The sequence below is a fragment of the Cervus canadensis genome, chromosome 1 (assembly GCF_019320065.1).
Source record: "Cervus canadensis isolate Bull #8, Minnesota chromosome 1, ASM1932006v1, whole genome shotgun sequence".
Classification (NCBI taxonomy): Eukaryota; Metazoa; Chordata; class Mammalia; order Artiodactyla; family Cervidae; genus Cervus; species Cervus canadensis.
Window position 1 is genome coordinate 79,960,589 of NC_057386.1, and position 72,089 is coordinate 80,032,677.

Here is a 72,089-nt window from a genome sequence, read left to right on the forward strand (position 1 = left end):
AGTAGAGGTTAGATTCTCAAAAATACAATATTAAAAAAACAAAACAAAGTCACAAAAATTATAAAATCTATATATCTGAAGTTTGCTATAAAAATAGGGTCTATTTTTTTTAAAAGGTAATACTAGGTTATAAAAATGAAAATTAAAGGAGTAATAGAGGACTTAAAAATCTAAAAAATGATAATAGTAAAAATATATCTAGGTCTTTCTCTGGAGCTGTTGTGGACAGTGTGGGGTCAGTTCATTTTCAGGTAGTTCCTTGATCCGGCTTATACTTCTCAAGCACTATAGGCCCTTTCCTATGTAGTCGGTGCTAAGTAACTACAGGGTTTTAATCTATTGCACCTGTCACTTCCAAGTGGTTCCCTCCATTTATTTTAGCTTAGCTTGCTGGTCTCTTCGGTGTCTAATTTCTGCCCTGACATAAGGGGGTGGTGGTGGTCACGTTTTTTAGGCTCACTTGTTCAGTCGTGCTGTGGGGAGGGGGAACACTGGGAACAAATATCACTGGTGTGTGCTCGCGGTGTCTGGGCCACACTGGTTTGCCCCAGCTCACAGTGTGTGTGCTTTCCCCATCTACACTGCTCAGACTCTAGGTGGCTCTGCCGGGAACTGTCTGATGGGGGACCTAGTTTCCATGCACGTCCCAGGTCTAAGCCGTTCAGGTTCAGGTTCTCGGGTACTCCACAAAGGTGCAGACTTGGTTGGGCCTGCGTTTTGCACCTGTCCCAGGCCCCAGCAGCTCAGATGACCAGGCACTTGGCGAACTCGGTCGCCCCCAAGTGGGGGCTGCATCTTATCCCCTCCCCCGTCCCAGCCATTCGGTTTTCTGGGTGTAAAACTGGTGTGCCTTCTCAGGTGTGCCGTGTGTCTCTTCTGGGGAGCTGATCTCTGGCTGCGACCCTCCTGGCAGATGTTGACCGTCCAGAAACCCAAGAAGTCTTGGTTAGCAATGAAGCCTGCTTGCAGTTTGGTATCGGATGCCTCTCTGGGGCTGAGATTGCCCACTTCTGGCTCTGCCTGCCCCTGCCTGCCTGTCTCCGGCGGAGGATGGGCCGGTCTGCAGCCGGCTAGCTCTGCTCAGTCCTTTGTTCTGTGAGCGGGCCTGGCGGTGTCTTAGATTAGGGCTTTTCGTGGGATAGCTATCCCACAGTCTGGGTTGCTATCTCAAGTTAGTTCCCTCAGATTGCCCTCGGGGCATTCAGGCCAGGTCCTTACCCTAAGCAATGCAGCCTGGCTTGCAAGTGTCTGAGCTGCTTCTCCACTGGGAGTTGCCGTTAGGCACGTAATCTGTGGGTTTTATTTATTTATTTATTTATCCTCCCAGTTTTGTTGCCTTCTGAGATTCCAAGGCTCTCCACAGACCCACTGGTGAGAGTGTTTCCTGGTGTTTGGAAACTTCTCTCTTTTTTAAGACTCCCTTCCCGGGATGGATCTCCATCCCTACCTCTTTTGTCTCTATATTTTATATTTTGTCCTACCTCCTCTTGAAGACAATGGGCTGCCTTTCTTGGTGCCTGATGTCCTTTGCCAGCATTCAGAAGTTGTTTTGTGGAATTTGCTCAGCGTTCAAATGTTCTTTCAATGAATTTGTGGGGGAGAAGGTGGTCTCCCTGTCCTATTTCTCTGCTATCTTATGACCACCCCCTGACCTTGTAAGACATTTGGGAATTATATATGGCTTAGGGAGACGTTTATGGGTGATAAATTAACAAAGGGTACAGCTTCCAATGGTGAATTTTGTGTGTCAACTTGGCAAGCCATGGCACCAAGATATTTGGTCTACATGTTCTATGAAAGTGAGATTAACATTTGAATTAGTAGTTTTGAGCAAAGTAAATTACCTTCCATAATGTGGGTAGACCTTATCCCATTCGTTGAAGTCCTTAAGAGAAAAAAAAAAAAACAGCTAAGTCTCCCCTTCTCTTTTTCTCCATACACATACTCACTCTCTCTCTCTCTCCATCGTTTTCATTCTTTTTCTCTGAAGAAGCCTAATATAATCCTTTTCTTGTGCAGTCTCATGGCCATTCTATTTCATGTACCATAGGTATTTGGAGGAGTTCCATTCCACCTAGCCAGTTTTAACTACTGTGTCTTGATATTAAACCTTCTTTTTCAAAACTTCTATGGCTATTTTTACTTTTACAACTCCATTAGGATTATAGTATCAGCTTGTCAAATTATGCTGAAATTCCTGGGGCAATTTTGATTAGAATGCCAATGGATTTTTTTACTGGGAGAGAAAACTCTCCCATTTCCTCCACCTGTTACTTTTTCCTCATTGCAGGTCTCCTCATATGGTTTGTAAACATTGACTGTGAACTCATCCTCAGTGTGGTTTTCGTGATGGTCCCATGTGTCTTGGGCTTGGGAGAAATCTCTAAAGGAAGCTTTATCTTTTTCTCTGAATGGGACCACTTGCTCTCAGTTTTCAAAATTTTTAGGCTTTCACACTCACTGAGACTTACACATATTAGAGTGGTGTGAATTTGGTACATCTGTTTGAGGATCCTGACTTCTCAAGGATGTTTCTTATTAAGCCCAGCCCCTGAAGCACTGCCAAGCTTCCTTGGTAGTTCCTTTATACACACACTCTATGACTTCTGATTTCCTCAAGATAGCTTGGCCTCAGGTTCCATTTTTGTCTCCTGCTTCCTAAAATCCTTGTTCCATGTGAATATCAAAACCATAACTTCATGCTTTCACCTGATTCGGATAGCCCCCCAGTACATTTATACCTCACCTCCTATGTACTAGACTTTATTTTTCCTTTGATTTAATGGATTATAATTGCTAAAGATATACTTACCTTTTATAGTTTTGATTTTGATTTTCCAAAACAAGTCAGTTCTTGAATTAATGCTCAATACCAAGGCTTTTGGAGTGGTAACTTGGCATGGAAATTTAGAAGATGGCTGTGAAATGACCATGTAGACTACATAAAATAATCAGTATTCTAGTTAAAAAAACAAAAACTGTTGTCTCCTTGACCTCCATTTTCTACCTATGAAATAGAAATAATGCAATAATAAAAGTAACGAGGATTGTTTTAGATACCATTTGTGCCACCTCACAAGTATATTAGAACATATTATACTTAACATGAAGCAATATAGTCTTCTTACTTTAACCATCTGTGCATGAAGAAGAGGAGAGAACAATTGGGAATTTTAAAAAAAATATTGATTAGTTAGTTTTGGTGATGTTTCCATCATAGAGCCCATTCTCAAGAATGTGCTTGAGATAGGAGATGTGAATAATTAGGCTTATATAAAATAAATACGCAAATAGAGAAGTAAAGGGTGTAAGAAAACGGCTTCTAGAAACAGTTAATATATATTTTTTCCCTTATCCTCAACTGAGAAAACTGAGTTGTTACAATCAGAAGGGAGCACTGAAAACTACTGTCAGCAAATCACTGCGGGAAGCTCAGGTGTGGGAACGTGTTTGATATTTTCTCTTTACAGCCATGACCACAGAGAATGCTATTCTGTTTATCAAAAAGCCAAAACCAAGCTCCTGTTTAACCTCCAAGCATCAGTTCCTTCTGAAAAGTGAAATATTGATGAATAATTATAGAGATGCTCAAATTAGGTATTATTAAAGTTAGCTTCTCTCATCTTCATAAATGACTAAGGTTAGAATTTTATGCAATCAAGAATTTCTTTTCCTCCCTCTTTCCTTGTCACTGTCTACTTACGTAGACACACTTCATTTATAATTTTTTAATTTAACACTCCAATTTGCTGAGTTTAAATCTTACATCACTTTTTTGTCCTTTTCCCCTTTAAAATATAAGCATATAAAACTAATGAATATATCAGCTGTATTATATAGTTTGTAAATTTATAATTTTATACCATGTGTTTTGTTAATATAATTAATTTTGACATTGATCACAAATTATGTTTTTAAAAAATTTCATTTGTTAATTTCTAAATATTTCTGATAATTTCTTTTTATTAAGGAATCTATTTCTTTTCACAATTTCACATCAAGAAAAAACTATTTTGTCTGTGTGCCACCCTTTTAAAAACTAGTTTTTGAAGTGTTCTATAAACTTGTAAAATCATAAGTTATATTTTCTTTGCAGTGTTCAATTTTCAATGTATTAGTAAAACCAGTCTTATGATACTGTTGCCAGCCTTTCTCTGTTCCCGACAGTGTGCTTCATGGATCTAAAGTGGTTGTTAGAAGTGGACATTACTGCTACCTCTTCTGTTTCTACTGATTCAAAATCCATGGATGTATCATGAATCATTATCATTATCCACATTCCTAAATAATTTCCATGGAAACTGAAGTTTGAAATTTGTGGTTCTCTGTATCTTTTATATTTCACAGTTTGTTGTATAAACCCTAACACTTAAACCAGAACAAGCAGTAGTAGTAGGCACATTAAGGTATATTTTATTTAATCCACAATAACCTTATTGTGGTATTGTTATTAAGAAATGGAGTGCTGAAGCAGTTTATGCATGCTCATGCTGTGCTGTGTTTAGTTGCTCAGTCATGTCCAACTTTTTGCGACCCCATGGGCCGTAGCCTGCCAGGCTCCTCTGTCCATGGGGATTCTCCAAGCAAGAATACTGGAGTGAGTAGCAATGCCCTCCTCCAGGGTATCTTCGCAACCCATGGATCGAACCCAGGTCTCCTGCATTGCAGGTGGGTTCTTTACCAGCTGGGCCACCAGGGAAGCCCATACATGCTCATGCCTTTAGTAAACTGAAGGTTCATTCCAGTCTCAGGTCGTATGGCTTCAGTGTCCTTGATCTTAATCACCGTACACATATGGCTCTCATTTGAATAGATGCTGAAAACCGTGCGTCAAGTAGAATCACTGTAATGTCTGACTCTGTCAAGGTGTTCCTGACTTTAAAATAGTAATTAATATTTTGTAGACAAGCCTGGTTTTAAGTGTATGCTTAATTAAAATAATACATGGTCTTTGCCCCATTTTATGCATTTCACACTGCTGTTAAATTGCTAGGTCGTCTGACTCTTCCTACTCCTCTAGGAGGTACTTATATCACAGTGTCTGCAGTTTTCATTTGCTTTTGACTGATCTCTATTTTTTCCAGCTATATTTGGTCATTTTGATTTCTCTCTCTTTATAAACAGCATATGCCAGACTGGGTTCTCTACCTCTAGTTTGCAAAAACTTAAAAAAAAAAAATACTGTCAGCTGAAAAAAATGTACCACCTGAAAGTTAGGAATAATGTTTTATTTGATTCACAAAACTCAGGTCTTAAGCATGGGACAGAGCATCTCAGATAATTTTGAAAGACTGCTCTGAAGAGGCAAGCTGGGGAGCCAGGAGTTTTTGCAACAAAGACCAGGCAGTCAGAACATCAAAAGATTACTCTTAAAGAAAGCTAGATACCTCAGTTAAGTTATCTAGCACTTTTCTATGTTTGGGAACATGCACAAGTCTGGGCTCATAGAAATCATCCCTCTGATTCGTACCTCAGCTGTCTGAGGCCGGTATCCGGAGTCTCTTCAGGGTGTGCTCTCCGGGGCCTGCAGTGTCTGATGAGCACTGTGGTTACGAGTCTCTCAGGGCTCACTCGGGGGCTGCGATGTGACGACTTGGTGGGGGCACCATTCTGTTTACTGTTAAGAGCAGGCTGTGTTTTCCATTCGGAATACTTTTGTGTTTTACGTCTAGAGATTGGATTGGTGGGGAAAATGGACATACTTTAGTTTGTTTCCTATGGAGTTTTGCTGTAGAGGCTTAGGTATTAATACACTTTAAGTGTGTTTTCTTGCATCCAGGATGATTGCCTAGTCACTTTTGTTAATGGTTGTCTTGAGATGCTGCCTCTCTCTACGTTTTGGATTTCATGAGTATTTTAACCAGACTATGACAGGGAAGTCAAAAATCACAAATAGTTTAATACTAACAGTAAACTAGTATAGAATTAGTTCAGTTTTGTTCTTTTAAAATAGGAAATATGACAAAAACGGAAATAATACACTTCTATCTCAAAAGAAGTTTAATTTTGAATATAAGAGAGGGAAGGAGTAGCTATTTCTAATTCTTAAACACAGACAGTATATGAAAGGGGAAGTAAAACAATCACAAGTCTCATCTTTATAGTATAAGGGGAAGCAGATTTCACTTCACAGATGCACCCTGGTTTTCATCATCCCTGAAAAGTTAAGCAAATTGACTGCTGAGGCTCTCTATTTATTTGGAGAACCCCTTCGCTGATGATGAAAGACCCAATGTCTTGTTAAAGAGCCTTTTGAAGTATAGATATTTGCACAACAGGGGGCCTATTCCTTTTCCTTAAGGGTTTAGATAATGAAAATAAGAAACACTTCATGGGCTAATTTTTATCTACACCACTGAAGGTCATATATATGTTTTGTTACCTACCAAATATAAATGGCAGGGTTTTATTTTGAATGTATAGCTTTCAAGTTAGAAAATGCATCAACACAGCTGGATTTGAAATCTAAAATCAGTTTTAAACAGTTGACTCAAATCAACTGCACACTAGTAAACAATTGTTCTACAGATATATCTAATTCTTACAATTGGAACAAATTCTTCCTTTTCAGTTTTTATAGCCATGTCCTTCAGCCTCCCCATCTGATATCAGGAAAGTGAAAGTGAAGTCGCTCAGTCATGTCTGACTCTTTGTGACCCCATGGACTGTAGTCTACCATGCTCCTCCGTCCATGGGATTCTTCAGGCAAGAGTACTGGAGTGAGTTGCCTTTTCCTTCTCTGCTGATATCAGGAAGGCCAGCATAAATACCACTCTGTAACTTAGCTTTTTAAAAGAGCTACAAAGTGATATATCTGTTATTTCATTATGCATCTATCATATTCATTTTATTCAAGAGGTAAGAATTCAGGTCTGTCACGTAATGGATACCTGAAAAATGATTTTATTCCGTAACAGTGTCTCACTATTTCTTTAATCTAACTATCTTCTTCACATCTATGAATCCTCAGACAACTAAATAAGGCAACGAGATTGTCCCACCTATATAGTTTGTGCTATTTATACAAAAGAGAACATGTTTTCTTTAGTACAGGAGCAAACTAATATTAACCTGCCATTTGGAAGTATGGTGAGCAGTCCGGGAAACAACCACCTAACATCTTAGATTGGGTCCTAATCTTTTCACTCTGATGAAGTGAAGATCTATTAAAAATAATGATAGCGTGATAACATTTATTTGGCTTGTACTGCTGTCCCAGATCAGAGCTCTAGCTAGCAGCAGCTGTACGTATTTTATTGAAAGCCAAAGTAAATTGGGGCAGTTCCCCTAGCAGTATAAATTAGTCAGAACCTTGGAGACATAAGTGTATTTTAGGAACACAGTACTGAGTTCTTTTTCTAGGAATTATGTCACCTTAATTCAGTAATTTGGTATGCCTCGGGGTTTGCATGTATTTTAGAGATACTGTAATGAAGCGTGTGAGTATTCATTTAAACACAGAGGTCCCCCAAGAATAAAAGGCATGCCTAATTCACTGGAAATGCTATCATTCTCAGAATGTTTCCAGGAGTAATGCAAACTTGTACTAGCTAGGTTAGGTAAGTTATTAGGAGCATATGGGGATGAAATAGGTAAATATGCTTGAGAGATCATTGAAAATTAGGTCATTCTCAAATGAACTAATAAAGGCTAGAGTTTACAAACTGAGGGACTGCACCGTGGTTTGGGTCCCTGTGCTTTTCCATTCTGGTCTCTGGCTTGGATGGAATTACCGCACTACCACGCTGTTTGAAAGTTTCAAACCCCAAATGTTTTTAGTGATCTGATTTAAATGCTATGCATGAAAATGGGATTTTGCACATTGGAGTAACTTTGTCTCATATACTGGTCTGAGAATCAGTGTTGAAGAAAATAGTGATACTGATATGGAGTAAAACCTTTTTGTGTGTGTGTAACTACAGTTTAGTAAAATATAATGCCAAATATGTTTTAAATACTCCATAAAGTGTTTGCTTAAGCTACCTTTTTTCCTTGTTAAACTGTTTCAATCTAAGAAACGCTTCCTTTTATCCTGCACCTGACCCATAAACAACTCCTCTTTTACTATAATTGTATATGTTATTTTGTATTTTTCTCCTTTTTATTAAATTTTAAACTAACAAAAAGAATTGTAATATAATCAAGTAGCATAGGTTTTGGAGTTAATGCTTTTATATTGAAACCTTAATCTTCTCTTGCAGTGTTAACCAGGGTATTTTTCCTTAACTTCATGAAGCTTATTTTCTCCTTTCAGAAATGGACATTACATGTATGTGCTGAGAAAATTGGGTTGTAATGTTTTTATTACTATACACTTTCAAAGTTCAAAATAAAATTCCCTCTTCTAATTATGTCGGGAGAGCATAATTAATGAGAAGAAAAGTCTTTGTCCCATTTTCACTATTTCTATTTATATTAAAAGCATATGTTCCTATTTTATAAACGATGCATACCTTTCACCACCCTACTAAAAATGCTTTTATGAGAAGTTTAAACATAACATTATCAAATAGATATTAGTATAATATTCTTATATATGCTTTTAAATCTCTGTTCAAGATGTTTCAACCTTTTATGGTTTTAGAAAATAAAGATGAAAAAGACACCAGCAGTGGGCAGGTCTGTCACATTTACAACATCAATGACTTGCATCAGTGCCAGAATGCTCCCTGATAGGTTGATGTTTATGCTGGAAAGGTATAATGCTGCTGGCAAAAAATCTTCAGACTAGGTCCAAATGATACGAACATTCATGTAGTTAAAATACAAGAATACAAACCTGGTATTTTGATTTCTATTTAAGCATCTAGATAGCCGATTAGTATATTTTCACTAATGTCATTGCAGTTTGTGTCATGTAGACACAGCCCGTGTTAGGCCAGGAAAGAAACTGTCAGAAGTGTTACAGTTGAAGCTTTTTCATCTATTTTAATTTTAGCCTAGCTCCCAGTAACCCAAGCTGGAAAAATTGAGCAACAAATTGAAGTAGTATAGGATTTTAACCCAAAATATAAAATAAATATCTGTGATACTGACACAAATAATTATTTTGAATAAATAAAGGAGAATATACATATCTCCCATGGAGAATAATTCTGAGTCATTTATACAAATACTCTGATTAAAGGGATGGAGTATAAATGCCCTCTCCTTGAGCACAGGTGGCATGTATTAATATTATTCCAAATAATACAATATGGAAGAGACAAAGCAGAGTACGATTACAGTGAAGTCATCTTTCAAACACTACGTCAGAAAAGTGATCATAGCCTACGTCAGCACTGCAACTCATGTTGCCAGAACTTACAAGTGGTATGAGACAATGACACCAAAAAATAAGAACTTTACTTCTGTGGTCTACCTCCCCAAATACCCATATTTAATCAGGAGGAAAAGAAACAAGATCAGATAAATCCAAATGTGTGTTTTTCTACAAAATACCTGACCAGTTCCCCTCAAAACTGGCAAGGTCATTCATAGCAAGGAAACTTTGTGAAACTGCCATAGCCAAGAAGAGCCCAAAGAGACACGATGGCCAAATATCATATGGTAACCTATTCAGAACAGTAAAAGGACACAGATGAAATGTAAGAAAACCTCAGTTAATGGTAAATATTGATACTGGTTCATTAATTATAACAAATGTGTTGTATAATTTAAGACATTAATAATAGGAAATTGAATTTGGGGGTTTGGGGAGCTCCATTAAATCCTTGAAATTTTTCTGTTAATGTAAAACTGTTCTAAAATAGAAATTATATTTTAAAAATCTAGTCTATCCTTTTGTTCAGTGTGCATATTAACAATGAAATAGGCTGAGCAGACAAATATACATGTGGATGCTTTTAATAATATGATATAAGTAAAATTTAATGTGCAACTTTTTCTTCAGTTTCTTTACTTTCCTTTTTTATACAGGCCTAAAATGTGGTCAGTTGACCTAATTACTGCTAGAAGTGGAAGCAGCTTTTACGCAGTGGTAAGTTCATTTCCCTTCAAGGAAAAAAGCTTTAGGAGGAGCTCATTAACAATTTCATTTTACCAAGTTTGTAGCTCATACGTAAGTTTCTCTTCCTTGAATTTGCCTAACCATTAGAGAGGTTAAAAAAAGGAAGAAAAGATTGTGACAGTACTGTTTATCAACTCTGATATGACAACATCCTGCCACCTGAGGCAAGATAGTAGTTAAAGACATGATTCTGTGGCCGTGAGATTGGGTCATTACTTTAATAAAATTTATTAGGTACCTAAAAGTTACCTTCTGTGTGTTCTGCTTCTTAGAAGAGTAACCTAACTGAAAATACACATTTCAGGTATTTCCCACAAGAGAAGTATGAATATTTTCAATAAATTCAACACATTAATTGATGCCTCATGTGTGCCAGGCAATTCTAGCCCTAGGAATGCTTCAGTGAGCAGAAGAGATGAAAACCATTGTGTTTGTGACTCATATCACTGTGTGTTTTTTATTCTAGTCTATTTTATATATGGCTTTTGGAAGCAAGAAGTTAGGGAAAACACTAGAAATTTAGGTTTCTTTGATTCCTAACAGTAAGGAAAATAAGTATAACTTTTCCTTCTAGAATGTAATGTGTTTTACCAAAAAAAAAAAAAACTTTACAAAAGTTAAGAATTCAAAAACGAGAAAAAGTACCAACAGGCTTATTCCATGGTCTGTAGAAAATAATTTTTTAAAGAGAGAGAAAAGAACATTTTTGCCTCCTCCCTCATTCTTCAGGTTTGGTAACATTTTTTTAAAATTCTTTAAACAAATATTTATTGAATACCAATATCATATAATTTGTGCACTGAACACTAGGACTAAAAGGCTAAAGATACTGTTTGTACATCAGATATTTTAATTACATTGTAGATTAAAAATGAAATATGGTAAAAATGTTAAATATTAGTCGCTCAGTTGTGTCTGGCTCTTTGTGACACCATGGACTGCAGCCTGCCAGGCTCCTGTGTCCATGGAATTCTCCAGGAAATCATACGGAAGTGGGTAGCCATGCCTTTCTCCATGGAATGCAATAAATATTATTAAAGTCCATTCTAAATATTTTGGGGGCCAAGGAAAAGAAGATAAATGAAATCCAACATATCACATGCCTAAAATGTTATACTTTGCTTTTGTTAATAATTTAATTAATTGGAAAGCTTTATGCCTTTATAAGAAGCTGAAAAATATTTTTCTATGGGTTTTGTTTCTGCTCCCCAAAATAGACATATTAAAGTCCTAACCCGTAGTACCTATGAACTTTATTTGGAAATAGGGTCTTTGAGCACATACACAAGGAGACTTCCATGTAAAGACACGGAAACACACAAAGATAGAAGATGACCATATGAGAATGGGTGATGAGTGGAGTTATGCTGTTTGCAAGTCAAGGAACAACTAGAGCTACCAGAAGTTAGAAGAGGCCAGGGAGAGTCTTGTCTCCTAGACACTTGTGATGGAGCGTAGTCTGCTGACATCTTGATTTCAGACTTCTAGCCCCTAGAACTGTGAGAATAAATTTCTGTTGTTTTACACATCTAGCTTGTGGTATTTTGTAACAGCCATTCTAGGAACTTAATGAATATATAACTATATTTTTTTGTTAAATATCAAAAAGTTAGCAACAAATCAAGGAAAATATAATGTTATTGTATGTGCTAAGCTGTTCTGTTAATGCATGGATGGTATTTGGATATAAATGAGAATTACAACTTTAATAATTAAAAAATTAACATTTTTCAAGTTATATATTATTACAATATAGTTCTCTTGCCTTTATTTTGACAAAAGTCACTTTATAATCAAGATTTACTTAATTTGTACTCTATTAGCAATAGTTACTGCCATGTCCTTTAAAAATGACTAAAAAATCTTTAAAAATTTAGGTGCAAGTGATTATGAATATGAATATATTTCAGATTACAAAATTTGAAGTTCTATAAAGTATGTAAATTAAGTATAAATATTAAAAATTACTAATGCTTTTCAAAAACATTACTATTCTTTAAATATTCAAAAATTATAAAAATTTTTAAATGGATATAATTAACGACTTTTAAAATTTAAGTAAAAATTACCTAGATAAACATAAAATGTATTTTCCATTTCTGAAAGAAATATTTCATAAAAATAAACTTATTTTTAATTCTGCTATTCAAGGAGAACCTAGTGTGCTCATGTAAAGAATCAGTTCTTCATAAATGTGAAACGGCTCAGCATATTTGAATAAACGTTTGTTTACTCTTGGACTGGTATTCAGATGGTATCATCCAACAGAAGCTCTGTGTATGACTGTGCATCAGAGAAATGATTGGATTATGTGTCAGGTGACCCGGCAAGTGGATTCACAGAGGAGTCAAGGGACTACACACTAGTTTCCCTTTTCCAGTCCCTTTTACACAGTCTTCTACAATGATTATCTGGGCTTACCTCTTATAATTTTCATCATTTCCATGATGTATAATATGCTGGAAACTATTTATGATTCATCAACTTTGATCCTCTATACACAGTGTAATGGCGTTTCATAGCACTTAAAAATTTCATGGTTTTCTTTTATGTTGGGATAAACCAATAAATTTCCAAATAGCCTTCCTTAACAATAAAAAAATCCCATGTGACAAAGAAAACAATATACTGTATAGGAAACTACCGATATTTCCTTTAAACAGGGATTTGTAAATAGTTATGATAATTCATGTAAAGACACGGAAACACACAAAGATAGAAGATGACCATATGAGAATGGGTGATGAGTGGAGTTATGCTGTTTGCAAGTCAAGGAACAACTAGAGCTACCAGAAGTTAGAAGAGGCCAGGGAGAGTCTTGTCTCCTAGACACTTGTGATGGAGCGTAGTCTGCTGACATCTTGATTTCAGACTTCTAGCCCCTAGAACTGTGAGAATAAATTTCTGTTGTTTTACACATCTAGCTTGTGGTATTTTGTAACAGCCATTCTAGGAACTTAATGAATATATAACTATATTTTTTTGTTAAATATCAAAAAGTTAGCAACAAATCAAGGAAAATATAATGTTATTGTATGTGCTAAGCTGTTCTGTTAATGCATGGATGGTATTTGGATATAAATGAGAATTACAACTTTAATAATTAAAAAATTAACATTTTTCAAGTTATATATTATTACAATATAGTTCTCTTGCCTTTATTTTGACAAAAGTCACTTTATAATCAAGATTTACTTAATTTGTACTCTATTAGCAATAGTTACTGCCATGTCCTTTAAAAATGATTAAAAAATCTTTAAAATATTTAGGTGTAAGTGATTATGAATATGAATATATTTCAGATTACAAAATTTGAAGTTCTATAAAGTATGTAAATTAAGTATAAATATTAAAAATTACTAATGCTTTTCAAAAACATTACTATTCTTTAAATATTCAAAAATTATAAAAATTTTTAAATGGATATAATTAACGACTTTTAAAATTTAAGTAAAAATTACCTAGATAAACATGAAATGTATATTCCATTTCTGAAAGAAATATTTCATAAAAATAAACTTATTTTTAATTCTGCTTTCAAGGAGAACCTAGTGTGCTCATGTAAAGAATCAGTTCTTCATAAATGTGAAACGGCTCAGCATATTTGAATAAACGTTTGTTTACTCTTGGACTGGTATTCAGATGGTATCATCCAACAGAAGCTCTGTGTATGACTGTGCATCAGAGAAATGATTGGATTATGTGTCAGGTGACCCGGCAAGTGGATTCACAGAGGAGTCAAGGGACTACACACTAGTTTCCCTTTTCCAGTCCCTTTTACACAGTCTTCTACAATGATTATCTGGGCTTACCTCTTATAATTTTCATCATTTCCATGATGTATAATATGCTGGAAACTATTTATGATTCATCAACTTTGATCCTCTATACACAGTGTAATGGCGTTTCATAGCACTTAAAAATTTCATGGTTTTCTTTTATGTTGGGATAAACCAATAAATTTCCAAATAGCCTTCCTTAACAATAAAAAAATCCCATGTGACAAAGAAAACAATATACTGTATAGGAAACTACCGATATTTCCTTTAAACAGGGATTTGTAAATAGTTATGATAATTCAAATAAGAGGATTGCTTTTTAAAGCAAATGTTTAATCATAAGAAACTAATTGAAAGCAAGTTAAATTTCATAAATTGGAGCATTTTACAATGTATACAATTTTACAGTGCAGCATTGTTCTAAATCCATATCACATAAAAAAGGAAAAAAAAATACATTGGTTGGAGAAAAAGAAAATGTCTAACAATAAAAAAAATTCTGTCTGCTCAACTTTTGTCTCTTTCAGAGCAACAAATAGTTGGCAGTGATGTTAAATCTTTAATTTGCAAGTCTCCAATGGCCCCATTTATACATTTCAAAATACATACCAAACTCCTATAATACAGAAGGAATTTCCATTCTATACCTAGTACACTGTGATAAATTTCTTGAAACTGTTTCTTCTATTTTAGCTGTTTCTTATTTTGTTTTCAAATTCATTCTGTAAGTCTTAAATATAAGAAAACAACAGCAGTAACTACTCTGTAGCTTGAAATGTTTTTACTTAAATCTAGATAGGTAAAGCTAGCTAGCAAGATTAAAATGAGAGAGATGTCTTTATGACCACATTTTGGAGTGGTCATATTTTTTCTGAAGTATTTTGGCAAATTGTTAATTAAAACAATTGACACTATTCATTTTAACTGACACTACTAGAGATTTTCTGATAATAGCAATGCGTTCTTACCTTAGAATATGTTGAGACAAAAGTAGAGAAGAATGGATAAGCCAATCTGCCATGGTATACATTTAAAACTATGGAACGGCACCTGGAGAAAAGTACTATTTATAATGAAATGTACAAATGTTTCCATTATGTTTACTGCAGCTACATATAACATCTGCCACATAGTTCTTTAATTCCTATTCTTAAAGTTATAATGATTCTAAGAATTGATTTTGTTGAACAGTTTGTTTATGGAAGTGGTAGTGTCTGCCAAATTAAACCATTTCTAAGACAAGCGCTCATTTGTCTTCCTTGGATTTCAACCAAACACATTTCAGAGACAATAACATAATGTATCTACAAAAGTTTAACTTGACTGGCATAAGGTTTAAGTAGAAATATTCCATCTATATATTCATACTAAATCCATATCTACTAGGCATGCTGCCCATTAAAGACTCTCAATGCCTTAGGATAGTGGATCTCAACTTTGTCTGCATACTGGAATCATTTAGGGAGCATAAAAAGACACTGATATCTGGGTTCCAACATCAGAAATTCAAATTGAATTGGTTATAGGCATTGACTCATGGATACTGAAATTCTTAAAAGCTCTCTTGGTATTTCTAATGCCCAATGAAATAACAGAACCACTATCTTAGGATTTTAAGAAGGTTTGACATATCTTAGATTTTATAAAATTTCAAAGAATTTCATTTCTTTGAAATGACTGTGTCTGAACACAAAATGCTGCCTTTTTTGAACATGTCCTAAAACAGCTGATTTGATGATACAAGTGTATTATTTAGTTATTACAAGTCCAAAATTAAAATATGATTTAAAGTTGTCACTAATATTATTTTGGTTCCTAATCCATAAAGCTGTTGTTACTTGAAATTTTTCTACCAGTTTATATTATTTGTAGTATTGCTAAAGAGGAATATTTATTAATGCAGATTGAATTCAGTGACAAATAATAACCAGATCTTTAAGGACAAAATGGCCCTGATTTGTAGTATTTTCTGATTTCCATGATGTACACCTTCAAGCTGCAATGTGATGTCAACCAGTTCACAAGATTTCTGAAAATGGAGTAGGTGTTGCAACCTTGGAGCTGTCTCCAGAATACCACCACAGCATATTAGTTGCATATGTCTAGACTTTTGTAGAACACTAAATAATCTTATGTAAATATGTCAATTAATCCTCAGATCCACATAATGATAGATTTGCAATGCAATTAGTTCCAATTCAAGGAAATAAATAAGAAGCTTAAAGGAGACTTAAGCTTCTCAAGTCAAGTCAGACAGCAGCCACTGGCATGTAATTTTGAACACCTACTATGAATCAGGTGCTCTCTTTCCAGATGTAAATTCATCACAGTAACTCTGCTCTCAAAGAGCCCAACTTAACTGTGGGATGCCAGAAAAAAAAATCAGACAGTAAATAAATAGAATAAGTTTACTATTTTGGTTGGACTGTTTAAAGGTTTTCTAAGGAGGCATCACTTGAATTTGAGCAAACTCTGGGAGCTAGTGAAGGGCAGGGAAGCCTGGCGTGCTGCAGTCCAACAAAGAGTTGGAGATGACTTCGAGTGACTCAACAACAACACCATCACTTGAATATATGAAATACACAGTGTAGTGAAGCTGTGGGTAGAATGTTCTAAGGAAAAGAACAGCTGAAAATGGGCCTAACCAATATTAACCAAGGGATTTCTGAGGTGCAACTAAGGATGTAGCAGTGTAGATGAGAAGCCGGGGAGAGTTGGCAGAAGACAAACCTTATAGTGGGTCTTGCAGTTTGGATTTTATTCCACCCATAACAGAAAGCCACTTGAGGCTTTTTTAGATCTGCAGTGAAGAGACTGAAGCATGATTCAAATGATAACCTCAGTTCTTCTGACCAAGGGAATTAGAGGGGGCAGGAGAGCATTTAGAAGGCTCTTGACATACATAATTGAAAATGATAGCTTAGATCAGGGCAGAATTTCTCAGGTTATATGCAAAGGTATCAGTCCCCTGAGCCTTTGAGGGCAATTTGATGGATCTAGATGTCTCCTGTCCCCGGTGGCCTATCACTTCAGCTGAGAACAGTCTTGTCCTTTTACCTCAGTGTTGATAAAAGTACCATCAATAACCTATTCCATGGCATAAAAGAGGAAGCACTGGAAAATGGTTAGCAGTGAATAAGATTAAGATGATGGATAAAATTTGAGAGTAGAAATGTCTGCATTTGTTGGTCCTTTCAGTGTGGGGCTTAAAGAAAAAGGGAAATCAAGGTTTCGGAATTAGATAGGAAACAGATTAAATATTCAGAAGTGATAGACTGTTTCCTATTTACAAAGCTCTGGAAAATTTAAAATGATACCAAAAGGAATCATTAATTTCCTGGAACACTCAGCAGTAGGAAGCTTTTACCAACCTTAGCTCTAAAAGTGAAATAGAGTAATAATTTTCACTTTAACTATTTAGGGAAGTTATAGAAAATTCCAAACGAAAATATGTAATGACCAAAATGCTTTGGATCTGATAGACAGGGAAATGAAGTAATATTATTACTTCATAATACAGTTTTTTTCCTCTTTTCTTCATCCTCTTTCTAGTGGATGAGATACTTTGGCAAAACATACATCGATGTGCTTATAGGAAAAGTAATTCATGTTAGCAAGAGAAAACTTCCTTGTAGATGCTCTCAAAAGTGTCTCAAAAGCCCAAGTCCACTTCTAGAAAGTAGCTTAAATCTCCATTCTTCCCTTCCAGTACAGGCTTAAAGTTTCAGTATCCTGAAAATTCTCCATTTCTTCTTAATGCAATCTTTGGACTCTATTTGTTAATAACCCAGGCCAAGGTCTTACCAAATCTATATCTGGCCATGATGTTCTGTTCATTTCCCTGATCATTACTGCAACTTCTTCCTTTTCCAAATCTCTCTTAAAAAAGAGGTCTATGTAAAGAGGCTGAGCTAACCTGAAATTACAGCCTAGTTGGAGATCAATGGATTCCTCACTATTATGAAAATTATCATATTTTTCAATCCAAGGGTTACAGTAAGAAGACTTTGAAGATCTTTATTTTTCTGATTCTGTTACTTTTCAGTTTATGGTATTTCCCACCTTTCAATTTGTGATTGAACTATTATTCACTAAACTAAATTTAGCTGTAAGTGTATCAATATAGTATCTTAGATATCTCAAAATATTTGAGATTTCCTTGTGTGTTTTTATGGTTTGTTGTTGCCCATCAAGATAGATCAGTATATTCATATCAGTGTAAAACCACATATACATACACACATATTGCTATCTGAAAGGAATGTACATTGTGTCAGGTGTTAAGAAAAATCCAAATGTTGCAGATTTACAAATGTTAGCATCAAATTATACTGATTTCACAGGTGAAGAGCTAGATACAGGACAAGATAGATGGTGAGGGAGAGGAAGAGAGGTAGAAAAAGAAAATCTCTGAGTTACCTCCAGAATGGAAATAGCAATAATAATCCAAATTTGAATGGGTATACCACAAGTTGAAGCTCCTAGGTTTGTTATTTGGTCATAATACTTAAAACCTTTTTCTTGGGTATCAATTGTTGTTAACTGTGGAGTCAAAGCTTATGGCAGTCTGACTGTAATACGTGTTATATGAATGGTTCTTGAGTTTACCATATTAACATTGTGATACCTGAGATTGACATACAGATATATTGTCTTAGGCCTTTGCTATAAAACATATATTCAAAACAAATAGTTGATAGGCTGGCTACAGAATAAATTGATAGTATCCAGTTCTTTTAAGATAATTTTGAAAATTGTTGACAATTTAATTCTTCTTAGGCCCTTTTAGGTTAACATTGATTATACTCATCTGTTTTATCTGCTTTTCTTAGACTGTCTGACAAGAATAAGATCAGATAGACTTAAAAGTTGGACAGTTAAATTGCTTACAAATTAAAATATTGCTTTTAATTCTGATTATTAATTATTTGTAAAGATAAACCCATTGCAAGAAGCCTCAGGGTACATGCCAATGAAGTATTTTTAAGCCATAAAATTAAAAATAGCTGCAGCATGAGAATTTTAATTATCAATTGATGTCTCTTGGTCTGAAAAGTTAAATTTTATAATATGCCCTCAAGGTCATAAAAATAATGTCTCTGTAGAAAAAGTAGACAGGTAGTCAACAGCACTTATTGATCTCTCCTTCTGGGTAGAAGCTGCAGCCATGAACCTGGTAGCTTTTGAATCCTGAAAATGCAGTTTCTAGTTCTTAAACCTTACATGGAATGGATGTTTGAGAGTCATACAGGAGAACTGCCAGAAATGTGGCATGTTCCTGTACAGACAGGCAAAGTTTTCCTCCCTACTAAGTTTTACAAAATTTTTTTTGGCCTGCTTGGATGATACCTGCTACCACAATCCTAGTTATTAAATTATTTTTTAAGTATTTGCCAAAAAGACCAGTTGATCATAGTTGCTGAAGTGGTATACATTTTAACTGCAAATGTGGATCTAATGCCTTATATTTTCTCTGGATGGCCTAGCTAGGGGGGATTTACATGGTGTTTGAGTTAGTTTCCTCAGAAAGGAGCAAAAGATTCTGAATCTAATTTAAGCAAAAATCAATACAAAAGTGAAATATATAATTGGATGCATACTGTTCACTATATCAAAGGAAGTCTAAAAACTAGGCTTTGGGTTGGAAAAAAACCAAGTGAGATCATCAATCTCAGCTATAAAACATAGCGCTGCTTTTCAGGACATTGACATCATAATTAAATAGTTAGTTGTTCGTGACATTCTGTCCTTGTTTTAGTCCGTGTAAGACTTTAATGCCCAGGGCTATAGTTTGATTAGCTTGGTTGGTGCACAGGCAAACATTTAGTTGGGGCATGGCTTTGGAGCAGGTACACTGATGCCACTCCCACAGAACTATGTGCAGTGGCAAATTGGTAGTGTAAACTTTACCAAGCAGAATCAAAGTGCGGCTATTAAAGTATATTAGAAGAAAAAATTCAGAAATTTAGATAACCTCCAGATATATCTTTTTCTCAATATTTTTTTTCCACAAAAAGCTGGACTGAGCTATAATATTCCTCTCAAGAAAAAATGTTCCATTTACTATGAGCTGGGAGCCCATGTAGAGCATTTTAGAAGTGTGCTTTATAGGAGTAGAAAAAAATAAAAGTACTGATTCCATCCTTGCTTCTGGATAAGTATGGATAATTCTTAATATTAAATTATATTTACAGTATTTTAAGCTGACATTTGTATAATGATTAACCTAAGCCAATGAAGCAGAGACTTAACTTTTTCCTAGGCCTAAAGCTGGACTATATTTCCTAGCCTCAACCTCCTTTGCAGTCAGGTAGGCCATGGGTGGAAAGTGAAGATGAACTAAAAAGCCTCTTGATGAAAGTGAAAGAGGAGAGTGAGAAAGTTGGCTTAAAGCTTAACATTCAGAAAACTAAGATCATGGCATCTGGTCCCATCAGTTCATGGGAAATAGATGGGGAAACAGTGGAAACAGTGTCAGACTTTATTTTTTGAGCTCCAAAATCACTTCAGATGGTGACTGCAGCCATGAAATTAAAAGACGCTTACTCCTTGGAAGGAAAGTTATGACCAACCTAGATAGCATATTAAAAAGCAGAGACATTACTTTGCCAACAAAGGTCCATCTAGTCAAGGCTATGATTTTCCCAGTGGTCATGTATGGATGTGAGAGTTGGACTGTGAAGAAAGCTGAGTGCTGAAGAATTGATGCTTTTGAACTATTGTGTTGGAGAAGACTCTTGAGAGTCCCTTGGACAGCAAGGAGATCCAACCAGTCCATCCTAAAGGAGATCAGTCCTGGGTGTTCATTGAAAGGACTGATGCTGAAGCTGAAACTCCAGTACTTTGGCCACCTCATGCAAAGAGTTGACTCATTGGAAAAGACCCTGATGCTGGGAAAGATTGAGGGCAGGAGGAGAAGGGGACGACAGAGGATGAGGTGGTTGGATGGCTTGATGGACATGGGTTTGAGTAAACTCTGGGAGTTGGTGATGAACAGGGAGGCCTGGCGTGCTGCGATTCATGGGGTCGCAAAGAGTTGGACACGACTGAGCGACTGAACTGAACTGAGGCCATGTGATTGCCTTTCAGTCAATGGAACTTGAGTCAAAGTGGTGGGAGCCACTTCCAAACTGGTCTGTATAAATGCACCATATCTGTTCATCAGTGCGTTTCCCTCTCCTGCCGTCAATGAAGGCAACCCCCAGAGAAGTTTTGGAAACTACATGTTGAAGAGAGCAGCCCTGCCCATCACCAGGATCCTTTACTGACCACACTGAGCAACAGATAATCCTCTTTCGCCAGCTCCTTGGGTTAATATGTAAACAAGAAACTGAATATTTTTGTGCATAATTTTAGGCCTATTTGTTTCAGCAGCAATAGTTAACCTACTTAATAGTCCTCACACAATTTTACACTGTGAATTTAACTTTTTTCTAAACACTGATCTTACTGTCATTATACGTCTAAGAACTTTGTGAGTTATGAGACTAACCCCGCTGAAGCTAACTGCCAAACAATAGTGTCCAGACAGTGCTTCATGAAGGCGGCTTCCTGAATGATGCCCATACTTGTGAGTGATGTAATACACACAAGAGGAGGGGTCAATTTGTTATGAGCACCTTTTATTTGAAAGGTTCCAGAACCTACTCTGTAGTCAGCAGCATCAGTCCACTAATGTTAGATTTACTTATGTTTCATAAGTAGCATTCATTCATAAGATAGAAAACAAGAGTAAAGGGGACAGACAGCTACACTGTATCTTACCAACAAGTAATTGAGTCTGTCACCTTTTGCAAAACCCTTGCCACCATGCATCATTTTCTCCACAAAGGAAAATACCCCCTTAGAAATAGTACTTAGCTAAAATTGCAGGGCAATATTATAAAGACTAAATATACCAATTCTTACATTCCTTCTTCCTTCCTGTCTCTACCACTAGTCCAACTGGTGTTGATAACAAAATGAGCAGACCACATGTGAAGCCTCAGAGGATGATAACAGGAGTTTGCACATAATTTTTTTGAAGAAAAACAGACTAAAATATTACTTATTTTAATATTTAGTATACATAGTGTTCCTGAATAATCATTTTTCATTATTTTATTTGAAGAGTTAATTTTACTGGGAGAGAGATTGTTGAGGGAAACCCCCCCTTTTTTTCTATCTGTTGTCTTCTCTGGGTTAAGATGATAGTATTTTTAACATCAAAACTAGAGAGAGCATTTGCGGCAGGAGGCTTCATTTGAATCCCCTGAAGCACAGGACTTGGCTCTGAGTTGCGGACTAGAACAGGATCTCCCAGTAACCAGCAGTGGTTCAGCACAGAGATGCTTGAGAAAAAGCTGTACCTGCCAGCTCAGGGAGAGACAGTGGGCAGTTAAGAGATTGTGTTCTGCTTGGTCAGAGGCAGAGAAAAAGCTGTGCCTTCTGGTGAGTATCCCTTTGTCCGATCCAGGCCGACCATTTAATCTGATCACCAAGAGTGTGAAAGGGGATAATTTTTTGAAAGCTTCGTATGCTTGAGAGCACAAGGAACCACAGAAGGAATAACAGACAGAACCCAGAGATCAGGTTGCTCACGCTCAAACAGTCACTGGAGCTGGCGCACAACAACCTTAACAACATGATAATGTGAGCCCTCGAGGAGCACCAGTTAAGTTATTAAAATCATGGTATTAACATTTTGAGAACTGATTAAAGCATTTGGAAAACCAGGTCATCAGTATTCAGCACAATGTTACTGGCTTGGCAGATCATGTGAAATTAATAGCACAGAACCCACAGGACAAGATGGAGAAGGCATGTAATGGAAACAATAAGAAAGGTGTAGAACAGCTACCAGGGATAGAATATAAAAAATAATATGTGTTTTAGAAAAAGAAAAGGAATAGATAATATAAAAGAAATGATTACATAAATCAAAGAGGACAGAGAAAGAATCTAATCCAAAGAAAGATTCAAAAATCTCATCACATTCAGGCAAGACTAATTAAAAAATGCCTTCACTAGCCTAGTGAATATCTTAAATTCCAAGCATACAGTATTCCACAGTTGTCAGTAACTTACAAGTTACTTATAGAAGAAACAGCATTAGATAACAACAGCTTCTACCTGGTAGAAGTCAGTGGGATGGAGAAAAACAGAAAACAGTATACTCACACAAAAATTTTTTTTTTAGAGCAAAAGAAAAATATTTTAGGACAGGAAATTCTTTCATAGAGTTTATTATTCACTAGAGGAATACAGCTGAAAACCAGAAAATGGAAAAATAAATTTTGACACAATGCACTTATCTTAGTAGATGTTAATGAAAGCATGCTTGGTTATTTAAATACACACTGCAGTGCCATGAGTGAGTACTTTAGGGGAAAAATCTAATGAACTGTACTAAGATTATTAACGATAACACCAAGGAGCTGGATGGGGAGAATGGGGTGGAGAAATGAAGAGTCTTTATGGGTTCACTGTGAAAAGTGGGCTCAAGAGTAGGTCAAAAAACCACAAGCAAACAGAACAGTTAATGGAGATAGATGTAACAAAGTTGCCACTTTTAACATTAAGAGTAATATTAAAGGAAAATAATATTTAACGATAAGGGGATCTTGGAGAAAGTGGCTTTCATTACCATTAAAGATAGAAAATACCATATAATATAGGCAAGTAGGCTAATCATAGCAATTACACTTTAAAATCTTCATATTTTAGGATCAGGATTTTTTTTGGGCTACCTATTCTATAAAAGTGGAAGTCCAAGAAGGAAAATGCAAAAGTGAGAATTTTTATTTCAGCTGTGTTCGTAGGAACAAATAAAACCTGGAAATATAAATGTCCATGAAGAGGGGGGTGGCTAAAATCATTGTGAAATCACCATATTTAAGATTCATATGAAGCTCCTAAAATAAACTATAAACATTTTATTTTTACTTAAAGATACATGTCAGATAAAGGTATGTACATACACTCTTGTTTCAAGGATTAAACAGAACCCAAAATGTATAGAGTTGTGTATTATGAATTTTGTTTTAAAGGGATCTGGAACGACCCAGATAACCACAATAGTGTGATCACTCATCTATAGCCAGACATCTTGGAGTGCAAAGTCAAGTGGGCCTGAGGAAGAATCACTACAAAGCTAGTGGAGGTGATGGAATTCCAGTTGAGCTATTTCATATCCTAAAAGATGATGCTGTGAAAGTGCTGCACTCAATTGCCAGCAAATTTGGCAAACTCAGCAGTGGCCACAGGACTCGAAAAGGTCAGGTTTCATCCCAGTCCCAAAGAAGGGCATTGCCAAAGAATGTTCAAACTACCACACAATTGCACTCATTTCACATGCTAGTAAAGTAATGCTCAAAATTCTCCAAAGTAATGCTAAAAATAGCATGAATCGAGAGCTTATAGATGTTTAAGCTGAATTTAGAAAAGGCAGAGGAACCAGAGATCAAACTGCCAACATCGACTGGATCATAGAAAAGGCAAGAGAATTGCAGAAAAAACATCTACTTCTGCTTCATTGACTGTGCAATAGCATTTACTATGTGGATCACAACAAACTGTGGAAAATTCTTAAAGAGATGGGAATACCAGACCACCTTACCCTGACTCCTGTGAAACCCATATGCAGGTCAAGAAACAACAGAACTGGACATGGAACAACAGGTTCCAAATTGGGAAAGGAGTATGTCAAGGCTGTATATTATCACCCAGCTTATTTAACTTCTGTGCAGAGTACATCATGTGAAATGCTGGGCTGGATGAAGCACTAACTGGAATCAAAATTGCAGGGAGAAATATCAATAACGTCAGATATGCAGATGACACCACCCTTATGGCAGAAAGCGAGGAGGTAAAGAGCCTCTTGATGAAAGTGAAAGAGGAGAGTGAAAAAGTTGGCTTAAAACTCAACATTCATAAAACTAAGATGATGGCATCCGGTCCCTATTCATGGCAAATAGATAGGGAAACAACAGAAACAATAACAGACTTTATTTTCTTGGGCTCCAAAATCACTATAGATGGTGATTGCAGCCATGAAATTAAAAGAGGCTTGCTCCTTGGAAGAAAAACTACGACAAACCTGGGCAGCATATTAAAAAGCAGACACATTACTTGGCCAACAAAGGTCTGTCTAGTCAAAACAATGGTTTTCCCAGTAGTCATGTATGGATGTGAGAGTTGGACCATAAAGAAGAATTGATGAGCACTGAAGAATTGATGCCTTCAAACTGTGGTGTTGGAGAAGACTCTTGAGAGTCCCTTGGACTACAAGGAGATCAAACCAGTCAATCCTAAAGGAAGTCAGTCCTGAGTGTTCATTGAAAGGACTGATGCTGAGGCTGAAGTTCCAATACTTTGGGCATCTGATGTGAAGAGCTGACTTTGGAAAAGACCCTGACATAGGGAGTGACTGAAGGCAGGAGGAGAAGGGGATGGCAGAGGATGAGATGGTTGGATGGCATCACTGCCTCAGTGGACATGAAATTGAGCAAGCTCTGGGAGATGGTGATGGACTGGGAAGCCTGGCATGCTGCAGTCCATGAGGTTGCAAAGTTGTACAAAATGAGCAATTGAACAACAACAAGTTCTGGAGGAATGTTTTTCTGGCTTAAAACATGTTTCTAGAATTTTCTAAAGCATCATTCTGCTGCATTTCTACACAGACTTAGCACTGATAATGTGAAAAAAAGATATTTTTAGATGGTTTTACATTATCAGATTTTCAACTCAATTCTTCCATATTTGTTACTGGTTTGTTAAATGTATGTGTGTGTGTATGTCTGTTTCCAATTTACACAAAACCACATTTTACTACTATTTGGAGTGACCTAAATTCATGTATTGGTATTTACTAGAACAGTATTTACCAGGGCTTCCCTGGTGGCTCAGATGGTAAAGAATCTGCCTGGAATGCAGGAGACCTGGGCTCAATCCCTATGTTGTGAAGAACCCCTGAAGAAGGAAACGGCAACTCACTCCAGTATTCTTGCCTGGAGAATTCCATGGCAGAGGGGCCTGGCAGGCTATGGTCCATGGGGTGACAAAGAGTCGGACATGACTGAGCAACTAAACAGACACCAGAACTGAAGAGTGTGTTTGTGTGTGCTATATACACAAGTGTGTATATATATAGATGTATACATATATATATATAATTGCAAAAACAACTAAATATTGTCCTGTGTGTTAGTTGCTGAGTCATGTCAAACTCTTTTGCAAGCCCATGGACTATAGCCTGCCAGGCTCCTCTCTCCATGGAATTCTCCAGACAAGAATACTAGAGTGGGTAGCTGTTCATTTCTCCAGGGATCTTTCTGAGCCAAGGATTCAACCCAGGTCTTCTGTGTTGCAGGCAGATTCTTTACCATCTGAGCCACAAGGGAATCCCAGGTATTGTCATAGTAGTGCTGCAAAACTGGATTAGACTCAAAATCTCAGATAAATTCAAATAACAAAGAATTCCTGAAATTGGCAGGGAATTATCTGATTGTGGTTTTTTCCTTTACTTGTATATTTTTCACCTACTTAAAATTTCCAGGAGGTTAAAAAGACAGTAACGTTATTTGAGGTTAACCAAATGATCTGTTTCCAGGTGGATGGATAATTGATTAAAATCTATGTTTCAATTAATAAAGTATAATTGAATTCTACATAATTCTACTTTCTGTGGATAAGTGACTCAAGGTAACCATTTCTAATTTTTGATAACAATGAAGCATGGTTCAACATATTCAGTCAAATTGATTGAGAGCGCAAGTCAGTTTTATGAAGTAATGTGCACCAGATTCAGTAAAATTAGTTGTTATAAACTTTTCTCACAGGAAGTATCGGCTTCCTTAAACTCTATTTTACTGTCTCAGATTTATTCAGATTTTCCCACAAATCTTTCAGAGTTTCTGTGTTTCTCCCTTTCATTCCAGAACTGTCTCATTAGATTTTTACAAATGAGTGAACCAGTGATCAGGTGAACTGAAATAAATGTGATTTGTTTCAGTACTTCTCTTTCATTAGGCTAACATGCATTAGATTACTTCTGTTAATCCAAGTGTATAGAATTAAAGAAAGAAAAGACTTCTCTTTTAAAAAACTTGTGAAACTAAAAGTAGATTTGAACCAAACATCTATTATTATTCAAAGCACTGATGCAAATATGAAAGTGATATTTTCCCCCAATGTACTGTAACATATATGGTGATATCCAGTATTTAAACTTCATTTGCTAATGTTTGGATGCATATTAGTAAAAAATGTCTAAATCAAATCACTTATTAGCATAACAATTTTTGCATGTTAACTCAGTTGCTGCAATAAGTGACTATTTTAAGGCAAATGTGAATATGTTTAGATGTAATTAGAAACAAGTAATCTTTTGAAAGGGCAAAAACTATAAAAGATAATACCTTTTACAAATTTTAAATATGGTTTAGCTCTCTTATTCAGAAACAGGAAAAACACAATGATCTCAAAATTAATTGAAGAAATTTTACTTTTATCAATTTAGTAAAATTTTTTCTGCTTTTCTGGTATTTCCCTAAATATTTTAATGTTTGTGAATCACATCAGAAGGGTAGATGATGTGTTTCTAGAACTCTCTGGCCTTTAAATGAACAGATACTCATTGCTTTTGTTCCTTTTACTTTGAGAGGCCATTATAAATGTCAATGCATAATTTTATATAAATTTCTTATGAGATGCATATTTTTAATTTCAGTTTGTTTCATTTTCCATCATTATATCTCCAAAAGTAGTCCATGTTGGCAATTCAGTTTTAGAATAATGTAATTTTATTTAAGCCCATGGAATTATATAAAAACTTTTATAATTGATATTTATATTATTATAATAGGTTCACTTACCTGATTTTAGGGCTGACTTTTTTGCTTTTTCTTTACAAAAATAATACCTCACAAATATATATGCAAATATCAACTTTCTTTTATGAACTGGAAGTAAAAAACTGTACCTATCAATCTAGTTTACAATGGATACATGGTATTCCATGGCATGGATGTACTTTGATTTATATATTTTACTGATTATACATTTGTCTTTGTTCTCTTATGAGCAAACATCCTTACATAAATGTCCCTGCATACTACATGTTTTTCTGAGTCATGGGTTTTTAATTTCTTAATTACAGGTAATAATCCTTAGTATTCTTAATTTAATATTGCCAGATAACATCCAAGATGGCTATCGCATTTTACATTACCCTCTGCTATAAGTGAGTATTCCCTTCTCCTTCAATCCCTGAGAGCAGTAGATGTTATAACTCATTCACTTTTGCCTTTCTGATGGGTGCTGAGTGATGTGTCCCGTAAGTAATGTGTCATCATCAAATAGTCATTCTTTGGCTAACTGTGAGTTTGAATGTTTTAGGCATTTATTAGTTTGATACTTGCTCATCTGTGAATGCTTAGCTAACTTTTTTTTTTGTATTGAGTTATTTTCCCATTTATCAGTTTGTATTAGTTCTGGGATTATTACCCATGTTACCCCTTTTTTCTCCCATATACACTGCAATTATTTAAATAATTTTTGACTACTTACTTCAGTAAGCAAAATGAAGAAACAATATAGTACTGGCACAAAAGCAGAAATACAGATTAAAGGAAGAGAATAGAAAGTCTAGCAATAAACCCATACACCAGTGGTCATCTAATCTCTGCCGGAGAAGGCAAGAATATATAATGGAGGAAACACAGATTCTTCCATAAGTGGTTCTGGGAAAATTGGACAGCTACATATAAAAAAATGAAATTAGAACACTCCATAACATCATACAAAAAAAATAGACTCAAAATAGACTAAAGGCCTAAATGTAAAGCTGGACACTATAAAAGTCTTGGAAGAAAACACAGGGAGAAACTGACATAAACTGCAGCAAAGTCTCTCTGGACCCACCTCCTAGAGTAATGAAAATAAAAACAAAAATAATAAAATCGTACCTAGTTAAAAGATTTTATTCAGCAAAGGAAACCCTAAACAAAACAAGACAACCCTCAGAATGGGAGCAAATATATGCAAATATTTGTAGCAACATGAAATAGACTCAGAATGTGTTATGCCAAGTTAAATAAGTCAGACAAATACCATATATCACTTATGTGTGGAATCTAAAAAATACAATAAACCAGTGAATAAAAGAAAAAAAGAGGCGGACTCACACATAAAGAGAAGAAACTAGCAGTTACCACTGAGGGTAGCTAATAAAGGAATTGGAAAACAGGATGTACAAACTATTGGGTGTAAGACCCAAGGATATACTGTACAACATGAGGAATATAGTCAGTATTTTGTAACAACTAAATGGAGTGTAATCTTTATATAAAAATACATTTATGAGCATGAATATACCACTTTAAGTTTGTATGCTCCAGGTTAAAATGCAATATTCAATAAAAATTATTCAAATTTTATTTTAAAAAATAGTATTCCACATACTTATCTCCAAAAACATTTTTCAGAATATGAGTTTGAATAGATTAAGCATTCAGAAAAGTTTATACATTTTTAAATCATGTAATTCAAAGTCAAAAGGTAGTAAGTGAAAGGTAAGCAAAAGTAGGAAGTCAAGAAACACCTGGAGTAACAGGCAAATTTGGCCGTGGAGTAAAGAATGAAGCAGGGCAAAGGCTAACAGAATTCTGCCAAGAGAACACACTGGTCATAGCAAACACCCTCTTCCAACAACACAAGAGAAGACTCTGCACATGGACGTCACCAGATGGTCAACACCGAAATCGGATTGATTATATCCTTTGCAGCCAAAGATGGAGAAGCTCTATACAGTCAGCAAAAACAAGATGGGGAGCTGACTGTGGCTCAGATCATGAACTCCGTATTGCCAAATTCAGACTTAAATTGAAGAAAGTAGGGGAAACCACCAGACCATTCAGGTATGACCTAAATAAAATCCCTTATGACTATACAGTGGAAGTGAGAAATAGATTTAAGGGACTAGATCTGATAGACAGAGTGCCTGAGGAACTATGGACGGAGGTTCATGACACTGTACAGGAGACAGGGAGCAAGATCATCCCCAAGAAAAAGAAATGCAAAAAAGCAAAATGGCTGTCTGAGGAGGCCTTACAAATAGCTGTGAAAAGAAGAGAAGTGAAAAGCAAAGGAGAAAAGGAAAGATATTCCCGTTTGAATGCAGAGTTCCAAAGAATAGTAAGGAGAGATAAGAAAGCCTTCCTCAGTGATCAATGCAAAGAAATAGAGGAAAACAACAGAATGGGAAAGACTAGAGATCTCTTCAAGGAAATTAAAGATACCAAGGGAACATTTCATGCAAAGATGGACTCAATGAAGGACAGAAATGGTATGGACCTAACAGAAGCAGAAGATATTAAGAAGAGGTGGCAAGAATACACAGAAGAACTGTACAAAAAAAGATCTTCATGACCCAGATAATCATAAAGGTGTGATCACTCACCTAGAGCCAGACATCCTGGAATGTGAAGTCAGGTGGGCCTTAGGAAGCATCACTACGAACAAAGCTAGTGGATGTGATGGACTTCCAGTTGAGCTATTTCAAATCCTAAAAGATGATGCTGTGAAAGTGATGCCGTCAGTATGTCTGCAAATTTGGAAAACTCAGCAGTGGCAACAGGACTGGAAATGGTCAGTTTTCATTCCAATCCCAAAGAAAGGTAATGCCAAAGAATGCTCAAGCTACCACACAATTGCACTCATCTCACACGCTAGTAAAGCAATGCTCAAAATTCTCCAAGCCAGACTTCAGCAATACGTCAACCATGAACTTCCAGCTGTTCAAGTTGGTTTTAGAAAAGACAGAAAAACCAGAGATCAAATTGCCAACATCCGCTGGATCATCAAAAAAGCAAGAGAGTTCTAGAAAAACACCTATTTCTGCTTTATTGACTATGCCAAAGACTTTGACTGTGGATCACAATGAACTGTGGAAAACTCTGAAAGAGATGGGAATACCAGACCACCTGACCTGCCTCTTGAGAAACCTGTATGCAGGTCAGGAAACAACAGAACTGGACATGGAACAACAGACTGGTTTCAAATAGGAAAAGGAGTACATCAAGGCTGTATATTGTCACGCTGCTTATTTAACTTATATGCAGAATACATCATGAGAAATGCTGGGCTGGATGAAGCACAAGCTGGAATCAAGATTGCCGGGAGAAATGTCAATAACCTTGATATACAGAGGATACCACCCTTATGGCAGAAAGTGAAGAAGAACTAAAGAGCCTCTTGATGAAAGTGAAAGAGGAGAGTGAAAAAGTTGGCTTAAAGCTTAACATTCAGAAAACTAAGATAATGGCATTGGGTCCCATCACTTCATGGGAAATAGATGGGGAGACAGTGGGAACAGTGTCAGACTTTATATTTTGGGGCTCCAAAATCACTGCTGATGGTGATTGCAGCCATGAGGTTAAAAAATGCTTGCTCCTTGGAAGGAAAGTTATGACCAACCTGGACCGCATATTAAGGACCAGAGACATTACTTTGCCAACAAAGGTCTGTCTAGTCAAGGCTGTGGTTTTTCCTGTAGTCATGTATGGATGTGAAAGTTGGACTATAAAGAAAGCTGAGTATAGAAGAATTGATGCTTTTGAATTGTGTTGGAGAAGACTCTTGAGAGTCCCTTGGACTGCAAGGAGATCCAGCCAGTCCATCCTAAAGGAGATCAGTCCTGGGTTTTCATTGGAGGGACTGATGTTGATGCTGAAACTCCAATACTTTGGCCACCTCATGTGAAGAACTGACTCATTTGAAAAGACCCTGATGCTGGGAAAGTTGAGGGCAGGAGGAGAAGGGGACAACAAAGGATGAGATGGTTGGATGGCATCACCGACTCTATGGACATGGGTTTGAATGAACTCTGGGAGTTGGTGATGGACAGGGAGGCCTGGCGTGCTGTGGTTCATGGGTTCGCAAGGAGTCGGACACAACTGAGTGACTGAAGTGAAGTGAAGTAAAAGGAATGCATCTATAGTATTGCATGCTCAGTCACTTCAGTCGTGTCCGACTCTTTGCAACCCTATAGACTGTACCCCCTCTCCATGGGATTCTGCAGGCAAGAATCCTGTTGTGGGTTGGTATTCAGCTCTCCAAAGAATCTTCCCAACCCAGGGATCAAACCCACATTCTCTTATGTCTCCTGCATTGGCAGGTTGGTTCTTTACCACTAGCACCACCTGGGAAGCCCGTATTCTTTTTTTAATACTTTTAAAATATTACTGTGAAAGTGAAGTTGCTCAATTGTGTCTGACTCTTTGCAACCCCTACACTGTAGCCTGACAGGATTCTCCGTCTTTGGGATTTACCAGGCAAGAATACTGGAGTGGATTGCCATTTCCTTCTCCAGGAGATCTTCTTGACCCAGGGATTGAACCCTGGGTTCTCCTACTCTGCAGGGATGGGCTTAGGCAAATAGATATGTTATAGGAAAAATACTCTGATAAATTTAATAATCACATTGGAAGAAGCAATGTGTTCAATTTTAAATATCATGGTAATTAAACTTTCCATTTATTGCTGTGGAATTTTAAACTGTTAAGCTTACTATAATTATAGTGAAAAATTGAACACAATTATATGTACTTTAATAATTGATATCAGTGTATCCTCTTAACTCTATGGAATGTTGAGGCAGTTAGAAGAAAAAATTCGTATTGGGAGCTTTGTGCTTATAAATCTATATAAAAGATAAAACTTCAGTACAGTTGTTATTTGACCTTGAATACTAATAATGAGAGTATTTTATGCCGATTTTACTTACTGGAGAAAAACTTTCAAATTCTTAGAAGTTGATGCAGTTCATTTTAGTAGTATTTAGTGACACTTTGCTATGGCCTGAATCTTCCAAGAACATCTACCTCAAATTTTGAGCAGTATTTTATTGATCCAATCTTCAAAATAAGAAACATCATTTAGTAACAAAAGGTATTTCAAAGAACACTATGTTTCTTGATATTTCTAGATGACATATAAATACAGTGATTTATTTGACACAAAAGGAGGCATCAGTAACAAGTTGACTTAGAGTCCAGGTGAATAGAAACACAAAGTGGTGAACATCATGGCAACATTTCTAAAATTATTCATAGCATTGTTCACACATCTGCTCAAAGGAAACATTTTTTAGACTTGATTAAGATTGAAGACAGGCTTTCCAGGTGGCAATGCAGAAGACTTAAGAGACCTGAGTTCGATCCTTGGATCAGGAAGATCCCCTGGAGCAGGGGGTGGCAACCCACTCCTGTATTCTTGCCTGGAGAATCCCATGGACAGAGGGACCTGACAGGCTTCAGTCCACAGGGTGGCAAAGAGTCAAACACGACTGAAGCAACTTAGCAAGCATGCATGAATGCACCTAATTAAGACTGAAGAAATAATCATTTTTATAAGGACAAGAAAAGTCCCAATGACCAGTGGAATCACTAGTAAAATGCAACACATTGCCATTAATACTCTAAGTTATTATTTTATTCAAAATTTTATATAGATGTTCACATATATGTGCATAAAGAAATTCATGGTATCCTTGTTTCTAATAGCAAAAATAAAAATTAAACAAACTATACTATATCCATGAAATAAAACTTTACACATCTGTAATATTAAAAAGAAAAAAAGGTGCACCTAAAGAGAAAAATATGGACATACAAAAGGTATTAAATGCTTAGGATGTCTGGGTATGTAAGGAAGATGATGAATAGCAGAGAAGCCTTATGTTAATTTTCCTGATTCATGATTTGCATTACTTTGGAATTTAAAGAACAAGTTGGCCACAATTTTATATGTGTGTATGTATATATACATTATATATATATGTATGTATGTATATGGCTATGAGAATGCAGATACCTATTTTGTTGATTATTTTGTTCCCTAATATTAAGAGCTGTAATCTGTATGTTAATGGTATTTTAATAAAGTATGGAGTATGGACTACTCTGCAGATATATTCCTTTACCAGAGACTAAAACATAAATCATCACTCTGCTCATCATGACCTATGGATTTTAGTGGGTCACAGTATAAATAGAATTTGTGAAAAGTATAGATGTCACAACAATATAAATGACAGACACAGACAACAGGATTATGGGTTACAAAGAAAAGGTTTACATTTTCCCCTAAACTCGAGGTGACTACAAATGCCCACTATGATCTATACTTAGCTCCCATTGCCATTTCATCCATAAGCTTTAGCGATAAACAGTTTTCTATTCCTCAACACAATATGATCACATTTTATATCTTTGACCTAAGTTGCCTATGCTAACATTTCAGAAAATCTCCTCCTCCTCCTACTTCACACTGAAGTTGAGTGTTCTCTTTTCTCTGAACTCTACTCTGATTCCAGGATAGAAATACTTGCCTAGGCAGGACGCTCCCTCCCATCCCACCCTGTGCATACATGCACACTGTTGTAATTATCTGTAACTGATTTAACAGTTACTTAGGGACAGAAGTGATCTTCCAGTTTATTGCTTCTCAGAAAACGTCACAGTACCTAATACATACTTTTCATCCATAAAATCAAACAAATCAAGTAGATTGAATGAATAAATGAACATTATTACTGGTTACCATCTTCTCAATGTTCACAACTTTGGTTGTATTTGAGCTACATGGCTATTAGCATAGAATCCCTTTCTTGTTTACTGATACATGAATATATACTATCTCCTTTTTGTCCAGATCAAAAATGTGTTTAAGGAGATGAAAAAAGAAGAGCAATTTGTACAAGATCACAGTTTGATGCCAGAATTAGGTGTTCCTTTTAGTACGTTTTAAGTATTCTACCAAATATCTGCCTTTATTTCTAGTTAGTAAGAATTTTAAATTTATACAGAATTAGAATAACACCTTTCCTTTACTAATATGCATTATATCCAATATAGGTTCTGGTAGCTTTTATAACTAACTGACTAGTTATTCAGAATCATAAGTTTAATATAAAATATATTCCATGATTTAATTTTTTGCAGAGAAAATTGCACAATTTCAGATATAGTTTTTAGAAAAATGTTAATTTCTAAGAATGTTACAAATAGTATTGCCATGTTATAAAGCTGGTAACTTTTGAAATTAATAAACCATGATATTGCAGTGGCTTAACAATATGTATTTACCCTGTGTGTGTGTGTGTGAGAGAGAGAGAGAGAGAGAGAGAGAGAGAGTGTGTGTGTGTGTGTGTGTGTGTGTGTGTGTGTGTGTGTGTACTGTAGGTTTTTCTTATAAGTTTTAACTTTCCTTATCTGTTTAACTTTACTCTGTATGATGTTTTAGAAACTAGACTCATTTCTTCTAGTGGGTTCTATAAACACTTAATATTCCTAGTTTTAATTTTCAGAAGTGAGACAAACATAATAATAACAAACACTACTCATTGCTTTTACTTCATTTACTAATCTTTTCTTCTGCAATACTGTTTTTTATCTCAGTGTATTTTTCATCTCAGGCATTATTGTTTTCATGTCAAGAATTTCCATTTGGATTTTTTTTGACATCTTACATGGCTCTACTTACATCTTAAAATACATGGAGTGTAATCTAATACTTGTTTTAGTGCCCATCCCTGCTAGTTTTAACTGTTTGCCTTTTCTTATTATACATCATATTTTTCTATGCCTGGTAATTTCTTACTGGGTCCCAGTTATTATATTTTGCCTTGCTTGTGTTGGATATTTTTGTATTTCTATGTTTTGAAGCCTTGTTCTGATATATAGCTAAACTACTTGGAAACAGTTTGAACATTTCAGATCTTGCTTTTCAAGATGCATTAGGCAAGTCAACAACAACATTTAATGCAGAGCTGATTATTCCTCCATGACCTCAGTAAGACTCTTCAATGTATTCTACTCACATTCCCTTGACTTACAAGGTCTTCCAACCTGACAGGTAGGAGCAGGCACTGGCCCTATGTCATGCCACATGCTTTTCCTCTAATGCTTTGGATGGTTCTTCAACCACAGACAGTTTCCCCACAGGCATGTTCTGATGACTTTATGATAAAAACTTGAGTGGTGGCCCTGTACACATCTTGAATACCACTGTTTATAAACTAAGATCATGGCATCCGGTCCTATCACTTCATGGCAAATAGGTGGAGAAACAGTGGAAATGGTGGTTGACTTTATTTTTGGGGGCTCCAAAATCACTGCAGATGGTGACTGCAGCCATGAAATTAAAAGACACTTACTCCTTGGAAAGAAAGTTATGACCAACCTAGACAGCACATTGAAAAGCAGAGACGTTGCTTTGCCAACAAAGGTCCCTCTAATCAAGGCTATGGTTTTTCCAGTGGTCATGTATGGAGGTGAGAGTTAGACTATAAAGAAAGCTGAGTGTAGAAGAATTGATGCTTTTGAACTGTGGTGTTGGAGAAGACTCTTGAGAGTCCCTTGGACTGCAAGGAGATCCAGCCAGTCCATCCTAAAGGAGATCAGTCCTGGGTGTTCATTGGAAGGACTGATGTTGAAGCTGAAACTCCAATACTTTGGCCACCTCATGTGAAGAGCTGACTTATTTGAAAAGACCCTGATGCTGGAAAAGATTGAGGGCAGGAGGAAAAGGGGACGACAGAGGATGAGATGGTTGGATGGCATCCCTGACTCAATGGACATGGGTTTGGGTGGACTCCGGGAGTTGGTGATGGACAGGGAGGCCTGGCAATGCTGTGGTTCATGAGGTCACAAAGATTCGAACACGACTGTGACTGAACTATTTTATCTTTTTTTTTTTAATTTCAGGTTTAGGACCGTTGTTTTCTCAGCACAGTATATCCACTCCTTAATGCTCCACTTTTGCTGGTGGCCCAGATAAAACTGAAGTGCTAGAGTATCTATAGTTGCTAAAAAACATCTACATCAGAGATCTCTTACAATAACAGATAGGTACCTTGGTGGTATCTCTTTTCAGGGAAGCTGGCTGAGCTGTGTCTGGTGGAAGGAAGGCCATCACCATGGTGCCATGTGGTCAGTTTCCTGACCGCAATCAACTCAACTGTTAGAAATAATGTTTTTAAGAATGTCATCTGTGAGATCTAAATAACATATAGCTCTTAAAATATTAGATTTGGTTTAGTCTTTGCTCTACCAGTCTGTCTGTCTATCTTCTACTTTTTTGGTTCGAAGATGTATAATTTTGCTTCTCTGGTCATTGGCTTTCTCATATGTAAATATGGGAGGTTGAATTTTGTGATCTGAGATTTCATATTAGTTTTAAATATTTTACTAATTCTGACAGTTTTCCAAAGCATGTGGTTGCAATATCTAAAGTAATTCTACTTCGGAAATGTAGCACTTTTAAAAATTTGCTGTAAATGCTATATTTTCAGTAATAATCCTATTATTGAAAGGCAGTATCTATGTCTCCTGCCATTGTGTGTGAATGTACTTACAACCTTCTCAAGCAGTAGAATGTGACAGAAGTTACACTGTGTAATTTTTAAGACCAGGTCATAAAAGGCAACGCACATGCAGCTCCCGTGTTATTTGTGGTAACATTTATGCTGTAGCCCTCAGCTGCTATATAAGACATTTACATAGAGGGCTCCAAACCACATAGCAAAGTCTTGTATAGATAGTCTTACTGAGAATTTTAGCATAGTTAAACCTTTGTATATTATTCTAGCCTGGGCACTAAACATGTGAATGAAGTTAATTCCAGATGATTTCAGATTTCATATATGCCCAGTTGAGGTTCCAGACACAGTAGGGAGTAAACAGGTTTCATTGGTTTCCTGTCCAAATCCCAGACCCACAGAATTTATGAGAATAAAACTTTATGCCAGAAATTTATGGGTCTTTTGCTATACAATAGTAACTGGAAGAACAGTTATGAAAGAAATTAGAATTATCACTTTACTGAATTGATACATTATATAGAGTTAAATTTAAAGTAAAATTTCTCCTTTCAACTGAAACCTACAAATTTTTATATAATTAAGATAACCTTAGGGATAGCCCTTAAGGGCTTTAAATTGCAAAATTTAAATGTTCACTTTTAAAGTTAGATTAAAAATAATAGCATAATGAAAGGGAAATAGCTTACAGGCTGTGTAAGCATTTTTTATCCTCATAAAGTTGCAAGACATGATATGACTATTAAATAGAATATTGTGTTGAGCTAGAAAGTACAATATACATTGTGGCTATCATGAAAGTTTGAGTGGATTACAGCTGGAAACTCGTTAGGAAAAACCAAGTGAAATAGTATATCATGTAATGATATAGTATATCATTACATGTATTACTAGGAACTGATAAACAGCCGGTGCTTCATTTTAAAAAAAATAACATAGTATAAAAATAACAGGAACCACATCAAGGCAATGAGAAAACATGTGCATAGTTACTGCAGTACAGCCAACTGAAGAGAGATTTTATATCAGGAGTTTTTTATTCATCTCTTAGGGGTTTTTGAAATTTGAAAAATGTTTCTCAATAATTTCCCTAATAACTTTACATGGAAATTTAAATTGAGATGTTTAACTCAATGAATTTCTTTTGCGCATATGACTCACAAAATTTACAAGTAAATGTAGAGTCACTTAAAATCTAAATATGGTAATAGATGAAGGGCTGAAAAATAAATAGAAACCTTTCATGAAATTGTGTCCATTACCAGATAACACTGACTTTTGCTAAATCATGTATGTCAGGCTTTGAAAGTATCAATACCAAGGAATATTTTTTGAGGCTGTTGGAGACCCCTTATTTGTACACATTTTCACTTTGGCAAGCTTTTTATTTTATTATATTGACTATCTTATAGGGTATGAAATGTTTACTATCTTATTTAGTTTCTAGTTCTTTACCTCACTACAGCATGTTAACTTGCAGTCATACAGTTTCTATTAATTCCACATATACTATATTTAGAGCTAAAGTACACCATTAGATTTTGAGACATTCATGGGCACAGCCTATCTCATGCCTCTTTTGGATCCCATAGAATAAAAAGACATTGTGTCTTCCCCATTTAGGCACTAAAAAATAAGTATTTGGATGAAGGAAGAAGTATATAAATTCAAAATGTGTTATATTATTTTTTAACCACATTTTTAGTTGATGTATAATTTACAATGTTGTGCTAGTTTCAGGTGTATAGCAAAGTGATTCGATGTATGTATGTGTGTGTGTGTGTATATACACACACACACACATATATATTTTAAATTCTTTTCCATTACAGGTATTACAAGATACTGAGTATAGCTCCCTGTGTTATACAGTAGGTCTTTGTTGTTTATTCCGTATATAGCAGTGTGCATACGTTAACCCCAAATGCCTAATTTATGCCCCCGCCTGCTGCTGTCCCCTTTGGTAAACATAAGTGTGTCTTCTATGTCTATAAGTCTATTTTTTTTGTAAATAAATTCATTTGTAACATTTTTTTTTAGATTCCATTTGTAAGTGGTATCATATCATATCTGTCTTTCTGTGTATAACTTACTTCACTTATTATAGTCATCTCTACATCCATCCATGTTTGCTGCAAATGGCATTATTTCACACTTTTTTATTTCGGCTGAGCATTTATTCCCACCACCTGTTTTTATATTTGAATATTTCTTTGACGTATGTTATGTTTTATAATGTAATGTAAATGTTTATAACTTAATATTAAATGTGAACCTATGAAAGCCAGCTCTATAATACCCAGATTAGAGACTGAGAAAAATGGGCTATATCCGGGAGGCAGTAGGAATTTAGAGAGAAGCCAGAAGAATTTATTTTTCCCCACATGAGTATATATGCTGCTCAGCATACTTCCCAAAAGAGAGGTTAAATTTATGTTAAATCACATGTACCCATTCTTTTGATCTCACTTATAATTAAGAAAGAAGATGTCTAACAGTTGTAAACTTGGAAAATAAAATGCCTTAGCATCCAAGGCTTTTGCTGTCTTCCTATTGCCAGCCAATGACTTATGTTAAATTGCAACAAGGTTGAAAGAGAAGTCACAGTACTATTATGTATTATGTATTAGTCATAATACTGTCATTTAAAAGTTATTTAAAATAACTGAAAAAATACAGTCAGCAAAAATAAGTCCTGGAGCTAACTATGGTTCAGATCATGAGCTCCTTATTGCAAAATTCAGAATTAAATTGAAGAAAGTAGGGAAAATCAATAGGCCATTCGGATATGACCTTAATCAAATCCTTTATGATTATACAGTGGTGGTGACTGATAGATTCAAGAGATTGGATCTGGCATACAGACTGTATGAAGAACTACGAATGGAGGTTCGTAACACTGTATGGGAGGTAGTGACCAAACTGATCCCAAAGGAAAAGAAATACCGAAGGCAAAGTGGTTGTCTGAGGAGGCTTTACAAATAGCTGAGGAGAGACGCACAACTGAACGCAGAGTTCCAGAGAATAGCAAGGAGATAAGAAATCCTTCTTAAGTGAACAATGCAAAGATAGAGGAACATAGCAAAATGGGAAAGACTAGAGATTGCCTTAAGAAAACTGGAGATATCAAAGGAACATTTCATGAAAGGATGGGCACAATAAAGGACAGAAACAGTAAGGACCTAACAGAAGCAGAGCTTAAGAAGAGATGGCAAGAATGCACAGAAGAACTAAACAAAAAAGGTCTTCATGACCTAGATAACCACAATAGTGTGGTCACTCACCTAGAGCCAGACATCCTGGAACATGAAGCCAACTGGGTCTTAGGAAGTGTTATTACAACCATAGCTAGTGGAGGTGACAGAATTTCAGCTGAAGTATTTAAAATCCTAAAAGATGATGCTGTTAAAGTGCTGTACTCAATATGTCAGAAAAACTGGAAAACTAAGCAGGGCTCAAGGACTGGAAAAGGTCAGTTTTCATTCTAAACCCAAAGAAAGATAGTACCAAAGAATGTTCAAAATACTGTACAGATGCACTCATTTCACATGCTGGCAAGGTAATGTTCAAAAGCCCTCAAACTAGGCTTCAACAGTACATGAACTGAGAACTCCCATATGTACAAGCTAGATTTAGAAAAGGCAGAAGAACCAGAGATCAAATTGCCACATTCACTGGATCATAGAAAAAATAAGAGAGTTCCAGAAAAACATCTACTTCTGCTTCACTGACTATGCAAAAGCCTTTGACTGTGTGGATCACAACAAACTAGAAAATTCTTAAAGAGATGGGAATACTAGACCACCTTATCTGTCTCCTGAGAAACCTGCAGGTAAACAAGCAACAGTTAGAACCAGATATGGGTCAATGGACTAGTTTAAAACTGGGAAAGGAATACGTCAAGGCTGTATGTTATCACCCTGCTTATTTAACTTATATGCAGAGTACATCATGCAAAATGCAAAGCTGGATGAAGTTCAAGCCAGAATCAATACTGCCAGGAGAAGTATCAACAACCTCAGATATGTAGATGATACCACTGTAATGGCTGAAAGGAAAGAAGAACTAAAAGTGTCTTGATGAAAGTGAAAGAGGAGAGTGAAGAAGTTGGTTTAAAACTCAACATTCCAAAAACTAAGATCATGGCGTCTGGTCCCATGGCAAATAGAAGGGAGAAAGTGGAAACAGTGACAGATTTTATTTTCTTGGGCTCCAAAATCACTGCAGACGGTGACTGCAGCTATAAAATTAAAAGACACTTGGAAGAAAAGCTATGACAAACCTAGACAGTGTATTAAAAAGCAGAGACATCACCTTGTCAACAAAGGTCTGTATAGTCAATGCCATAGTTTTTCCAGTAGTCATGTATGCATGTAAGAGTTGGACCCTAAAGCAGGCTGGATGCCAAAGAATTGATACTTCCCGACTGTGGTGCTAGAGAAGACTCTTAAGAGTCTCTTTGATTGCAAGATCAAACCAGTCAATCCTAAAGGAAATCAACCTTGAGTATTCAATGGAAGGACTGATGCTGAAGCTGAAGCTCCAATACTTTGACTATCTAATGTGCAGAGCTGACTCACTGGAAAAAGTCTCTGACACTGGAAAAGATTGAGGGCAGGAAGAGAAGGGGGCGACAGAGGATGAGATGGTTGTATGGCATCACCAATTCAACACACATGAGTTTGAGCAAACACTGGGAGATAGAGAAGACAGGGAAGCCGGCCATGCTGCAGTCCATGGGGCTGAAAAGAGTTGGACGTGACTTAGTTCTTCAACAACAAGAAGCATCTTAAAATACTCAGTATAAATTTTTTGTTTATATGTAGATTGGCCAAATTTATCACGTGAAATAAGATAGGTCTGAGAGTGTTTTTAATGATTACACTAGGGGAGAAGTAAAAACAAAGTCTGTACAGAACCTACCAGGAAACATGTTGTTCTTACATGTTCTTATGCGGCCCACCCATAAGACCACAAAAATTTGTTTTTTTTTTCCATTTTAAGAACATGATTTCATTTTACAGTACTGCTTTAAATGTACCTAAATTTATTTCAACAAACATCATTATTGGTAATTAATGTAATTTCCATTTCATGGCATTACAAATGACACTGCAGTAAACATAATTTCCTTATTAGTTACTTGTCCATGTGATCATTTCCTGTGAATAAATTCTTAGTAGACCTTAACACTGAGAAAATTCTGCACATGTTGAATGCATTTCATATTTAACCACAGAGATCTTCAAAAGGGCCATGCCAGTTTATCATTCCCAAAGCAATATATGAGAAGCCTAACATATACCCATTCTATAATCTGTGATATCAATTTTCTTAATTATACCAACATGAGAATTTTTATGGTCATTACTTTTCAAACCTTTAATGCTGGGTTAAAAATAATTTCCTAACCTTTTATATTTCATTATAATTTTTACTGCATTTAGTGCATTCACTTTTAAGATATTTTTCCTAGAGCACAGTTGCTTTACAACATTGTGTTACTTTCTGCTGTACCGCAAAGTGAATCCACACAGGGATACATATAATGCCTCCTCTTTGGATGCCCTTCCCATGTGGGTCTCCACAGAGCACTGAGTAGTTCTCTGTGCTCCACGGTGGGCTCTCGTTAGTTGTGTGTTTTGTATGTACGTCAACCCCAATCTCCCAATTCATCCCACTCTCCCTTTCACCCCCTGGTGTTGATACGTTTGTTTTCTACATCTGTGTCTTTATTTCTACTTTGTAAATGGATTCATCTGTACCATTTTTCTAGACTCTGCATACATGCAGGTCAATATCATAAAAACAATCCAATCAAGAAATGTTTGAAGACCTCAAGAGGCATTTCTCCAAAGAAGATATACAGATGGCCACAAGACACATGAAAGGATGCTCAGCATCACTGATTACTACAGAAATGAAAATCAAAACTACAATGAGGTATCACCTCACACTGGTCACAATGGCTATGTCAAAAAACCTGCAAACAATAAATGCTAGAGAGGGTGTGGATAGAAGGGAACCCTCCTATACTGTCGGTGGGAATGTGAATTGGTACAGCCACTATGGAGAACAGTATGGTAGTTCTTTGAAAAACTAAAAATAGGACTACCATATGACCTGGAAATCCCACTCCTGCGTATATACCAAGAGAAAACAATTATTCCAAAACATACATGCATCCCAGTGTTTACTGCAGCACCATTTACAGGAGCGAAAACATGGAGCCTACCTAGATGTCCATCAACAGAGGAATGGAAAAAGAAGATGTGGCATATATATAAAATGGAATATCACTCAGACATAAAAAGAACAAAATCTTGCCATTTGAAGAGATGTGGGTGGGCCTGATGCGTTCACTTTTATTTTGCGGTGTTCAATTATTATTAAGAATTTGGGTCTGGGGAAGGTTTGTGTGTATGTGTTTAGTATAAGGAAACAAAGAGGGAGACACTGAGAAATACCAAATGATCATGGATTAACAGAAATCAGGCAAACGGGCAATCCAATAAAGTTTTGCCATGGTTATTTATCATAAACCTTGGAAAACTGAACCTTCTGGAGCTTATATAGGAACAAGTTCCTCAAGCCTACGTCTAGTAACAACAAAAGTATTTGATCACATTCTTTTAGGAATGTATCAAAGAGTAAGAATACAGAAATAGACATACATCTTACTTTATAAAGGAAATTAGCTATAAAAAAGCAAAATTATATACAGTCAACAATAATTTGAACAAAAACAGTATACATGGTATGTTTATTGTGAAGGAGCGTAGACTATGCCACTGCAAAATGTGCCACTTGGGCTTGTGAATTATTTTGAGCCAAAGGTAATCAAGGCCCAGCAGACTTAGGAAAAGCTTTTTACCTCCCTACCCTTAACTTTTTAAAATAATTCCGATAGGGGTTCTGAACCTCCTCCCCTACAATAAGCTCTACTGAAAAAAGTTCTTTGCTTGACTGAAACAAATTAAGATAAAATTATGTCAAGGTAACAAGAAAATCTGGTTGATGCAAGTTTGGCTATGTCCTCCGTCTTAGCACAATTTAGAGTTCTTTGGAGTATTTGTTTATGTTTAATGTAAGGAAATCTGGACTCTCTCAATGGCATTTTGTCCTAACACAAAGCCAATCTTAGCAATGAGAAATATAATGACAACTTCGATGTTCGCATAGAATTCATGTTACATAACATGAATTATTGGAATGGATTTCTTAAGTATCATAAATGTAGGAAATAATGACATCTAATCAAAACTACAACTATTGTTTTATAACAAGATATAAATGAGCTTTCAGTGAACTTATTTGTTTATTCATTAGTTTTTAATCCTTTTGCTTATCTAGCCTGTAACTATACTCTTTACTTACATATTATAAAAGTCCCCTGTAACTTTGACTGTTTCAAATAAAACTTTATATTTCTTCTTCTTTCAATGGAGAGACTTAAAGAGCTACATACAGATTCTGAACTTAAACCCAACGTGAAGCTCTGTTTCCACAGGGGTTGGGGAAACGAAGCAACAGAAAGAGCAGTGTTGGCCTTTGGATTCTATCTTCCATCCTCTTTGGCTACTCCTTGTTTCTCAATTACTGGCAAGCTGACTGGTGACTTGGTAGGACCTAATCATGCTCAAACTACTGCACAATTGCACTCATCTCACACACTAGTAAAGTAATGCTCAAAATTCTCCAAGCCAGGCTTCAGCAATATGTGAACCATGAATTTCCAGATGTTCAAGGTGGTTTTAGAAAAGGCAGAGGATCCAGAGATCAAATGGCCAACATCCGCTGGATCATCGAAAAAGCAAGAGAGTTCCAGAAAAAAAGTCTATTTCTGTTTTACTGACTATGCCAAAGCCTTTGACTGTGTGGATCACAATAAAATGTGGAAAATTCTGAAAGAGATGGGAATACCAGACCACCTGACCTGCCTCTTCTGAAACCTATATTCAGGTCAGGAAGCAACAGTTAGAACTGGACATGGAACAACAGCCTGGTTCCAAATAGGAAAAGGAATACGTCAAGTCTGTATATTGTCACCATGCTTATTTAACTTATATGCAGAATACATCATGAGAAATGCTGGGCTGGAATCAAGATTGCTGGGAGAAATATCAATAACCTAAGATATGCAGATGACACAATCCTTATGGCAGAAAGTGAAGAGGAACTGAAAAGCCTCTTGATGAAAGTGAAAGAGGAGAGTGAAAAAGTTGGCTTAAAGCTCAACATTCAGAAAACTAAGATCATGGCATCTGGTCCCATCACTTCATGGGAAATAGATGGGGAAACAGTGGAAACAGTGTCAGACTTTCTATTTTGGGGCTCCAAAATCACTGCAGATGGTGATTGCAGCTATGAAATTAAAAGATGCTTACTCCTTGGAAGGAAAGTTATGACCAACCTGGATAGCATATTAAAAAGCAGAGACAACCCTTGGCCAACAAAGGTCTGTCTAGTCAAGGCTACGGTTTTTCCAGTGGTCATGTATGGATGTAAGAGTTGGACTGTGAAGAAAGCTGAGTGCCGAAGAATTGATGCTTTTGAACTGTGGTGTTGGAGAAGACTCTTGAGAGTCCCTTGGGCTGTAAGGAGATCCACACAGTCCATCCTGAAGGAGATAAGTCCTGGGTGTTCTTGGAAGGACTGATGCTGAAGCTGAAACTCCAATACTTTGGCCACCTCATGCGAAGAGTTGACTCATTGGAAAAGACCCTGATGCTGGGAGGGACTGAGGGCAGGAGGAGAAGGGGACGACAGAGGATGAGATGGCTGGATGGCATCACTGACTCGATGGACATGTGTTTGAGTAAACTCCAGAAGTTGGTGATGGACAGGGAGGCCTGGTGTGCTGCGGTTCATGGGGTCACAAAGAGTCAGACACGACTGAGTAACTGAAGTGAACTGAATCATCTCCTTCACTGGGCAAAAGGAAAACAACACGAGACTTCCTCTTGATGGTGGTGGCAGGCCAGCCTGTGTTTTTGCTTCCAAGTTTAAATTCCTTTGCCATACTCCTTTATGGTCTATATAAATTCAGGCTTTTAGCATTTCTACACATGTTATGGAACATGTAGACTCTTTAAAGGAAATGCTGAATTTTTATTTACCCTTTCATACGTTGACAAGTGTCTGTGAGTTTAGTATATAGAAGGATCCTGAACCCACAGGCCATGGACTGGTACCCACCTGGGGGGAAGTAGTGGGTAAGCGAGCAAAGCTTTATCTGCATTTACAGTCCTTCCCATCGCTCACATTACAGCCTCAGCTCTGCCTCCTGTCAGCATAGGAGTATGAACTGTAGCCCTAAAATCAAGGAAGGATATCCTGATGTGTCACAAAATAGAAATAAGGTACACAATAAATGAAATGTTCTCAAATCATCCTGATACTATCCTCCCTGCCCCCGTACATGGAAAAACTGTCTTCCACAAAACCACACCCTGGTCCCAAAAAGGTTTATTCCTGCAATGATGCATTAGGAATAGAAAACCAGTATCTTACAGTCTAACTAAAGAGATGGTCGTTTGATATCTGTTAAGAGCAAGGACTCTGAATTCAAACTACCTGGGTTGATATAGAAACATTTCCTTCCCTTTTGATCTAGCAAAATTTATTCCAGAGCCTCACTTTATAACTAGTATCTGGTCATAAGTTAGTTCTTACCTACTCAAGGTGGCTAGGAAATTTTTCTATAGTATAACTGAAATAATATCAAAAGAATGCCAAAACACTTGTTAGGAAGAAGGCATGTAGAAGATTATCCCAGAAAGAGGATGTGTATAATTGCTGTGATGCAAAAGAAGGCCAGAAAGGCTGGAGAGGAGATGGGCATGGCGCAACTGGGGTTAGTATGGATAAGTCACGAAGAACATGCTAGGCTTTTTGGTCAGATCAAGATGTTTGAGTCTATCTTGAGAGAAATGAAAGGACATTTAAGGGCTCTACAGAGAGGAAATTTACATTTCAAAATATCTTCTTACTTTGTATTGATGGATTCAGGTAGGTCATCTTGTGGGAATTGGCACAACTGCAGCTCATCAAATTTACCTGGTTTTTTAAGTAAAGCTTTACTGGTATACATACATGGCTTTGTTTATTTATATACTTGTTGTCTGTGACTGCTTTTGTGTTACAACAGTCGTGACAATGACAATCTGACCAAATAGCTAAATATATTTACTGTCTGGCTCTTTACAGAAAAAGTTCTGTACAATTTTAATGGTACAGGTAAGTTACAATGGTTGTTGGGGTTGAGGGGAAAAATAATTCAATTTATGTGGTATTTAAATGGTAAAGAGTACATGATGAACAGATTGAACATGGAGGATAATAGTGACCACGGTGTCATAGTTTATTCCTACCTTTCAGGCTTACATAATTAGATGGATCATGGAATTAATGTTTGAGACAGGTGGACACTGAAATAGGACCTGATCTACTATTACATGGGTCAATGTTCAAATATTTAAGCTTTACAAAAGGAAAAACAGAAAGTTTACACTCCAACTTCCCCATGTGGTGTCTATTGAGAAAAATGATAAAGGTATCATTAGGCCACTAGCCATCATGGGTCTTTGCAATATTGTTGACTGACTTTATTTTCAACATTTATTGTAAAAACCAAAAATAAGATTGGAGAATAACCACTCCTTTAATCCTATCAATGTTGTTACATTTAAAGTGTTTCTCTTATGATTGTATACAATTGTGGGGCACATTTCTTTGTGTTTTGGTTGGAATGTTTAATCCATTTGTATTTAATGAAATTATTCCTATGTTTGTGTTTAAGCATTCTTATTATGCTATTATTTTTCTTTTTGTCTCATCTGATTGTTTCCTTTTCCTACCCCTTTCCAGCCTTATTTTGGGTTAACTGAATATTTTTATATATCCTTTTAACTCCTCTAATTGCTTTTTAGCTCTATCTCTTTGTACTGTTTACTTAAGCATTTGCTCTAGGGATTACATTGTGCATTATTAACATCTGAATCTATTTAGACTTATAATTGTTCTCTACTTCATGTAAAATATAAGAACCTTAAATGATATAATTCTACTTACTGTTCTTGTCATTTATGATATGCTTGTCATAAATTTTATGTGTACTGTGTTCATTATACATTATAGAATACCATGTAATTATTTTTGCTTCATTTAGCTGGTGTTTTACATTTGTTTTTGCAACCCATATTTTTATTTCATTCTAAAATTCTTTTAAGCATGTCTGTGTTATAGATCTACTACAGTTAAATTCTCTCAGCTTTATTAATAAAAATTTTAGTTTAGAAGCTGATGAAAGAAATTGAGGAAGATATAAATAAAAAGAAAGATATTCTGCACTCATGGAAAATTAATATTGTTAAAATGCCCATACTACCCAAAGTAATCTACAGATTCAATGCTATTCCTATCTAAATTCCAATGACGTATTTCACAGAAACAGAACAAACTATACCCAAGTTTCTACAGCACCACAAAGCTCTGGAATAGCCAAAGCAATCTTGAGAAAGTAATTAGCCTCCAACTAATAAAAACAAATGAAAAAAAAAAAAAAAAAAAAAAAAGAAACAAGGCCAGAGGCATCACACATCCTGATTTCAAACTGTATTACAGAACTGTTGTAATCAAAACAATATGGTACTGACATAAAAACAGACACATATTATCAATGAAACAGAATACAGAGCCCAGATATAAACACACACATATATGGCCAAGTAACTTATAAGAAAGGAGCCAAGAATATACAATGAGGGAAGGACAGTCTCTATAACAACTGGTGTTGTGAAAACTGGATAGCCACATGCAAAAGACAGAAACAGAACTAGTATCTATACCATATACAAAATCAACCTCAAAATGGATGAAAGGCCTAAACATAAGATCTGAAACCATAAAACACCCAGAAGAAAACATATTATTGGCAATAATTTTGTGGATTTGATCCCAACAGCAATGACAACAAAAGCAAAAGTGGTAAAACAACAAATTAAATAGCTCTCCACAACAAATAAACCAACAAACAAAAATGAAAAAAAAAAAAAACCTATAGGAGAAAATATTTGCAAACCATTTATCTGATAAGGGGTTAATACCTTAAGTATTAAAGAACTCATACAACTCAGTTTAAAAAATTAAAAATAGCTAAAGGATCTGAAGGGACATATTTTCAGAGAAGACATACAGAGGCCAGCAAGTACCAATCCTGACGGAAATGCAAATCACCTTACACCTGTTAGAATTTTTGTTGTTGTTCAGTCACTCAGTCGTATCTAACTCTTTGCAACCCCATGGACTGTAGCACACCAGGCTTTCCTGTCCTTATCCATCAGGCTCCTATGTCCATGAGATTTCCCAGGCCAAGAATACTGGAGTGGGTTGGCTTCTCCAGGGGATCTTCCTGATCCAGGGATCAAATCCAGGTCTCCTGCATTGCAGGCAGTCTCCTGCATTGTGGGTGGATTCTTTACTGACTGAGCCACCAGTGAAGCCTGCAACACTTAACTAAATTTATTTATTTATTATTGTTAACTAAATTTATTATAACTTCACAATATTCACATATATTAAATCACTACTTGTACACCTAAATCTACTGTGATTATATATCAGTTATATCTCAAAATATAATTTTTTTTAACTAATTTTGGAATGATATTTTTGCTGGATAGAGAATCCTAGTTTACGAGTTGTTTTTCTTTTAAGCGTATTAAATATATCATTGCACTGTTTTTGGCCTTTGTTTCTGAAGAGAATGTCTGCCTTTATTGATATTTTTCTTCTGCTGAATACCGTTTTTGTCTTATTTCAAGATGTTTTTTCTTTGATTTTCATCAATTTGGTCTGCACTGATGTGCTTTTTTTTAAAAAATGCTTTTCGACTTTTCTTGGTTTTCTTGATTTTTTAAATTGGTGTTTTTTAATCAAATTCATCAAACCTTAGAAATGGTTATTCAAGTATAATTTCATCTTATTCTCTTTTTGTTTGGGTGGAAAGGCAGTTACTTATGTTAGTCTGTTTGATGTTTAATCAGAAGTCACTGCAGTGTATTCTTTTCACCCCAAATTTTTCTCTAATCTTTTCATTTTTGAAGAGGATCTTGAACTGAATAAGGTCCATATTTACTCACCATTTATTCTACTCTGCTCATTTTTCATTATGACTATCTAGTAAATTTTTCATTTCACATGTTATACTTTTTATTTCTATAAATTCAAATCTTTTGGTTTCTACTTCTCTAATGAGATAGAGAATATCTACTCATTCATTTTTATCATTTAAGTTCTTTAACATATTCAATATATGGAATTAATATGGCAGAGTAGTAGGACTTGGAACTCACTTCTTCCCACAAATATATCAAGACTATATCTACAACTGGAACAACCCTCACGGAACACAAGCAGAAGACCTCAAACACCTGAAAGGACAAGAAAGCTCTAAACATAACAATGTAGGATGAAAGAAAACCATTTTCAAAAAGAGAGAAGAAGCAAAACAAGACCTGCATCCCTGGGAGGGAACTGAAGAAAGGAGAGCTTCTGCACCCTGAGAAGGTCCTCATTGGTAGGGAGATCAGCTGGGACAGAAGAAGAGCTTCAGAGGCTCAGAGAGGAGCACAGCAACTGGCTGGTGGCAGGCAGAGCAGAACGAGCCCTAAAGAGAAGGTCTGTGCCATTGCCCTGTGCGCCCCAGCCTGGAATGTGCATCTGCTGGTACGGGCAGGAGCCGTTTGCTGGAATGCAGGCTTAGAGAACAGACTCTTGAAGAGAGGTCTGCTGTGGCTGCACAGACAGCCTTAAGGCTGGAGTACAGGGCAGCACAAATGGGAGCATTCTCAGAAGCCTAAGTCACCACAGAAGTGAAGCACCATTGTTAAGTGGTGTGAAAAGCAGGAGTGGGGCCACTGTTGCATCTCTTTCCACATGTGCCAGCCCCTGCCTCTGCAGGCTCCAGGGAAGTCACCTACCTGGGCAAACTTGCCCACCCCGGCCACTGCCTCGGCAGCCGTGGTAGCACCAATGAGTTGCCTACATGCAAGGGTAGGGCTGATATTACAGTTGAGCTTCAGGGGCTCTGCAATGTAGAAAACAGAGGTGAAATCTTTCCCTATAGCTGCATGAACCACAGGTTTACACCTCTGCTGTCGGAGCTGTAAATTTAGCACCCACAGAACATCCAAACAGACGATGTGTGCTTTGGCAGCTGGGACAGTCTGACCATAGCAACTTTGGGCTTAGTGGATGAATACATGTTGGGGCGCTGGGCCAGGTCAGTGTCAGTTGCCTCCATAGCTCCCACAGTGGGTCCAGATGCACAACTACTATAGTCCTGGGACCCGATTTCAACAGATCTGTCCTGGTGGCCTGATAAAAACAATGTCTGAGAGATACCAGCATACCTATGATTGAGGTGGGGCTGAAGGCTGTGCCAACAACATGTACTTTGTGAGGCCACACAGCAGGTGAGAGAACACTGAGACGTGAATAGCTCCAGCAGAGGGATACTCAGATGCTCCTCTCCCACTGGGAGCCCTACAATACTAGCTACATCACACTGCAATTAGAAGTGCAGCTCAGGAAAAAAATCTTTGGATTTATACTCCAACAACTATGGAGCAGACCCTGCCCCTGACAGGGAAGTGACAAACAGAGCAAAAAAGGAGGCCTTGTTCAATATCCGGGGCAGTCTCTGGTCACTGCGATAACAGTCACACCTCCTATCAAGGCAATAATGGCCAATGTTTACTGAGGACAGAGGTGGATAGACATCCATACTAAAAACAGCCCTTACACAAAAAAGATTACACCCATGCAGGCTAAACAGAGACGTTCCCATGTAAAAATAACCCTGTACGACCACAGTAGGTAATTGTTTCTCCTAAACTCATAAAGCAAGAGAAATACAAGTAAAATGAAGAAGCAAGGAACCACTCACAATTAAAAGATCGAGAGAATTCCCCTTAAAGAACAATGAAACAGATCTCTTCAGTCTAACAGACACTGAGTTCAAAAAGAGATAATGAAACTACTGGAGGAATTAAGAAAAACTCTGAACAGAAAAACAGATGACTGTAAAAAGGAACTGGAAACTAGAAGGGGGAGACAAAAAATTTAGAGAATTCATTTGAAGAGATGAAAGTTGAATGAAAGGCTATGATTATCAGCATGAGTAATGGAGAATAACAAATACTTGTTTGGAAGCCAAAATAATGGAAACTACCCAATCAGAACAGCAGGTCATGCAAGCTTAGCCGCTTCAGTCATGTCCGACTCTATGCAACTCTATGGACTGTAACCTGCTAGGCTCCTCTGTACTAGGGATTCTCCAGGCAAGAATACTGGAGTGGGTTGCCATGCTCTCCTCTAGGGGATCTTCCATACCCAGGAATCAAGTCTGTGTCTCCTGCATTACAGGAGGATTCTTTACCCACTGAGTCACCTGGGAAGCCCAGAACAGCAGATAGAAACTCAAATTTTTTTTTAAAAATGAAAGCAATATAAGAGACCTATGGGACAATATAAAGCATGCCAATCTGTGCATAACAGGGATCCTGGAAACAGAAGAAAGAGAAAAGGGAACTGAAAATGTATTTGAAGAAATTATAGCTAAAAATTTTCCAAAGTTAAGAAAACAGATATCCAGATATAGGAAACACAGAGGACTCCAAACAAGATAAACCCAAACAGACCTACACTGAAACATATAATAAAGATGGCAAAAAGTAAAGGTAAAGAGAGAATTCAAAAGGCATCAAAAGAAAAACAGAGTTAATTACAAGAGAACCCCATAAGGCTGTCAGCTAATTTTCTACAGAAATGCTGCAGGCCAGAAGGGAGTGGCAAGATACAGTCAAAGTCCAGAAAGGGAAGAATCTGCAACTTAGGGTACTCTGAAGATAGTCATTTTGAATATAAAGAGAAAGAACTTCTCAGATAAGCAAAAGCTAAATACAGCAGTATACCAAACCTATCCTAAAGGAAATATTTAAAGATCTTCTCTAGAGAGAAATGAAGTAAGAATATATATGAAAGAGAAAATCAAAATTGGAGAGTAAATCACTTAAATAAGCCAGACACAGATTTTTAAACATTTAAAAATGTATGTGGAAGCAATGGTAGTCACCATGAACACCAAAATGAACATGAAGATGCAGAAGAGGACATCAAAATCATAAATGTGGGGGAGCAAAGACAACAGTTTTTTGTTTTTTTTGTAGAATGTGTTTGAGCCTATATGACTACAGGTCTAAAACAAGTAGATATAGGAAGGTGTTAACATACTTGAAAAAACTGCAAACACAAAGCAAAAACATACAATATATTTACAAAAACCAAGAAGAGAACGTCAGTATCATACATGAAAAAGTCATCAAACCACAAAAAGAAAACCAAAAAGAAAGGGACAAAAGAAATATAAAATCAATGGGAAAACACGGTTTAACGTGGCAATACATATGTATCAATAATTACCTTAAATGTCTATGGACTAAATGCTTCAATCAAAAGACAGAGTGGCTGTTTGGGCAAAAAACCAATAGTCTACAATATTCTGCCTACAAGAGGCCTGTTTTAGGGCAAAGGACATAAATAGATTGAAAGTAAGAGGATGGAAAAAATATTTCATGCAAATGGAAATGACAAAAAAAAATCAAGAGCAGTAATATTCACATCAGACAAAATAGACTACAAAATAAAATACACAAAGATAAAAAAAAAACACTACATAAAGGTAAAAGGATCAATATAAAAAGAGGATATTACATTTGTCAACATATACACACTCAACATAGGAGTACTCAAATATATAAAAGAAACACTGACAAGCATAAAGGGAGAAATTGACAGGAATACAATACTAGGAGACTTAAACACCCCCCCCCAACATTAACAGATATATCTGCAAGACAGAAAATCAATAAGTCAGCAGTGATCCTAAGTGAAACAAGACATTTAGACTTAATTGATATTTTCAGGAGTTAACATCCAAAGAATCAGAATATACATTCTTTTTAAATGCACATGGAACATTCTCTAGGACTGATCACATACTAGGACAGAACACAAGCCTAAACAAATTTAAGGGTAGAGAAATTATTTCAAGCATCTTTTCTGACTGAAAGTCATTAAACTAGAAATCAACCATAGAAAATCAAAGATAAAAAATTACATGGAGACTAAACAACATGCTACTAAAAAACCAATGGGCCAATGATGAGATAAAAAAAATGTTTAAAAATACCTTGAGCAAATGACAAAACAACAATGGAAAATCTATGGGATGCAGCAAAAGCGGTCCTTAGAGGGAAGTTCATAGGAATACAAAAATCTCAAATAAACAACTTAACCCATCACCTAAAAGAATTAAAGAAGAACAAACAAAACTTAAAGCTAGCAGAAAGAAGATTATAATAAAGATGAGAGGAAATAAAATAGAGATTAAAACAACAGAAAAAAAATCAATAAAACCAAGAGCACATTCTCTGAAAGATGGGTAAACAAAATTGACAAACCTCTGCCCAGGTTCACCGAGAAGAAAAGAGAGAAGACTAAAAATAAGAAATGAAAGAGGAGAAATCAGAACTGATACCAAAGAAATAGAATATTATGAACAATTATATGCCCACAAATTTGACAACCTAGAAGAAATGGCAACTTTCGAGAAACATACAACCCACCAAAACTGAATCAACAAAAAATAGATAACTTGATCAGACCAATCACTAGAAATGAAATAAAATCTGTTAAAAAGAAAAAAAAAAAGACTTCCTATGAACAAAAGTTCAGGACCAGATGGCTTCACTAGGGAAATCTATGAAACATAAAAAGACGAAATTATACCAATCCTTCTCAAACTTTTCCAAAACACTGAAGAGGAAAGAACACTCCTAAAAACATCCTATGAAGCAAACATCACCCTGATACCAAAACCAGACAAATGCACCAGCGAAAAACAAAATTATAGGTCAATATCTATGATGAATGTAGACATAAAAATTCTTAACAAAGTATTAGCAAACTGAATCCAACAACACATAAAAAAGGTCACATACCACAACCAAGTAAGATTCACCCTAGGTCACAAGGATGGTTCAACATAGCAAATCAATGTGATATACTACATTAACAAAGTAAAGGACAAAAAAAAAAAAAACATGATCATCTCAATAGATGCATTTGATAAAATTAAACAACCATTCATGATAAAAAAAAAATCCTTACAAAAATGGGTATAGAAGGAACATATCTCAAAAATAATAAAAGCTATTTATGACAATTCCACAGCCAATATGGGATTTCCAGATGGCACTAGTGCTCAAGAACCTGCCTGCCAATCTAGGAGACATAAGAGATGTGAGTTCAATCCCTGGGTCAGGAAGATCCCCTGGAAGAGGGCATGACAACCTGCTTCAGTATTCTTGCCTGGAGAACTCTATAGACAGAGGACCCTGGCAACTACAATCCACAGGGTCACAAAGAGTCAGAAATGACTAAGTCTGAAGCAACTTAGTATGCACAGCCAATATAATACTCAATGGTGAAAAGCTGAAAGTCTTTCTGCTAAAATCTGGAACAAATCAAGGATACCCCACCTTCACCACATCTCTTCAATACAGGAAGTCCTAACCACAGCAGTCAGACATGAGGTAGAAATAAATGGTATTCAAATGGATAGGGAAGTGGTAAAACTGTCATTATACACAGATGGCATGATACTATAATATATATAGAAAACCCAAAAGACTCACCAAGGTAGCAGGATACAAGATTAACAGAAATTGGTTGCATTTCTTTATACTAATGGAATAACAGAAAGGGGAAGTAAAAAAAAACAAAAAAAAAAACATTTAAAATAGCATCATAAAAAGAAAATACTTAGGAATAAATCACCAAGGTGGTGAAAGACTTTTATGCTGAGAACTACAAAATACTGATAAAGGAAACTGAAGACAATTCAAAGAAATGGGAAGATATCCTGGACTCCTGGATTGGAAGAACTATTATTCTTAAAATGGCAATAATTCCCAAGGCAATCTACAGATTTAATGTGAGCCCTCTCAAATTACCTGTAACATTTTTCACAGAACAAGAACAAATAATCCTAAATATAGATATATCTATAGATAAATAGAATCATAATAAATGCAGAATTGCCAAAGCAATCCTGAGGAAAAAGAACAAAGCAGGAGGCATTAACCTCCCTAGACTTCATTCAATACTGCAAAGTGACAGTAATCAAACAGTGTGGTATTTGAACAAAAACAGTCATACAGATCAATGTAACAGAATAGACAGCCCAGAGCAAACTTCACACACCGATGGTCAATTAAGCATCAATACAAGAGGTGAGAATACACACTGGGAAAGAGACAGTCTCTTCAGTACACGGCGCTGGGAAAGTTGGACAGCTGCATGTAAATTGAAGAAGTTAGAACACACCTTCACACCAAATAATCTCAAAATGGCTAAAAGATGAAACATAAGCTTATATAACAGCATAAAACTCTTAGATGAGATCATAAGCAAAACATTCTCTGAAATAAATTGCACCAATGCTTTCTTAGGTCAGTCTTCCAAGGTAACATAAATAAAAATAAACAAAGAGGACCTAAGCAAACTTGCAAGCTTTTGCATAGCAAAGGACATCTTAAACAAAATGAAAGGCTACCTATGGAATGGGAGAAATTTTTGCAAATGATGAAGCTGACAGTGACTTAATTTCCAAAATATACAAATAGCTCCAGGTGGCACTAGTGGTAAAGAATTCACCTGCCAATGCAGGAGACACAAGAGACATGAATTTGACCCCTGGGTCTGGAAGATCCCCTGGAATAGGAAACGGCAGCTCACTTCAGTATTCTTACCTAAAAAATCCCATGGACAGAAGAGCCTGGTGGGCTACAGTCCATCGGGCCTCAAAGAGTCAGACATGACTGACCACACAGACACACAATAAACCCAATCAAAAAATGGGCAGAAGACCTAAACAGACATTTCTCCAAAGAAGACAAAGATGGCCAATAGACACATGAAAAGATGCTCAACATTACTATTAGAGAAACAAAAATCAAAGTTAATCCAATGAGGTACTACCACACATAGATCTGAATAGCCATCATCAAAAAATCTACAAATAACAAATGCTGGATAAGGAGTAGAGAAAAGGGAACCTCTTACACTGTTGGTGGGAATGTAAATCAGTGCAACCACTCTGGAACACATTATGGAGGTTCCTCAATAAAGTAAAAATAGAGTTGTCATATGATACAGCAATCCTGCTCCCAGAGAAATGTGTAATTCAAAAAGATATATGCACCACTGTGTTTATAGCAGCAGTATTCACAACAGCCAAGACACATAAACAGTAAAATGTCTGACAAAGGAATGGATAAAGATGTGGTATGTGTGTGTATGTATGTGTGCTATGTATGTATATATATACATGCACACAATGGAATCTTACTCAGCCATAAGAAGAATGAAATAGTGCCATCTGTAGCAACATGGATAGATCTAGAGATTATCATACTCAGGGAAGTAAGTTAGAGAAAGGCAAATATCATATGATATCACTTATATGTGGAATCTATTAATAAAATACCATACAAACAAATGTATCTAAGAAACAAAATCAAAACAGACTCACAGATACTGAGAATAGGTGTGGTTGCCAAGAGGGAAGGGGAATAGGAGAGGAAAGGAATGGAAGTTTGGGATTAGCAGAGACAAACTATTATGTAAGGGATGGATAAACAAAAGGTCTTACTGTATAGGGAACTATATCCAATATTCTATGTCAAACCATGATGATGGAAAAGAATATAAAAATTATATATATATACATATATGACTGAGTCAATTTGCTGTACAGAAGAAATTAACACACTCTTGCAAATCAACTATACTTCAATGACAATTAAAAATACATATATAGACATACATATATACATATATTCACTATACCTGTTTACAAGTCTTAGTCTATTAATTCCAAATTCTTTATCCTCTTGGGGTTGATTTGTATTGAGTAACCCTCATGCTTCATTGTATATCATACTTTCCTGTTTCTTCACCTGACTACCAATTTTTATGTTATATTGAACATTCTGCTTGATGTATGGCATCATGATTATACCACCATCATTGAATCCTGTAGAATTTTGTTCCATCATGCAGTTAACTCACTGGCACCTCCCTTTAACTCTCTGGCTTGGTTTTATTCTTTCATGAGTTAGTTCTATTTCACTTTGTGTCCGTCTACCCCAGAGTGGCTGGGTTCTGACAGGACTCACAGAATCTTCATCCTGCATATAGACAGCGCAAACCTTAACCAAAGACTCAGTGTAGATGCCCATTCAGATTCCTAGGGATCCTCTCTGTTCAAGCAGAATCCTGTCAGGCCCCCAAGTGTAAAGACTCCCTCCTCATGCTCCCTGTCTCTTGTCTGAAAAAACAAAACAAAAACTGAAATCTCCCAGGCCTCACTGAGCCACAAAAGAACAGTGTCAAGCTGTTAATGATTCAGACAACAGACACACAGTGTCTGATGAACATTCTTGAGTTTTTTACAGAAACTATAACTCCTATTAGACATCAAAACCTTAACCGCATGATGAGTCAAAAGCTAACTGCATGATGACCGGACTGTAGCCATGCCATAAGCTGCTCCATCGTGAGCAGCACTGAATATAGAGCTAGCACAAGTCCAAGAACTGGCCTCCAGAGAATGGGATTGACACTTTTACTCATAATAATCTATATCCTCATGGCATCAAAATAATCACAGCTCGCTCTTCCCACATAATGTAAGCGGGGAAATAAAAATTTCAAAGAGATGTTATATGCCCATGTCAACATTTTCCACTCTGAGAATACAGTGCCCTATGTCAGAATGAAGTTAGAGAAGACAGATCTTCACGCCTAATTCCACAGAAATGAAATGATGTTTGACAGTGGGGAACTAAAAGCAGCTCTTTTGCCCTTTTGCTGTTTTCTCATTTCTTTTCCCCTCTAGCCTTAAAAGAACCTAGTTATAGGAATGAGCTCACTAGACAATTTAACATAACTCCTGACTTAAACTCTCCTGAATGCACACTATGCCTTGCCAAAACTGTTAATTTTTCATCCTCTTTCTCTAGGAAAAGAATCAAGTAGTTAGAAAATGACTAGCTGTCTACCCCAACAGCTCCATTAGCAATCCTGTAGACAGATCACATGGGCAAGGTAACATTCAAAAAAAGAGTCAGCCTGTCTGCATGCAATGGAAAATGATGCAGAATCCAGCCTCCTACCTCGATGATCCCTGAGATTCTTTTCCCATTTCCCTTTAAAAACTGTCATGATTGAGCAGGATCTTCAGAGTTTGCCCAGGACATGAGCTCACCTTCTCCCTGAACTGCTACTTTTCTGATTAAAGTACTTTTCCTTTTTACAGACACTTGCCTCACAATTATTGGCTTTTTAGTGGTGAGCAGCTAAACATTAGTTCAGTAATATTCACTTTCCTCTTTGAGGATCAAGCAGCATGAATTCCAGTCTCCTCAAAAGCTCTGATTTTTCATTCCTGTCACAATAGGGTATATACCCTCAATAAGAGAGTTGCATAAGTTACGGGGCTTCCTCATGGATTTTTCACTTTCTAGGAACCACAGTGACGTTCTGCCTGTTTTTTTGTTTTTTAAGGTCCAAAACCATTATCTCATATTTTGTCTAGTCTCATAATTGTTTAAAGTGAGAAAGAAAGTCAAGAACTACATACTCTATCTTAATTGAAAGTGGAAGAATAAACGCTTTTTAAAAACTTGATTTACCTAGATTTCTCATGATTATATTTTAGGATATATTTTACAAATAGTTTATGTCACAGTCTATTAATTTTGGAGACGAAAGCTAAAGTTTTCTCTTCTTTGTATCTTAAATTGTTTCAAACTAATTTTAGAGAAGTTGCAAAAATACTACATAAAACTCTCCTATATCCCTGTTTCCTCTAATGTTGACATCATATGTAACCATATTATAATTATCAAGAATAGGAAATCTATATTGGTATTGAAAAATAATAGAGTGTACCATCACAAAAGGTACCTTTTTGGAATAAGGATTGTTTTGAGACGCTGCAGACACAGGAGAATCCCTGAAAACAGAGTAGGAATTACCCTTTTGTGGGCGAAATTTACTTTTAACAGGGAAATCTCCTTTGTATTAGAGTCCTTTTCCATATCAGAGACAAAATAACTCTATTTCCAGAAACTCGTCAATGGCAAATTAATCGTCTTAAACCTGCAAAATAAACCTTATTCATATTAATCATACTTATCCTGGTATCCTTCCATAACTGGCCTCCAACCAATTTAAAATCTTTTGTTTTTAGCTAAAGATGATATTTAAGATTGGGAGGGAGTTTTAGTCAGTTTTCCTAAGTATCTTCCATGTATACATGAGGTTCAGTTCAGTTCAGTCGCTCAGTCGTGTCTGACTCTTTGCAACCCCATGAATCACAGCATGCCAGGCCTCCCTGTCCATCACCAACTCCCGGAGTTTACTCAAATTCATGCCCATGGAGTCGGTGATGCCATCCAGCCATCTCATTCTCTGTCGTCCCCTTCTCCTCCTGCCACCAATCCCTCCCAGGATCAGGGTCTTTTCAACGAGTCAACTCTTTGCATGAGGTGGCCAAAGTACTGGAGTTTCAGCTTCAGCATCAGTCCATCCAATGAACACCCAGGACTGATCTCCTTTAGGATGGACTGGTTGGATCTCCTTGCAGTCCAAGGGACTCTCAAGAGTCTTCTCCAACACCACAGTTCAAAAGCATCAATTTTTCGGCACTCAGCTTTCTTCACAGTCCAACTCTCACATCTATACATGATCACTGGAACCCATAGCCTTGACCAGACGGACCTTTGTTGGCAAAGTAATGTCTCTGCTTTTTAACATGCTATCTAGGTTGGTCATAACTTTGCTTCCGAGGAGTAAGCGTCTTTTAATTTCATGGCTGCAGTCTCCATCAGCAGTGATTTTGGGGCCCAGAAAAATAAAGTCTGACACTGTTTCCACTGTCTCCCCATCTAGTTCCCATGAGGTGACGGGACCAGATGCCATGATCTTAGTTTTCTGAATGTTAAGCTTTAAGCCAACTTTTTCACTCTTCCTCTTTCACTTTCATCAAGAGGATTTTCAGTTCCTCTTCACTCTCTGCCATAAGGGTGATGTCATCTGCATATCTGAGGTTATTGATATTTCTCCCAGCAATCTTGATTCCAGCTTGTGCTTCTTCCAGCCCAGCGTTTCTCCTGATGTACTCTGCATATAAGTTAAATAAGCAGGGTGACAATATACAGCCTTGATGTACTCCTTTTCCTATTTGAAACCAGTCTGTTGTTCCATGTCCAGTTCTAACTGTTGCTTCCTGACCTGCATACAGGTTTCTCAAGAGGCAGGTCAGGTGGTCTGGGATTCCCATCTCTTTCAGAGTTTTCCACAGTTTATTGTGTTCCACACAGTCGAAGGCTTTGGTGTAGTCAATAAAGCAGAAATAGAAGTTTTTCTGGAACTCTCTTGCTTTTTCAATGATCCAGCGGATATTGGCAATTTGATCTCTGGTTCCTCTGCCTTTGCTAAAACCAGCTTGAACATCTGGAAGTTCTCAGTTCACGTATTGCTGAAGCCTGGCTTGGAGAATTTGGAGCATTGCTTTACTAGCGTGTGAGATGAGTACAATTGTGCGGTAGTTTGAGCATTCTTTGGGATTGCCTTTCTTAGGGATTGGAATGAAAACAGACCTTTTCCAGTCCTGTGGCCACTGCTGGGTTTTCCAAATTTGCTGGCATATGGCGTGCAGCACTTTCACAGAATCATCTTTCAGGATTTGAAATAGCTCAACTGGAAGTCCATCACATCCACTAGCTTTGTTCGTAGTGATGCTTTCTAAGGCCCACTTGACTTCATATTCCAGGATGTCTGGCTCTAGGTGAGTGATCACCCCATTGTGATGATCTGGGTCATGAAGATCTTTTTTGTAAAGTTCCTCTGTGTATTTTTGCCACCTCTTCTTAATATCTTCTGCTTCTGTTAGGTCCATACCATTTCTGTCCTTTATCAAACCCATCTTTGCCTGAAATGTTCCCTTGGTATCTCTAATTTCCTTGAAGAGAACTCTAGTCTTTCCCAATCTGTTGTTTTCCTCTATTTCTTTGCACTGATCACTGAGGAAGGCTTTCTTATCTCTCCTGGCTATTCCTTGGAACTCTGCATTCAAATGGGAATATCTTTCCTTTTCTCCTTTGCTTTTCACTTCTCTTCTTTTCACAGCTATTTGTAAGGCCTCCTCAGACAACCATTTTGCTTTTTTGCATTTCTTTTCCATGGGGATGGTCTTGATCCCTGTCTCCTGTACAATGTCGCAAACCTCTGTCCATAGTTCATCAGGCTGTCTATCAGATCTAGTCCCTTAAATTGATTTCTCACTTCTACTGTATCGTCATAAGGGATTTGATTTAGGTCATACCTGAATGGTCTAGTGGTTTCCCCTACTTTCTTCAGTTTAAGTCTGAATTTGGCAATAAGGAGTTCATGATCTGAGCCACAGTCAGCTCCTGGTCTTGTTTTTGCTGCCTGTATTGAGCTTCTCTGTCTTTGGCTGAGAAGATTATAATGAATCTGATTTCGGTGTTGACCTTCTAGTGACGTCCATTTGTAGAGTCTTCTCTTGTGTTGTTGGAAGTGGGTTTTGCTATGACTAGTGCGTTCTCTTGGCAAAACTGTATTAGCCTTTGCCCTGCTTCATTCTGTACTCCAAATTTGCCTGTCACTCCAGGTGTTTCTTGAGTTCCTATTTTTGCATTCCAGTCCCCTATAATGAAAAGGACATCTTTTTTGGGTGTCAGTTCTAAAAGGTTTTGTAGGTCTTCATAGAACCATTCAACTTCAGCTTCTTCAGCGTTACTAGTTGTGGCATAGCCTTGGTTTACCATGATATTGAATGGTTTGCCTTGGAAACGAACAGAGATCATTCTGTCATTTTTTGAGATTGCATCCAAGTACTGCATTTTGGACTCTTTGTTGACTATGATGGCTACTCCATTTCTTCTAAGGGATTCTTGCCCACAGTAGTAGATGTAATGGTCACCTGAGTTAAATTCACCCATTCCAGTCCATTTTAGTTCGCTGATTCCTAAAATGTCGACATTCACTCTTACATCTCCTGTTTGACCACTTCCAATTTGCCTTGATTCATGGACCTAACATTCCAGGTTCCTACGCAATATTGCTCTTTACAGCATCAGACCTTGCTTCTATCACCAGTCCCATCCAAAACTGGGTATTGTTTTTGCTTTGGCTCCATCCCTTCATTCTTTCTGGAGTTATTCCTCCACTGATCTCCAGTAGCATATTGGGCACCTACTGACTTGGGGAGTTCCTCTTTCAGTATCCTATCATTTTGCCTTCTCAGACTGTTCATGGATTTCTCCAGGCAAGAATACTGAAGTGTTTTGCCATTCCCTTCTCCAGTGGATCACATTCTGTCAGACCTCTCCACCATGGCCCGACCGTCTTGGGTGGCTCCATAAGGCATGGCTTAGTTTCATTGAGTTAGACAAGACTGTGGTCCTGTGATCAGATTGGCTAGTCTTCTGTGATTATGGTTTTAGTGTCTCTGCCCTCTGATGCCCTCTAGCAACATCTACTGTCAAGCAATGTTAACTTAACTTCTGTTTGCTTTTTTCTTATTAATCTATCTTTTATAACAAGGTTATCTCAGTCACGGAATCTAGACGGGTAGAGAAAAAGCTGTTTCTCCTCCCCCAGCACACATTATTTTTAACCAGAGAAAAGATCTTATAAATCATCTCCACAGGAAAATAACACCAACTCTATATGTGAAAATACTGCAGTCTTAGATATTGTTACTTAAGTCAGTATTTCCCATTAAAATTCTCCATAGTTGTCCAGAACTACATACAAAAAGTTCAGTAAGGAAAGTATATTTCAAATCAAATTTTGCTACTGTTAGAGTTTGGTGTGCTGCAGAGGCAATCTTTTAACAAACAAAACTGGTAAGAGAAATACATTTTACAAATATTTTAGTTAACACATTTAAATATACCTTGTATTTAAATATACCTTAATATACCACAATACTTTTAATACTTTTGAATATACACCATTTTCATAAAGGATGAGAGCTAGTTTTTGCAATATAATATTTCAAAGAGGCATACTGTTTGAACTGATCTGTTCAGTTCTGGAAAAAAGGAAGTCTCCAGCTGATCCCTTTTATTTCCCTAGCTAGTTTGATTACCCTCATATGGATAATGCAAAAACCATATGGGGGAATTTTCTCCTTTTGAATTTTCAACTAAAACCTGCTGGGAGACTTAGATCTTACAGCCTATAAGCAAACAAGGGGGAAAGACATATAATTTCTATTTCAAGGCAAGGAATGAACTATGTAAAACTCAAAGTGAGAGGAAGAGCATTTAGGGAACACAGAAAATGTTTTTATTCAAAGATATTTGGCTTTTCTTGTTTGATTGTATTAATTTGGATTCTCAGTTGGTGTACAAAATAAATAACTTTTCATCCTTCATTTAAAGTTTCTTCCCAAGGCTAATGGGACCTTGTAACATATGCTTGTATTTTAATACATTAATTATATCCCATGTGACCAATGATAAAAGAAATAGCAACGTCGTAGTCCATTGTCAGATAGCAGTTACACATTCATTCATATATTAATTTGCAAATTTTATTGCATTCCTAATATGTGCAAAGTACTGTTTCTGGTTTCAGGGATTCTACAATAAACATGACAGAAATGCCACTTGTTGGGTCTGTGGGAAACAAAGGACTTCTGTTGCAGAATGCACGTTCCTGTGCCCAATGCACAGTGACACCTAACAAAGCAAACTGTTTAACTCTGGAGTAGAGAAAAGCCTTTTCCAGGGCTATGCAATGAAAATGGGAAGCTCATTCCCCAAAACCCAAACTCCCTGATGGTTTTCAGGGAAGAGTTCTCATAGGAAAAATTTGGGAGGTCTGCAGGGTGTGTGACCTTCCTCTGATTGGTTTCTAGTGAGTTAACAGGGTGGTGTTCCCAGAATCTCAATAATCACCTTCTGGTTCCAACCAGTCTTGGGTCCCTGTGCTTGTGTTCAGCCTGAAGTTACCATCTGCCACCTGGGTAGGGGCCTTAGTTTCTCTAGAACAACTCAGATATATATATATATATATAGTAATCTACATCTGCTGAGGAGGAACCAGGACCGTGCCCCATCACTGCACTACAGTTTCTTGACTACTGCTCCTCTGTTTCTGCACCTCCTTCCTCCCCTAATTAGTAACTGTTTGACTCTGTCCTTCATAACTCTGGGAATGTCTAGGAGGCTGAAGCCTTTTTCCTACAAACAAGAAACAGGGACACATAGAAAGTCTTCTGCAATGGGGAGAGCCCCACAGGGTCCTGCTCAGTTTTAATCTCCCCTCTTCTTTGATGCTCCTCAATACTGAGGATAACAGATATTGGACAAGAAAGAGAATAACCTTTTGGATGGAGAGGTTAATTATAAATGAGATGACAGAGAAATGTGTTACAGACAACATTATAAAAACCAACAAGAACAACAAAGTGAAGTGGAGATAGGAAATCTACCTAGGATTAGGAGATAGGAGATCTACCTAAAAAATAATTTTGAGTTATGATGGTAAAGATGACCCAAGACACAGGAAAAATAACGGAGGCATAGTCCAAAAAGACAAAATAAATGTTTAACAAAGAGCTAGAAGGTTGAAAGAACAGAGTTAAACAATACAATAACTGAATGAAAAATACACTAAAAGAATCAATAGCAGAATCAATGAGGAAGAAGAATGAATAAATGAGCTAGAAGAGAGTGCTAGAAATCATGAAACAGGTAAAGAAACAATAATAAAAAGAAGGACAGTAACAGAGAACTCTGGGACAACTTTAAAAGCACATTCACATTATAGGGGCCCCAGAAAGTGAGAAGAGAAGAGACAGAAGGGGCCTAAGAAAGTATTTGATGAGATTACTGCTGAAAACATCACTAACATGAGAAAGAAAACAGTCACTTAAGGAAGCACAGAGTCCCATACAGGATGAACCCGAGGAGAAACAAGGTGAGACACACATTAATCAAACTGACAAAAATTAAAGACAAAAATACTAAAAGCAACAAGGGAAAAGCAACAAATAACATACAAGGAATCCCCATAAGGTTATAAGCATAATTTTTTAGCAGAAATTCTGCAGGCCAGAAGGATGTGGCACGATGCACTTAAAGTGATGAAAGGGAAAAAGCTACAACCAATACTCAGCGAGGCTGTCATTCAGATTTGATGGAGAAACCAAAAGCTTTACAGAGAAGCAAAAGTTAAGATGATTCAGGACCACCACACCAGCTTTATATCAAAAGCTAAAGGAACTTCTTTAGATAAAAGGCCACAAGTAGAAATAAGAAATTTCCAAATGGGAAATCTCACCAGTAAAGGAAAACAGAAAGTAGAGGTAGGAATCATCCACACACAAATACAGTATCAAAACCAGCAACTGTGAGAAGACAGCACATATATAGGATATTTGAAATGCATCTGAAATTGAGACTAACAACTGAAAACAATTTTGCATGTATATAGACTGCTATATCAAACCTGCAAGGGAATCAAAAAACAAAAATCCACAATGGATACATACACAATAAGAAAATGCAATACAACCACAACACCAAATATAGTCATCATATCATGAGAGGAAAAAAAAAAAGACAAACACAAATTCAAAACAAGTAACAAAATGACAATAAGAAGATACATATTGATAGTTACCTTAAACATGAATAGGTTAAATGCTCCAACCAGAAGATATAGACTGGCTGATTGGATACAAAAATAAAAACAAGATGCATATATGTTATATATGAGACCCAGTTCAGACCTAGGGATCTATACAAACTGAAAGTGAGGGAATGGAAATGATACTCCATGACAATGGAAATCAAAAGAAAGCTTCAGTAGCAGTACTCATATCAGACAAAGTAGCCTAAATCTTGTAAAGATTGTTACAAGAGACAAAAAAGGACACTACAGAATGATTAAGGGATTAATCTAAGAAGATATAAAAATTTTAAGTATATATGCACCCAACACAGAAACACCTCAACATGTAAAGCAAGTACTAAAAGCCATAAACAGAGAAATAGTAACAATAATTGTGGCGGATTATAAAACCCCACTTACATCAATGGGCAGACCATCTAGACAGAAAGTCAGTGAAGAAACACAGGCCTTAACTGACATATAGCACAATGACCAACTAATATTTATAGAACATTTCATCTGAAAGCAGCAAAATAAACTTTCTTCTTAAGTGCACATGGGCAGTAAAGTTAAGACAATTTAAATCATATCAGTCATCTTTTCCAAACCACAATGCTGTGAGATTAGAAATCAATGATAGAAAGAAAACTATAAAACACACAAACATATGGAGGCTAAACAACATTTTACCAACCAGTCAATGGATCACTGAAGAAATTTTAAAAAAAAAGAAATTAGAAAATACATAGACAAATGACAATGAAAATATAGTGATCCAAAATGTCTTTGGCTGTGGGACAAACCAAAAGTAGTTTTAACAGTAAAGTTTATAGCACAAAAATCTTAACTCGGGAACAAGAAAAATTTCAAACAACCTAACCTTACACCTAAAGCAACTAGAGAAAGAAGAACAAAGAAAGCCCAGTGTCAACAGAAGGAAAGAAATAATAAAGATCAGAGCAGAAATAAATGAAATAGAGACAAAGAAAATAATAGCAAAGATCAATGTAACTAAAACCTGGATCTTTGGAAAGATAACCAAAGTTGATCAACCTTTAACCAGAATTAAAGAAAAAATGGAGATGGCTCTAATCAATAAAATTAAAAATGAAAACAAAGTTACAACTGACACCACAGAAATAAAAAAAGGATCATAAAAGAATACTACAAACAGCTATATGCCAATAACATGAGCAACTGAAAAAACAAAATGGATAAATTCTTAGAAAAGTACAATCTTCCAATACTGAGCCAGGAAGAAATAGAAAATATCCACGAACTACTCACATGTACTGAAATTGAAACAGTGATTAAAAAACTTCCAACAAACGAAAGTCCAGGACCAGATGGCTTCACAGGTGAATTCTATCAAACATTTAGTGACGAGCTAAGACCTATCCTTCTGAAACTTTTCCAAAGATTTGCAGAGGAAGGTATACTCCCAAACTCATCTATGAGGCCACCATCACCCTGACACCAAAACCAAAGTACTGCAAACACAGAAAATTATAGGTCAATATCACTGATGAACATAGATGCAATACTCAACAAAATACTTGCAAACCAAATTCAACAACATATTAAAAGGATCATATGATAGAGTCAAAAGGGATTTATCTCAGGGATGCAAGGATTTTTCAGTATCCACAAATCAATCGGTGTGATATACACCACAACAGCAAACTGAAATATAAAAATCACACAATGATCTCAATAGATACAGAAAATGCCTTTGACAAAATTCAACACCCATTTATGATGAAAACTCTTCAGAAAGTGGGCACAGAGGGAACTTCCTCAACATAATACAGGCAATGTATAACACACACACAGCTAACATTATTCTCAATGGTGAAAAGCTGAAAGCATTCCCTCTAAGATCAGTAATAAGACAAGGATGTCCACTATAGCCACTTTTATTCAACATAGTTTGCAAGTCCCAGCCATGGCAACTGTAGACAAAAAGAAGTAAAAGGAATCCAATTTGGAAAAGAAGTAAAACTGTGACTGTCTGCAGATGACATGACACTATGCATAGAAAATCCCAAAGATGCTATCAGGAAACTACTAGAGCTCATCAATTTGGTAAAGTTTCAAAATACAAAGTGAATACAGAGAAATCTCTTGCATTCCTGTACACTAACAATGAAAGATCAGAAAGAGAAATTAAGGAAATAATCACATTTAGCATCCCATCAAAATTAATAAAATAGCTAGGAATACACCTACCTAAGGAGAAAAAAACCCGTACTCCAAAAACTATAAAACAGTGATGAAAGAAATCAAAGATGACATGAACACATGGAAATATATACCATATTCTTGATTGGAAGACTCAATATTGTTAAAATGACTATACTACTCAAGGTAATCTACAAATTCAGTGCAATCTGTATCAAATTACCAATGGCATTTTTCACAGAACTAGAAAAAATATTCTTAAAATTTATATGTAAACAAAAAAACCATGAGTAATCAAAGCAATCTTAAGAAAGAAAAACAGAGCTGGAGGAATCAGGCTCCCTGCCTTCAAATTATACTAAGAAGCAACTGTTATCAAAACAGTTAAGGTACTAGTACAAAAACATAAATACAGATAAATGGAACAAGATAGAAAGTCCAGAGATAAACCCACATAGATGGTCAATCAGTCCACAACAAAGTAGGCAACAGTATACAATAGAGAAAAGACAGTCTGTTCAATAAAAATGGTGTTTGGAAAATGAACAGCTATGTGTAAAAGAATGAAATTACAACGTTCTCTAATGCCATACAAAAAAATTTACTCAACATGAATTAAAGACCTAACTAACTGTAAGGCCATATACTACAAAACTCTTAAGAGTAAAACACATGGTGTATATGTACCACAGCTTCCTTATCCATTCGTCTGCTGCTGGGCATCTAGGTTGCTTCCATGTCCTGGTTATTATAAACAGTGCTGCGATGAACATTGGGGTGCATGTGTCTCTTTCAGATCTGGTTTCCTCAGTGTGTATGCCCAGAAGTGGGATTGCTGGGTCATATGGCAGTTCTATTTCCAGTTTTTTAAGAAATCTCCACACTGTTTCCATAGCGGCTGTACTAGTTTGCATTCCCACCAACAGTGTAAGAGGGTTCCCTTTTCTCCACACCCTCTCCAGCATTTATTGCTTGTAGACTTTTGGATAGCAGCCATCCTGACTGGCGTGTAATGGTACCTCATTGTGGTTTTGATTTGCATTTCTCTGGTTGGATGCATGAGACAAGTGCTCTGGCCTGGTGCACTGGGAAGACCCAGAGGATCGGGTAGAGAGGGAGGTGGGAGGGGGGATCGGGATGGGGAATACATGTAAATCCATGGCTGATTCATGTCAATGTATGACAAAACCCACTACAATATTGTAAAGTAATTAGCCTCCAACTAATAAAAAAAAAAGAAAAAAAAAAAAGAGTAAAACACAGGCAGAACACTCTAACATAAATGGCAGTAGCACCTTTTTGGATTCACCTCCTAGAGTAATAAAATTTAAAAAAAAAAATGGGACCTTATTAAACTTAAAAGCTTTTGCATACCAAAGGAAACCATAAGCAGAATGAAAAGACAATGCACAGAATGTAAGAAAATATTTGCAAATGAAGCAACTGACAAGAGATCAATCACCAAAATTTAAAAAGAGCACATGTGGCTCAATATATTTACAAAAGGGGGGGAGCAAAGATATACACATTTCTACAAAGAAGATATATAGCTGTCCAAAATCACATGAAAATATTCTCAACATCGCTAATCATTAGAGAAACGCAAATCAACACTACCACAAGGTTTCACCTCACACCAGTCAGAATGGACATCATCAAAAAGTCTACAAATAATAAATACTGGGAGGGTGTGGAAAAAAGGGAACCCCCCCACACACACACACACTGCTGGTGGGAATGTAAATTGGTATAGCCACTATGGAGCACAGTATGGAGGTTCCTTAAAAATCTAAAATAGAGCTACCATTCGATGCAGCAACCCCACTCCTGGGCATACATCTGTAGAAAACCATACTTTGAAAATATGCATGAATCCCAAGGTACAATGCAGCATTATTCACAATAGCTAAGAAATAGGAGCAACATAAATGTCCACTGACTGATGAATGGATAAAGATGTGGTATATACAATGAAATATTTCTCAGCCACCAAAAGGAATAAAATAATGCCATTTGTAGCAACAAGAATGGACCTAGAGATTGTCACATTGAGTGAAGTAAGTCAGACATCGAAAGACAAATATATGGTATCATTTATAAGTAGAATCTGGGGTGTCCCAGGTGGCACAGTGGTAAAGAATCTGCCTGCCAATGCAGACTGGATCCCTGGGTCAGAAGAACCTCTGGAGTAAAAAATGACAACCCACTCTAATATTCACGCCTGGAAAATTCCATGGACAGAGGAGCCTTGTAGGCTATAGTTAATGGGGTCACCAAGAGTCAGACACAACTGAACTTGCACACACATATATGTAGAATCTAAAAAAAAAAAAAAAGGATACACATGAACTTATCTATAAAGCAGAAACAGAGTTACAGATGTAGAAAATTTATGGTTACCAGGAGGTAAGACGGGTGGAGAGATAAATTGAGAGACTGGGATATAGATATACACACTACTACAGATAAAACAGATATCTAACAGGGACCTACTGTATAGCATAAGGAACTCCACTCAATATCTGTAAAGGCCTATATGGGAAAACAACTGAAAACAGTGGATATATATGCAACTGGTTCACTTTACACCTGAAACTAGCAATATTGTAAATTAAAGAAAAAAAATTAAACAAGTGAACTTATTCATAAAACAGAAACAGATTCACAGATTTCAAAAAAAATGTAACGATTATCAAAGGGAAAACAGGGGCATAAGGGATAAATTAGGAGTTTGGAATTAACAAACATACACTGCTGTATATATTACTATATACAGCAGTGTATGTTTATTTAGATATATATAAAGTGTGTTTATATATATCAAGTTATATACATATATATATGTTTATATATATATATACATATATATATATAACTTGTACATATATCAAGTTATATAACCAATAAGGACCTA

The 72,089-nt window shown here is 36.5% G+C and overlaps 2 long non-coding RNA genes across 2 annotated transcripts; one reads left to right on the plus strand and one right to left on the minus strand.

The window, feature by feature from the left end:
• Positions 1-10,906: 10,906 nt before the first annotated feature.
• Positions 10,907-32,169, minus strand: LOC122452580. The gene is made up of 3 exons (XR_006272756.1): positions 32,097-32,169; positions 17,414-17,416; positions 10,907-10,981 (listed from the first exon to the last, which is right to left on the minus strand). It is a non-coding gene; the product is annotated as an uncharacterized LOC122452580 (long non-coding RNA).
• LOC122452578 lies at positions 32,018-52,589 on the plus strand. Its single transcript, XR_006272755.1, has 3 exons — positions 32,018-32,169; positions 49,582-49,600; positions 52,580-52,589. It is a non-coding gene; the product is annotated as an uncharacterized LOC122452578 (long non-coding RNA).
• Positions 52,590-72,089: the final 19,500 nt, after the last annotated feature.